This window comes from Chlorocebus sabaeus, chromosome 2 (assembly GCF_047675955.1).
Source record: "Chlorocebus sabaeus isolate Y175 chromosome 2, mChlSab1.0.hap1, whole genome shotgun sequence".
Lineage (NCBI taxonomy): Eukaryota > Metazoa > Chordata > Mammalia > Primates > Cercopithecidae > Chlorocebus > Chlorocebus sabaeus.
The window spans coordinates 71,757,860-71,829,948 of NC_132905.1; the positions used below are offsets into that span (position 1 = coordinate 71,757,860).

The 72,089-nt window shown below is 36.5% G+C and overlaps 4 protein-coding genes and 1 pseudogene across 5 annotated transcripts; all 5 read left to right on the plus strand.

Moving 5' to 3' along the window:
* The first annotated feature begins 14,075 nt into the window (after positions 1 to 14,075).
* KRTAP19-5 (keratin-associated protein 19-5) lies at positions 14,076 to 14,620 on the plus strand. Its single transcript, XM_007965453.3, has one exon. It carries the CDS (start codon positions 14,127 to 14,129, stop codon positions 14,406 to 14,408), a length of 282 nt encoding a protein of 93 aa, XP_007963644.1. The 5' UTR covers positions 14,076 to 14,126; the 3' UTR covers positions 14,409 to 14,620.
* Positions 14,621 to 17,731: 3,111 nt separating this feature from the next.
* LOC119621500 (keratin-associated protein 19-5-like) lies at positions 17,732 to 18,047 on the plus strand (annotated as a pseudogene).
* A 4,300-nt stretch (positions 18,048 to 22,347) lies between these two features.
* LOC119621501 (keratin-associated protein 19-3) lies at positions 22,348 to 22,734 on the plus strand. 2 transcript variants are annotated; one of them, XM_073012191.1, is made up of 2 exons: positions 22,348 to 22,474; positions 22,556 to 22,734. In XM_073012191.1, the coding sequence occupies exons 1-2, from the start codon at positions 22,348 to 22,350 to the stop codon at positions 22,618 to 22,620; spliced, it is 192 nt and encodes a 63-aa protein (XP_072868292.1). In that variant the 3' UTR covers positions 22,621 to 22,734. The 2 variants fall into 2 exon arrangements, with proteins under 2 accessions (XP_072868292.1, XP_072868291.1); XM_073012190.1 differs by having other exon boundaries at positions 22,348 to 22,734.
* Positions 22,735 to 28,039: 5,305 nt separating this feature from the next.
* Positions 28,040 to 28,258, plus strand: LOC119621505 (keratin-associated protein 19-7-like). The gene has a single exon (XM_073012196.1). It carries the CDS (start codon positions 28,040 to 28,042, stop codon positions 28,256 to 28,258), a length of 219 nt encoding a protein of 72 aa, XP_072868297.1.
* A 6,773-nt stretch (positions 28,259 to 35,031) lies between these two features.
* On the plus strand, positions 35,032 to 35,322 carry LOC119621509 (keratin-associated protein 19-3-like). Its single transcript, XM_037990884.2, has one exon. It carries the CDS (start codon positions 35,032 to 35,034, stop codon positions 35,248 to 35,250), a length of 219 nt encoding a protein of 72 aa, XP_037846812.1. The 3' UTR covers positions 35,251 to 35,322.
* Positions 35,323 to 72,089: the final 36,767 nt, after the last annotated feature.

Here is a 72,089-nt window from a genome sequence, read left to right on the forward strand (position 1 = left end):
GAAAAGAAACATAGGGTATATAGGTTTCAGCACTATCAGTGGTTTCAGGCATCCACTGGGGATCTTGGAACATCTACCCTGTGGATAAGAGGGAGGGGAATACTGTATAATCAAATCAAACAAATCACATTCATTCACTCAGAAAGCCATATTGAACACCTACTTTAGGTTGTAGGCAGTCTGTGGATAAATGAGAAATCCAATACACATTCTACTAGATCTACTTATCTGGTGTTTACAGATAAGTAGTAGATGCTGACATGTCTCAAATACCCACAACAAAACATGATATAATCAATGACAGAAGAAAGGTGAAGACAAATGAGTTTGAAATGGGTGTTAAAATGACACTAAGGAATTTTTTTTCTGAAAGCAAAATAACAATATTACTTGTGCTGTGAGCACAAAATATCCCAGTACATAAATTCAGAAATACCACAGCTTGCTATTCTAGCCATCTGCTTTTTCATACATGCTTAAGATATTCCATCAGAGAAAGAAATACAAAATATCATTTTAAAAGCATGGTATCATGAACCCCTCAAATACATGGAAAATATAACTTCTGAACTCACAATGAGTATGTTATAAATAGTAACAAAACTTAAGAGCACTAATTGGGAAGTATAATTGCCAAAACATGCCAAGTTTTAATAGACATGAGGCCCTCTCCTTACAGAAGGAAAAACAAATCACTGGGATTGTTTCTTGTGTACTCTTTGGTATAAATGTTATATAGAGAGTATCTAAGACTTGTCACACTAGCACTAAAGATGTTTAAGTATCTTTTAATATCAGACTTCACCTCTAAACAATGGGCTATTCTGGCATCGATGTTGGAGGGCTGGGGTCTGGCTTTGGTGACTTGGATGGCCAGTGCTGTTGCAATGTGTGTGGATGTGACAGATTCTGCAGAGCAGGATATGGATATGACTCTGGGTATGGTAGTTATGGATACAGTGCTGCTGCCCAAATTGTTATGGAAGATACTGGGCCTCTGCTTTCTACTCGGAGCTGGGACCTAAGATGCTTGGGAAAATGATCCAATAACAAAATGCAGCTCTTCAAATGTTGTGTCCTATCAAATATATCCCCTGCTCATAGCAGGCAGGGAAGATGAATTACTGGCTTTACAAGCCTGTTGGCATAAGATTCAAGAGCTGCCTGTGTATATCCAGCTGTTCAATAGCAATTTGTATTTATTCTATAAATATTGGATATTTTACTACAACGGTTATTTCTCCTTTCGTTCTCAAAAGTACTAATTTTTCATCTGGATTTTCTGTGGTGTATTTTACATAGGGAAATGCCTCTATAATCATTTTCCAATAGATGTGTTTAATGTGCCATTGAAATATGGTCTTAACTTTAGTCATATATCTTAATAAGTTTCTCCTATTTTATGATACTTGAAATGAAAGCAACTGTTTTTCTTCTTGAGAATACCATTTATTCCTATTCTTAAATGAGCAAAAAACAAATATCATAGATGGAGTTTGAAGGAGAGAAATAACTGGTCTCTCCCAGTTGCTGTTCTTCTCCCAGATTTCCAGTCCCAAGGAGGCTTATCGATCTTCACTAAAGGTACTTATTTGACAGTAAATATGATTTAAATGACTTTTTGAGTTCTTAATCAAATTTTATGTTGGCGTGAACTCTTAATTTATGGCAATAATATTTAGGTGCTAAAATCCCTGGATTGGGATAATAAATAGTCTTGATCACAACTTTAATTTATTTGGTCACTTGGTCTCTGGTTACATCCATTATTCTGAATGACTGAAGGGAAATTTATATCAAGGAGCTATGTGAAGCTTCATATTATACCACAAAACCAGAGTCTACTAACCCTATCACACATTCCCTATTATGGATTCTGTTTTGATTAGCTGCCTTGTGAGTCATTCGTAGGGTGAGGATAATGGAATCTGCTCATTAGCCAGCACTTTTGGGAACTGATTTCCTTTCCCATGGACTCGTTATTTTCACTGTTTTATTGCTTTAAATTAAGCATGTTAACAGAATGTATTGAAGTATGATGCTATGTACCAAAACCTTGGATTTGCTCTTTTGAGAATCTAACAGAAAGTCAAAATTTCAATTCAGGCGTTATCATGGTAAATGAGTTGAAAATTGCACTAATGCATGTTAGAAACATTTTGAAATTAACCTGATGAGAAATTTTATATAAATCACGATTAATCTAAATCATAGCTTACTAATTTAAAAAAAATACCTTTTTTCCCCCCTTCATTTTAGCACTTCTAATGGGTGAGTAGTGTTATCCCACTGTGTTTTGTTTTGTTGTGTTTGTGTGTGTGTGACAGAGTCATGTGCTGTCACCCAGGCTGGAGTACAGTGGTGCGATCTTGGCTCACTGCAACCTCCGCCTCCCGGGTTCAAGCAATTCTCCTGCCTCCCAAGTAGCCAGGATTACAGGCGCACACCACCATCCCTGGCTAATTTTTTTTTTTTTTCTTTTTTTTGGTAGAGACAGGGTTTCACCATTTTGGCCAGGCTGATCTCAAACTCCTGACCATGTGATCTGCCCGCCTCAGCCTCCCAAAGTGCTGGGATTACAGGTGTGACCCACCATGCCTGCAGTTAAAAATGTGATTTTAATTCACATTTTCCTGATAATTCTGATAACTAATGATCTTAGACACTTTTTATTTATTGGATATTTGTACATCTTGCTTTCAATGAGCCCAAATTGGGATGCTTTTCCATTGACAATTAGGTTGTAGGAGATCTTTACAGGTGATATCTGTATCTATATCTATATCAATTTATGTATTCTTAGGTTTTTTTTGTTTGTTTGTTTTTACCTTTCATCTTTTTATTTTTTTTATTTTTTTAGTTTTTATTATTATTACACTTTAAGTTCTAGGGTACATGTGCATAACGTGCAGGTTTGTTACATATGTATACTTGTGCCATGTTGCTGTGCTGCACCCATCAACTCGTCAGCACCCATCAACTCGTCATTTACATCAGGTATAACTCCCAATGCAATCCCTCCCCCCTCCCCCCTCCCCATGATAGGCCCCAGTGTGTGATGTTCCCCTTCCCGAGTCCAAGTGATCTCATTGTTCAGTTCCCACCTATGAGTGAGAACATGCGGTGTTTGGTTTTCTGTTCTTGTGATAGATTGCTAAGAATGATGGTTTCCAGCTGCATCCATGTCTCTACAAAGGACACAAACTCATCCTTTTTTATGACTGCATAGTATTCCATGGTGTATATGTGCCACATTTTCTTAATCCAGTCTGTCACTGATGGACATTTGGGTTGATTCCAAGTCTTTGCTATTGTGAATAGTGCCGCAATAAACATACGTGTGCATGTGTCTTTATAGCAGCATGATTCATAATCCTTTGGGTATATACCCAGTAATGGGATGGCTGGGTCATATGGTACATCTAGTTCTAGATCCTTGAGGAATTGCCATACTGTTTTCCATAATGGTTGAACTAGTTTACAATCCCACCAACAGCGTATTATTAATTCAAGATGGATTAGAGACTTAAATGTTAGACTTAATACCATAAAAACCCTAGAGGAAAACCTAGGTAGTACCATTCAGGACACAGGCATGGGCAAAGACTTCATGTCTAAAACACCAAAAGCAACGGCAGCAAAAGCCAAAATTGACAAATGGGATCTCATTAAACTAAAGAGCTTCTGCACAGCAAAAGAAACTACCATCAGAGTGAACAGGCAACCTACAGAATGGGAGAAAATTTTTGCAATCTACTCATCTGACAAAGGGCTAATATCCAGAACCTACAAAGAACTCAAACAAATTTACGAGAAAAAAACAACCGCATCAAAAAGTGGGCAAAGGATATGAACAGACATTTCTTAAAAGAAGATATTCATACAGCCAACAGACACATGAAAAAATGCTCATCATCACTGGCCATCAGAGAAATGCAAATCAAAACCACAATGAGATACCATCTCACACCAGTTAGAATGGCGATCATTCAAAAGTCAGGAAACAACAGGTGCTAGAGAGGATGTATTCTTAGTTTTTGATTCTCCTAATCTGTGATTTGCTGTTAATAAGATTCATTTCACAATGTTTTATTTTAGAGCCAGTGCCTTCAATGCCCTATAAAATTCTAGAAGCTTCAGCAGTTTAGCTATCATGCTCAGATCTATAATACATTTTTAATTAATTGGTGTGTATCATATTAAGTAGTTGTTAAGGCTATTTTTTTTTCCTTATTCCATGTTAGTATTTCATTGTTTTAGCACCATTTGATGAAGTCTTTTGTTTGCTTTAGAGTATTTGTAGAAAAAAGTCTAATTCTAGATTCTTAATTTTTCCCATTGATCTATTTGTGTATCCTCACATCAATATTGCACTCTCTTGATAATTCTAGTATAATCAGTCTTGACATCAGCTAATATAACTTGTCAAACTTTGTTATTTTTTAAAGATTGCATTGTGTATTCTATGTCCTTTGGATTTCTTATACATTTTAGAATGTTTTGTAAATATACAGGCAGTTTGATTATGATTTTGCTAAATACATAATTTGGGAATATTTAGTCTGTTGTCAATATGGAGACATGATATAACCTCATTTTAACAGTCCTTATGAATTTCTTCAAGCATTTATTTGTAATTATCAAGGAATAGGTCTTTGTTACATTTACCTGTATTTTATGTTGTCTGAAACTACTGTTAATATTTTTGCATTTTATTTTCCAATGTTTCATTTATTATTGCATCTTGAATTTATAGATTGAGAAAAAAACTGTGTAAAATTACTATTATTTCTTTTAAATCAGTTGCTAGAACACACCATGTTGACCTGCAGTTTTCATTGTTAGAAGTCTGCCTTTCTTTTCTTTTTTTTTTTTTTGTTTTTTTTGTTTTTTTTGTTTTTTTTTTTTTGAGACGGTATCTCACTCGCTCCATCACCCAGGCTGGAGCTCAGTGGCCTGATCACAGCTCACTGAAACCTCCGCCTCCCAGGGGCATTATTTTCCATTCTTCTGCCTCAGCCTCCCGCGTAGCTAGGATTACAGATGTGTGCCACCACACTCAGCTAATTTTTGTATGTTTTTAGTAAAGATAGGTTTCACCATGTTGCTCAGGCTGGTCTCAAACTTTGGACCTCAAGTGATCCACCCACCCTGGCCTCCCAAAGTGCTGGGATTACAGAAGTGAGCCACCATGCCTGGCCTGCCTCTCTTGTTTTTACATAAATTTTATTTTTTTAAAGAGATATAGTACTTTAAAATTCTTTATTTCTACTTGTGTTAGTTTTAGTTAACTTTCTATTTTGAGGAATTTCCTGACTCCTTCCTTGCAGTTTGAGTGTATGTTGGTGCAGAATCCAGTAGAGAACATTTAATTCCTATCTTATTTGGCATTAGTAAAGACTTTAGAAAATCAGGCTAGTTTATATTCTGTTGTATTAGTCTTACCTGGGGTAGGGCCAGCACTAATGTTTTGGTTCACTTGGCATTCTGCATGTAACTAGAATTTTGATATATCTCAATAGAATCCAAAATTGAGATAATAGAACAAAGTCAGAACATGAAATGATTTGTGACTTTTTAGATCACCCTAGTTATCTCGATGCTGCATGGTGATCTCTTTCACTGTATTTGAAAGTATTTGAAAACTTCAAATACATACCAAGTAATTATACAGTATGTTCTCAAAAATGAAATGTGGATACCGGGCTGTGGAATATCAAACGCCCATTGGCATCATGTGTAAACCCTTAACAAAGAAAAAAATACATATTTAATGTAGTATAAAAAAATGAGAGACACTTTTAACAAGATTGCTTCCATGTGGACTCAAACTGCACAGAGGTCAAGTAAAATTTGTTTGCATATTAATATTGTAACTACTTGACATTTAAGTGATTACAGTTTTGAAAGAGGCATGAATTTAAGGTAAAATTAGGGCCCTGGGCTGGGCGCGGTGGCTCAAGCCTGTAATCTTTGCACTTTGGGAGGCCGAGACGGGCGGATCACGAGGTCAGGAGATCAAGACCATCCTGGGTAACACGGTGAAGCCCCGTCTCTACTAAAAAATACAAAAATCTAGCCGGGCGAGGTGGCGGGCGCCTGTAGTCCCAGCTACTCGGGAGGCTGAGGCAGGAGAATGGCGTGAACCTGGGAGGCGGAGCTTGCAGTGAGCTGAGATCCGGCCACTGCACTCCAGCCTGGACGACAGAGCGAGACTCCATCTCAAAAAAAAAAAAAAAAAAAAATTAGGGCCCTGCTTATCTCAAATGATAAGGTGTAGTCATGAACATGAGAAATACAGAAAGCATATGCAGGAAAGAAGTATCACCTTGATGAGGATGTCATATAGCTGCTTGACTGGATTATAGAGATGCTCTGAAGCCTACATTAGGTGGATTTTATATGTGTCCTGATGTAAGAATAGTCTTTGAAATTGCAAATAATATTTCTCATTATAGACACAGTTTAATCAGGGAAATCGTAATTGGACTAGAAATTAATTTACAAGTTATACTGTAATGGAAGGTAACTCCATGCATGTTAAACAAAACAGAGAGCCAGTAATATTTGTTTCATGTAATTTCTCCTGAGTAATGAAAATGAGGTAAATCTGAATAATTTACCACATCCGTAACATAGGATATAAAACCTCTGCGCAGGTATGGCGATTCGTACTTAGAAAGAATACCATCAATAGCAAATCAAGCCTTTAACTCCTAACCCCGTGAATGACTAAGGCAACTATCACAGAGGTCTGGGCGAAGGCTGTGCAGGCTTTCGTGGTCTGGGCTATGGTTATGGCTGTAAATGTGGTAGCACTGTAGACCAGGGTATAGCTGTGCCTATGGAGACCATAGATACGGCTGCAGCCACTCATCCTGTTATGGAAGACATGGGTTCTTTAGCTTCTATTAAAATTCTTCCTTATCAATCTAACATCTGATTTCATGAGTGAACTTCATAAGCCTGATTTCAATCATTGGACCTAACTTTCAAAATTACGCCGAGTCTATTTGTTCAAAATAATTAGCACCTAAGACTTTTAATACATTTATAATTGTACAAGTTTGTCTCCATCATATCTCCTGGATTTCTTTAATGAAGTCTCTTGAGACACAGCAAATATAGCTTTTGTTTAATTCATTTGGCTTAATTATATATGTTACTAAGTATAAATACTACTCAACTTTCAATGTGAAAACTAAAACACTATCTGTGTATTATTTATTTCATACATTGATAGATATATGAAAAGGACAATAACTTTAGACTGAATTGAATGATGATTCCTTGAATATATGTAATTTTTTTTTTGAGAGTGTCACTCTGTTGCCCAGGCTAGAGTGCAGTGGTGCGATCTCAGCTCACTGCAACCTCTGCCTTCAAGGTTCAAGCAATTCTCATGCCTCAGCCTTCCTAGTAGCTGGGATTACAGGCATGTGCCATCACAGTTAGCTAATTTTTGTATTTTTGCTGTAGAGATGGGTTTCGCCATGTTAGCCAGGCTGGTCTTGAACTCCTGGCTTCAAGTTATCCACCCACTTCAGCCTCCAAAAGTGCTGGGATTAAAGGTGTGAGCCACCGTGCCTGGCCAAATATAAGTGATTTTTATTTCCTAGCTTTTACTTAGATAATTCTTAGATTTAAACTCAACAACAATAAAAAATTCAACTCCAACATTTTGTAACTATGTATTTATGGTAATAAATAAAAGGAATTTACATGGTTTTAATTCTATACAATTATATTTATCAATGCAGTCCAAATAACATAAGTAATCAATTTCTTCTTTCAAAATGTGTTGCTTAGTCAGCCCTTTTGTGGTAAGAATGAAATAGTGCTAGAACAAAATATTTCTCTAAGTTTCTAGGAGAGAAAATGTATGTTTCATGGCTTTCTTGATTCTATATAAATCTTCTTTGATCTATTCTTTATTGCCTGTCATTTAACTTAGAATTCTCATGAAAATGGTTGTGTTATAAAGTTACTAAAAGTTTTTCAAATTAGGTGATTAAAATATATATCGTATTAAAAATAATTGTTTTAATTAGTTTTTTTATGTCACAGTTCCTCTGTGGCATTCAATGATATGCTTTTTTTTACAGTCGTCATCATCCTCATGGCACTAAAGCTTTTTACAATTGGAAATGGAAAAAAATAAACAGCCGGATATAATCAAGAAATGGGTTCCTTTGCATTTTGCAGCTTTAATTGATGAGAGTCATCATTCATCCAAAAAGACTTATTGTTTTGTTTTGTTTGGTAAAGTAGATTAAAATTTTAATCAATTACCACTCACCAGAAAGCAATTCTTTCTTTTTTTGAAAAAATTTTACTTTAAGTTCCAGAATACGTGTGCGGAATGTGCAGGATTGTAACACAGGTATACATACGCCATGGTGGTTTGCTGCACCTATCAACCTGTCATCTAGGTCTTAAGCCCCACAGGCGTTAGGTATTCGTTCTAATGCTCTCCCTCCCCTTTCCCCCCACCCCCTTACAGGCCCCCATGTGTGTTGCTTCCCTCCCTGTATCCATGTGTTCTCACTGTTCAACCCCCACTTGTGAGTGAGAACATGCGGTGTTTGATTTTCTGTTCCTGTGTTAGTTTGCTGAGAATAATGGCTTTCGGCTTCATCCATGTCACTGGAAAGGACATGAGCTAATTATTTTTTTCTGGCTGCATAATATTCCACGGTGTATATGTGCCACATTTTCTTTATCCAGTCTATCATTGACAGGCATTTGGATTGGTTCCAAGTCCAGTTGCTTCCAAGTCCTATTAAATAGTGCTGCAATAAACATATGTGTGTATGTGTCTTTCTAGTAGAACAATTTATAATCCTTTGGGTATATACCCAGTAATGGGATTGCTGGGTCAAATGGTATTACTGGTTCTAGATCCTTGAGGAATCAGCACACTGTTCTCCACAATAGTTGAACTAATTTACACTCCCATCAACAGTGTAAAAGTGTTCCTATTTTTCCACACTCTGGCCAGCATCTATTATTTCTTGACTTTTTAATAATCGCCATTTTGACTGGCATGAGATGGTATCTCATAGTGGTTTTTATATGCATTTCTCTAATGATAAGTGATGATGAGCTTTTTTTCATGTTTGCTGGCCACATAAATGTCTTCTTTGGAGAAGTGTCTGTTCATATCCTTTGCCCACGTTTTGATGGGGTTGTTTTTTTCTTGTAAATTTGTTTAAGTTACTTGTAGATTCTGGATATTAGACCTTTGTCAGATGGGTAGATTGCAAAAAATTTCTCCTATTGCCTGTTCACTCTGATTCTAGTTTGTTTGTTTGTTTGTTTTTGCCATGCAGAAACTCTTTAGTTTAACTATACCCCATTTGTCAATTTTGGCTTTTGTTGCAATTGCTTTTGGTGGTTTAGTCATGAAGTCTTTGCCCATGCCTCTGTCCTGAATGGTATTGCCTAGGTTTCCCACTAGGCAAATAACTTAGAAGCAAGAGCAAACAAATTAAAAAACTACCAGAAGACAAGAAATAACTAAGATCAGAGCAGAACTGAAGGAGATAGAGACACAAAAATCCCTTGAAAATAATCACTGAATCCAGGAGCTGGTTTTATGAAAAAATTAACAAATTAGATATTCTACTAGCTAGACTAATAAAGAAGAAAAGAGAGAAGAATCAAATAGACAGAAAAAAAATGATAAAGGGGATATCACCACTGATCCAACAGAAATACAAGCTACAATCATGGAATACAATAAAAACCTCTACACAAATAAACTAAAAATTCTAGAAGAAATGGATATATTTAATACACACACACACCCTCTCAAGACTTAACCAGGAAGAAGTTGAATCCCTGAAAAGACCAATAACAACTTCTGAAATTGCGGCAGTAATTAATAGCCTACCAACCAAAAAACCCCCCAGAATTAGATGGATTCACAGCCAAATTCTACCAGAGGTACAGAGAAGGGCTGGTACCATTCCTTCTGAAATTATTTCAAACAATAGAAAAAGAAGGAATCCTCCCTAACTCTTGTTATGAGGCCAGCATCATCTTGATACCAAACCTGGCAGAGACATAACAAAAAAAGAAAATTTCAGGCCAATATCCCTGATGAACATCGATGCAAAAATCCTCAATAAAATACTGGCAAACTGAATCTGGCAGCACATCAAAAAGCTTATCCACCATGATCAAGTCGGCTTCACCACCCGTGGGTTGCAAGGCTGGTTCAACATATGCAAATCAATAAACGTAATCCATCACATAAACAGAACCAATGACAAAAAAACCACATGATTATCTCAATAGATGCAGAACAAAACAGAGAACTCAGAAATAACACCACACATCTACAACCATCTGATCTTCAACAAACCTGACAAAAACAAGCAATGGGGAAAGGATTCCCTATTTAATAAATGGTGCTTGGAAAACTGGCTAGCCATTTGCAGAAAACTGAAACTGGACCCCTTCCTTACATCTTATACAAAAATTAACTCAAGTTGGATTACAGACTTAAATGTAAAACCCAAAACCATAAAAACAAGTATTTCATTGTTGGTATTTTATGTAATAGAATATATTAAAGATCTAAAAATGTATTGCTTTTTACAAAATTGAATGGCATATTCAGGTAATGGCATTAAAGTATTTGTTTGTTTGAGCTGGTGAAATTCAGTAATATAAGGACAAAAGAAGTGAGAGCTGGACCAAATGTTAGATTATTACAGATTGTACCGTGCTGCCCCCTATAGTACAGGTGAGGAAATGCCGAACAGTTAAGTGACGCCTAGAGTAACACAATCTAAGTGTCAGAACCAAGACCAGAAAGCAGTTCGCCTGAATCCTAATGCTCTAGTCCATCATTCTGAGTCTCTTTCACTGCATACTTCCAAATCTGAATGCCATCTAGAAAGTTCTTGTAATAATACTGTAAATAGTTTCAATTTTTAGAGCAGAGTTTATGGAGACTAATTTCATCTCTTAGATTACGTTTTGTTGCTGTTGTTTTTAAAATTTTTCTTGTTAACTTTTATTTTGTTATATATCATTTCTGAATTGCTAACTTAGCTTTACTTGAAGGCAAAAACAGAACGAATAAACTCAATTCTCAAGATTATTTTTATGAGAAATATTTGGGTTTGTTTATACAATGTAAAGATGAAAAATAAACAACCCAAACAAATCTTGTTATTTCTCTCTGTAGATGCTGTACCTTCACAGGAGAGGGCAAGGTAGATAAAGTTTGGTAATTTCATTAAAGGAATTTTGACCCATATAACTGAATTTCATATGAAACTGCTCTATTCTCATATGAGTAAATATCCTCCCAGCCTCAGTAAAAGTATTAAAAATTTGCAATTAAAGAAAGATCAATATAATTATAATGAGAAAAAGCACTTGTGACATTGCTGGTATAATTCAAGATTAACATATTTTTGTAACTTACATTTTTATATGTTATTGGTTTGTGTCTGAGTTAAAGGAAGTCCTTGGAATTTATAATGAAAACTTTCTTTCCAGGTAAAAGTTACTACTTATCCCAAGTAAGAACTTATTTTCTTCTTCCTTATCCATTATCATAAGGTTAGTAAGCATATATTCCAAAGTGAACTTCCTAAAAGTGAAAAGAAGGAGAAAATATAAAACATCATTGTTCTGTCAACTTTGGGTCTAATCTACTTTGGGTCTAACAGTCTGCTTTGAGCATAAGACCAATATCACTACAAATGAATATATGTCTTAATTTTACAATGGATACTTTCATTTTACTATTTGTTCACTTTGTAAAAAAGACAAAATATTTGTTCTATATATTTTGTATAGAAAATATATAGATTTTTTTTAATTTTAGTATTAATCATTTACTGCTTACGGTCATTAATTGGTCTTGTGGAAAATTATCACATGGTCTACTTCTTTATAACATTCTAATTCTTATTTGGCTATTGAGGTTTTCCATTGATATCTTGTTTAGTTTTATATCTCCAGATGTATGCATAATTTATGCATCCCAAACAAAAATTAGCTATTAAACACTCTTACATTATCAGGCTGATTTATATGGACAAACGGTGATATCCTTAATACAGTGTGAGTTATTTGTGATTTTATGGCTTCAAAAGGACTCACTGAGAATTCAGCATATCGACTGTTTCGAGTTCAGATGAGAAATAAAGAGTGAACCGAGATGTGGATAAAAGAAATGGAGAAAATGTTGAACTAAATCCTACTCTACAAATTGAAAGACTTATTGAGCTAGCTATTTTTCTGTCTTAAAAAGGTAGCTCACTAAGGCGTAGTCAGAGTTGTGCACAGATTGTGCTCGCTGTGGTAGTTACTGTCAATTTACTTAGAATTTCTTCAATAAACAGTTTTTAATTCCCTAGTCTATTGCTTAGAAGAACTGAAGCATCCCTTTTAGGAAATTTGTCTTTGATAAAATACTTATAAATCTCACAAAAACTCAACAGCATGTTCAAAGTCATGTAAATTAAATAAACTTTTAGTTGTCAAAGCCAAGAGACAGGTGCTACATGGAGATTAATCAAGAGTAGGCTCAATGTTGTATCTGTTTCACTAACTCAACGAAGTCAGCTGAGGAACTCTATGAAGCCCAGGGCAAATATCTTTACATATGTTTCTCTATTCTGTGTCATTTCACCATGGCGCCTTTATTTTGAAAACTTTGAAGACAATTTCAGTTTTAGGATACCCTTTTAACATTTCAGAAAGCCATAGGAGTTGGAGTAAATTTTTAAAAATCCATCCCCTAAAGTATTTATCCTTTGAGTTACAAACAGTCTAATTATACTCAAGACCTTTTAAAATGTACAATTAAGTTGTTATTGACTATAGTCACCCTATTGTGCTATCCTAATAGTAGGTCTTATTCATTATTTCTAAGTATTTTTGCTGGGGTGGGGAGTTGAGGATGTTCAGTAAGTACAAAAAATAGAAAGTTTTAAAAATGATACTTTAATGAACAGATGAACAGATCTTTAATGATACTTAATGAACAGATACTTTAATGAACAGATCAGTAGGCAGTGGTTAGAAATTACCTCAGAATAAATGAGCACAGGATAGACATAGAAGAACATCAGGAAAGACGTTATAGTGAATACAAAGAAGAGGTAGAAAAAAAAGCATTGAGATAAGTGGATGGAAGGCAGAGGGGGTTGGGGAAACGTATGCAATAAACTTCTACCTGGCTGTTTCTATAGATGTTGAGAAAATGGGAAGAAAAATGAAAGCTGATGAGAATGGAAATAGAGGTCATATATACACTACTGAAAAAGGATAAAGAAAGAAAGAAATTGACTGGAATGTGCAAAACAGAGGCAGATGCAATCTGCAATTTTACTAGGACTTTGAATAAAACCAATTATAAAGGAGAGTTTTAGGACTTGAATGGAAAACTGAACTACTGCTCTGATAAGCCTGCATAGGAGATGGATTTTGTGCCCTCAATTTCTGAAATTAATTCTTACATATTTTGCAACCAAAAGGTTCTGAAGCTGGTGTACAAAGCCAAAAATAGTATAAAAGTTATTGTGAATAAAATGCTAAAAATCAACATACGCTCTGTTTTTGAGTCCTTTGGCTATTGTACACAGCAGGGCATTAAAATCATTTTGATTTCAAATGTTTTCCTGTATTGTGAATATAGGCATTTTCTGAAGACCTCACCTTGATAAATAAGTTTGCTTTTTAAAACTACAGATTTAACATCTTTAAATTGAAAAAATAGCTGTAAATTCAGTTGAATATGAAGTTATCAGTTTGGAAGATGACGGACAAAGGAAATGATTCATTATAAAAGAAATACCATAAAGTGTAGATGATGTAATACATCTGGTAATAGGCAATTCTGTTGAGCATTTGGAATGTGCATATTTTGAACAGTCAGTCATTTCTTCTCATAAAAGCAAAGCAGTAAGTTCATTTGTGTCCTGAATAAGACATTAAGTAAGCTGAAATATTTTAATGAGAATGAGGGCCTCTCCCTGCATGAGAAGACAATAGATAAATGAGTTGTAACATCAAACGTAATACAAATAACTACAGCAAAGGAGGGTATACAGATGATTCACCACATGCTCTGACCAGGGTATATAAGCCTCTTACACATGCTGCCATTCACACTCAGGATCTTGCCTCGAGCAGCAAACCAACTCACCACTCCTGACACCATGAACTACTACGGCAACTACTACGGAGGCCTGGGCTACGGCTATGGAGGCTTCGATGACCTGGGCTATGGCTATGGCTGTGGATGTGGCGGCTTCCGCAGACTGGGCTATGGCTGTGGCTATGGAGGCTACGGATACGGCTCTGGCTTTGGAGGCTATGGATACCGCAGCTGCCGCCCATCATGCTACGGAGGATATGGATTCTCTGGATTTTACTGAAATCCTTCCCTGACAACCTAACATGAGAGGCCATAAGATCACCCAAACCTGACTGCAATAATAAAAAGACGAGGTCACCCTGGATCAAGCCAAGATCAAGAGCAGTTAGCATCTGAGAGTTTTAAGAATACCAATCATTCCGTAATTCTTTGCTTTATGTCTCTGGATGTGTCTTACTTGTACCTTTATAGCTGTGGGCTTTCTCTCTTCCTTTTGGAATAAATTATGCTGACTTAAAGCAAATACATGGCTTTTATTTTTTGCTTGACTCAAAATGGCAAAGTGGTTATTTATAATTATATCCAGTGAAAAAAGAACAAACTATATACATATAGAAGTATATTGTATATAATAATTTTGTATATACATGCACCTATCTATATAGCTGTTTGTGTGTGCATGTATATATCCGCATTCAAAGGTCACAGTTGACCCCTGAATAATGTAGGGGTTGGCGTACTGATTCCCCCATGCAGTTGAAAATCCACATATAACTTTTGACTCTCCAGACACCTAACTACTGGTAGCCAACTGTTGACTGGAAGCCTCACTGATAACATAAACAGTTGACTAACACATACTTTGTATTTTATATGCATTATACACTGTATTCTTACAATAAAGTAAATAAGAAAAGAAAATGTTATTAAAATAATAAGGAAGAGAATTTATATTTACTGTTTGTCAAGTGGAAGCAGCTCATCATTAAGGTCTTTATCCTCATTGTCTTCACATTGGATAGGTTGAGGAGGAGGAGGAAGGGGGACGTTGGTCTTGCTGTCTCAGGAGTAGCAGAGGTAGAACAAAATCTGAGTATGAGTGGATTCACTCAGTCCAAACCCATGTTGTCCAAAGGTAAGCTGTACATGCACAAATTAAAATCATAACACTCAATTAAAAAGAATCTTTTTTCTTTGGAATACTGTGCCATATTGACCATATCTTTTTCATTTCAGTGCTTTCAGTTAGATGTTAGTGTTTAAATTCAGCCCTGAAATACCAACTTTATAAACTTTCAAATCTCAATGGAGACCAACATGAAGAGTATGTACTTCTATAGTTTGTTCAAAATGTATGTTTATTTGGCCCTTTCAATGGTAAGAAAAGTAATGATAAGACAAAGTATGTATCTGAAAATACACTGAAAATGAACTTCTTTTTGTGACTTTCATGTTTTATTCCTGGTCCATTGTGGTGTGACACGAAGTTGCTCTTTCATATTATCAGCACATTTAAATATTTTGCAATATACACCAAGGAAATACAGAAATCACTGCCATCACTTGTGAAGTAATTCATATTAAGGCTGTGACTGACCTGATGCTTTATACACTCTAGCCAAGCCTCTTCTAACCTCCAACAAGCAAACATGGGCCTTTTCATGTTGGTATGTCAAATAACTGTTTGCCCAAGAAAAATATGTAATAACGTATTATTTTGTTTCAAGAATAATGTATTTCAGTACTGAAACAAAAGTGAATGTCTTTTGTTTGAGTCAAGCAAATTCAAAAATGCCAGGAAAATAATATAAAAGAACTGTGGAGTGTGCAGGGGTACTACTATAAAGTTTTCCCAATGCTTACCCTGATACAATCTTGAATGGGAAAAATCTCCAAAAAGTGAAATCATTTGCTAAGGATCAAAAATGACATGACAAGGAGATCCCAGACCAGAACCCAGTTTTACTAAATATCAGGCATTCTACTTCCCCATGCTCACTGTTCCATTCATTTTTTACATCTCTTCTTGTGTGTTGTCACATGAAGCATCTTGAAGGCTCTGGTCATGTGCGTCTGAAGACTTTAATTATCATGGCCAAATAACCACCTCTATTTATTTTCATTTGTAAACACTCTGTTGTAGAATCTTGAACTTATTTTTAATGTAGCTTTATCTGTGTAAAAACAACTTGTTAATAATGAAAATACAATATTTTAATATTTAAAAGAAATCATAATGCGTTTGAAAAACTCTGACTTGTTTACTGAACATATGGATGGATTTGCTTAGCCAGATACTATTACCAATTCTTTCATTCAATTCAAGTGAGATGTTGCAGTTTCACCATAAACAGATCTCAGTAAAAATATCTTAGTGTCTCCATTGCAGGGCTGTAGTATTCAGTTTTACTGAGAATTTACAGAATTTCACATGAAAATTTTTTACTCCCTAAGTGGTCAATGGCATCACAGTCTGAAGAAAGGCTGTCTATGTCAAAAGAAGAACAATTAATATAACCATTTAGAGAAAGTAACACTTTTTAGTATAATGCAATTTTATATTATTACATCTCTAGTTGTTAGATTGTATTGATTTGTGTTGAAATTAAAAGAATGCCTTCGGAATACATTTCCTTCCAAGGAAAAGCTGTCACCTGGTCTAGAGAAAATGCATCATAGGGGCATCAGCCCCACAACTGAGAAAAGGAATCTCCAAAATGTATGTATAATATTACAAAATAACAGGAAGAAAAAATAACTGAGGGTACAAGTCCTCAGTTGATTCCAAGAATTTAGCAACATACAGCCATAGCTGACCCCAAACATAGTTAATACAGCTGTGCCCTTAACTTCAACCCTGAGCCTTTAAGTTCTTATTAACCTTATATGATCTCAAATATAGCGATCAGTTATTTTTAGTCTTATCAGTAATTTCCAAATGTTGCGTTTTCACAACTGAATTTGTATACTTCTTTGCAATAATCACCATGTAGTAACAGCACAGTACATAAATGCTGAATGGATGAATAAATTCTAAAGTCTATGCCTCTCAAAGGCATGAGTAATTCTCTGGCTGCATCTGAACAATAGGGATTTATAAAGATGAAGTGAGGGCTGGGCGAGGTGGTTCATGCCTCTAATCCCAACACTTTGGGAGGTCGAGGGAGGAGGGTCACTTGAGCCCAGGAGCTTGAGACCAGCCTGGGCAACACAAAGAAGACAATGAAATGAGCTCCAATAGCATCTGACTTTAGAGGAACATATAACCTTCATTTTATTTCATTTGTAATATGCAATATGTCTAGCTATGAAGAAATCTATTTAGGATCTAGTATGCCAAGACTTTAGATACAGCAATTTCTTCTCATTAAGTGATGTAATAACTTTTAAGGGCCACTGTAACTCAGCAACAAAGCAAACTCCATTTAAAGAATGCGAGGGCCTCTCCTTGTGCCAGGGAACAATGAATGACTTCTGTTAAGTAATTAATTGAAAACACACACACACACACACAAACAGGTACGCATGTGACTCACCACATGCTCTGACCAGGGTATATAAGCCTCCCTCTACACATGCTGCCATTCACACTCAGGATCTTGCCTTGAGCAGCAAACCAACTCACCACTCCTGTCACCATGAACTACTACGGCAACTACTATGGAGGCCTGGGCTACGGCTATGGAGGCTTCGATGACCTGGGCTATGGCTATGGCTGTGGATGTGGCGGCTTCCGCAGACTGGGTTATGGCTGTGGCTATGGAGGCTACGGATACGGCTCTGGCTTTGGAGGCTATGGATACCGCAGCTGCCGCCCATGCTATGGAGGATATGGATTCTCTCAGTTCTACTGAAATCCTACCCTGAGGACTCAGTATCAGAGGTCATAAGAAGATCATTCAAATTAACCAAATATTGAGTCAAACAAGGGCACACTGTATCAATCCGAGATTTAAAAAAAAATCATTTAGCATGTAAGATGTTAGGAATATTTATTATGTTATAATTGTCTATATCATGTCTACTGGCATCCACTATCTGTACTTTACTAATTGTGGAATTGCTTGGTTCCCTTTGCAATAAATTGTCTCAATTTGAAATGGCACACATGGCTTCTGTTTATTTATCTATTTGTTTAAATGCTGACTTTCCATTCCATTGCCTATTTCTTTTCTTGAGTGCTTCCCAATAATCTTAAAATTCTGGTCATATGTTCATGTAACAATCATAGCTGAGTTTTGAAGACTAGTCTACTTTTCACACTATATACCTCTTTTTATTTAAGATTTTGGTGAATCTGGAACCTCTTCATTTCTAGCATATCTAGATCTAAATAAAAGTAATCAGTAAATAATGATAAATTCAAATGGTATAAAAAATTAAGAAGAATTAGAAAGACTCAGACTTGTTTACTAAACATAAGAATAAGTTTAAGACCCACGCTTTCAGTCAGTCTAGTCAGAGTACATACACTCTCCATTGACTGGGTCAATTGATTCCATTGGAGGGCTACACTACTTAGTTTGACAGAATATGACGATAGCTCTTCCATTTTCCTAATCGTTAGTGGCATTTTCCCACAATACAGGTAAAGGCCTTCTGTAGCTATGAATAACAATCAATTTAACTACTTGGAAAAAGCGTTTGATATTTCTAGTACAATGTAGTATGATTAGAACTTGAATTTATTGATTTTATGGATTGCTGAAGGATTTAAAAAAATATTCCAGAATATCTTTACTTTCAGGGAAGAGCTTTGCTTATCTTAGGAAGAACACATTATAACAAGACCTTAAGCCCCAAAACAGATGCATATTTGGTAGACTTAAATTGGCGGTATCTGAAACCTGTTTGATTTATTTGCGATTATGTTGCTTTAGCCTGAGTTAATAAAAACTGTAATATTCAAATCATCAACTGCCTTTAAAAAATAATCACAAAAATAGAACAAGCTTTAAAGAAAACAGAGAAAAATTTTAAATAACAATGTGAGAAGTAGTCAAAATTTTTTAAATTAGTACCAAAAACATTAAACATAAAAAGATTTTAAAGTGGGAATTTCTTATATTATTGCATTTTATTTATGTAGAGACACCATTTTAAGGTGAAAAAATCTATATACTGGATGAAAATATTTTTAATACATAAATCTGAAAAACACCCATATCCAAATATGTAAAGATCACCTGAGAATCAATAATAAAATATTACTAGCTCAATTAAAAGTGAACAAAATACTTCAACAGGCACTTCAAAAAAATATCTAAATGGCCTATAAGCATATGTAAAGATGCTGAACATTGTTATTAATCAATAAAACCATATTAAACAATAATCAGGTATCATTATGTATTCACAAGAGTAGTCAATTTTTTAAAGAGTTTGCAAGTGATCAGTGCAGGTAAGGATGTGAAGCAACTGGAACTCTCATACATCCCTGTTGGTACAGTAAATTTAACTGGTAAACATAATAACTGTATCTTGAGATTGGTAGAATCTATGGAAGTTAACTATATTATATAATATATAACTGTTATTTATGATAATATATAATTATATATAATGTATAAAATAAGTATAGATATGATACAAATTAGTAATTCCTATCCCAGCTGTAACAAAGGTATAGGAAAGTCTAGGTCTAAAAATAAGGATCTTAGCCGGGTATGGTAGCTCACTCCTGTAATCCCAGCACTTTGGGAGGCTGAGGCTGAGGCAGGCGGATCACTTGAGGTAAGGAGTTTGAGACCGGACTGGCCAACATGGCAAAACCCTGTTCTACTAAAAATACAAAATTATTTTTTATTTGGGCATAGTGATGCATGCCTGTAGTCCCAGTTATTCGGGAGGCAGAGGCAGGAGAATCACTTGAACCTGGATGACAGAGGTTGCAGTGAGCCAAGACAGTGCCACTGTACTCCAGTCTGCATGATAGAGTGAGACTCCATAAAAAAAAAAAAAAGAAAGAAAGAAAAAAAGAATCTTTATAAAAAGGTACATAACAGATTTCTTTATTCACTATAGCAATAAAAAACAAACCAACCAACCAAACCAAAACTGAAACCACTAAACTCCTCAAATATAGGCCTACCAGAGTAGAATCATAAATCAGTTGTGCTCTATTCATGTAGTAGACTACTTTTCAGAAATTAAAACGACAAAATTCATGTTACATATGACAGAGATCTACCTAATAGACAGTGATACACAGACGAATTGGGGATGGAAATGGAAAGTTTAGTATGCTATATGAGACCACCTAAGTGAAGTACAGAACAAGAAAACCTTATGCAGGATGTTAACAGTTACTCTACACGGAATAATATTGGCTGGTAGAGTCAAGGGACAGATTCTGGGAATTAGAGTGTGCTTGTTATAGGTGGTCTATAAATATAAGAAAAATATCACCAACTTGTATACTTAAGATTTAAGTATTTTTAAATATGCCTTAAACAACAGCAACAAAAAGCAAATGAAATGATAGGTTATTTATTCCTCTAAAGAAATAAAGCTATTGGAGCTGATTTCTCTTTTAAATTCTTATTGTTGGATACATTCATAGTATTGTTCATTTCTATGAGATGTAAGATTTTTACCTGTAAGAACTTTAGAATTCATTCATCTATTCAACCTTTACATATTCAGTTTCTATTGCATGCTGGTCATTGAACTGCAGCCAGCAAATCTATGTGGAGAAATGTATAATTTGAAAATTGCTTATAAACTCATCAAAAGTTGAACAGTATATTCAAAGTAATACAAATTTAACAAGAAATTATATATTTAAGTTTACAGTTAAGGGCATATGTGGGTGGGGTTTGGGGTCAGCCTTGGGTCTAGGTGACTAAATTCTTACAGTCAGCTGAGGTACTCTTTGTCTTTATTATTTTCTTCATCCTGTCTTTTTACATTATACATATTTTGGGGGATAACTAAGACATTCACAATGCTAACAGTCTCTTACTGAATTTCCCAGGGTCTTGGGCGATGGCATCTATTTTTAACATCTAACACTTTAATAAATGCTTAACATCTTAGTAAAGATTAGTTAGCTATTTTCCTTTAGGAAAAAAAGGAACACACAATAGGTAAAGGTAATATAAAGGAAAAATGTTATGAAAATTTGAAGATTATCTATATCTATATATACATATATCTATATATATACACACACATATATATATGAATTTAAGTAAGTACTAAATGAAAATTGACGGGAGGCAAAGAGAATTCCATATATTTCACCATCTCACCTAGTCCCAGACGCTAATGGGAACTGAAAGAATATATTGAAAAGAGGATAATTGTGTGGATCAGGAAAAAGGAACGAATGGTGTTTGTAAGAGAGGAGAGCCATACAATCTGTATTTTTGGTAGCACCTTGGATGTCTAATATGGCAGTAAGGGAGTCAGGGTGTGAAAAAAATTTTGAACAGCTTGTAAAGCTGCTTAGGAAATAGATTTTTTTTATTACTGTGATTTGACTTTAATGTTTGAGCTATATTCTGTTACGTCGTTAAATCAAAATGGTTTTTATTTTTTAAACTAGTAAAACAAAAAAAAAAGGAGAATATTGATTATGATGGCCAATGTCCTAGAATAATAGAAGAATGGTGGCTTTATTTTAACTTTTTTAACCCCATGAAGTTCTTTACTGTTAGGCACAGCAGGTGAGCAGATGGCTCCAGTCTTTCAAATGTTTGCTTCTCTTTAAAAAGGGACCTCACCTAAGGTATAAGATAACTCTGGAAGAATATGATAAATTTCAGAGCATTGAATTTAACCAAAGTCTGTTATGCAATCACAAATGAAGCAAAACAATTCCAGGAAAGCCAGAGATGAAGCAATACTTAATTTCAAAATGTAGCATTACCAACTGTGTAATGCAACATGCCTACAAAGAAGTCTGTTTAAGGTCTGGTATGTACAGACTTTGAACCTACAGCAATTTCTTCTCATAAAAGTGACGCAATATGTTAAAGGGACAGCATGACAAGACAGCAATGCAATGCAAGCTCAAACACTTTAATGAGTTTGAGGGCCTCTTCAGATGTCAGGATTGGGTCAGGTAAGTGTAACATATAGAATTACACTAAAATAGGCAGGAAGTGTTTTGTCACGTGATCTGTCAGGGTATATAAGCATGCCTGCGCAGACGTCAACATTCACACTCAGGACCTTGCCTTGAGCAGCAAACCAAACTCACTACCCCTGACACCATGAGCTACTACGGCAGCTACTACGGAGGCCTGGGCTATGGCTACGGAGGCTTCGGTGGCCTGGGCTATGGCTATGGATGTGGATGTGGCAGCTTCCGCAGACTGGGTTCTGGCTGTGGCTATGGAGGCTACAGATATGGCTCTGGCTTTGGAGGCTACGGATGTGACTCTGGCTTCGCAGGCTATGGATATGGTTCTGGCTTTGGAGGCTACGGATATGGCTGCTACCGCCCATCATACTATGGAGGATATGGATTCTCTGGATTCTATTAAACTACTGCCCCAGCAACACAATATCTGAAATTATAAGAGAACTTTCCCAAAGCTGACTTCAATCATTGGACAACCAAGATCACGCTGGAGCTATTTGCACAAAAGAATTTAACATCTCAGAATTTCAGGCAATCTTTTCTATGTACATCCATATCTCTATCATAATCCTGGTATTCTCTACTTTTACTTTTATAACTGGTTGAATTATCTATTTATCTTCCAATAAAACATTCTAATTTCAAAACACAATGTGGTTCCGTTTTGTTCATGAAACTCAATTATATGTAAGTGATGATGTCAGAGAAGCTATCTCCCTGACTGAGAATCTATGATTTTCATATACCTCATAAACATGCATGCAGATAGATAAATACATCAATAGCTCCAAAGAATAATAATTCTAGATTGAAATGAAAAATAGAACTTCAGAATGGTTAGTAATCTCACATTTTTCAACATTTTGCTTTTATTTAGATAGTATTCAGATTTAAGTCAACAACAAAAAGCAATACCTACTTAAGATGTCTTTATATTTATATATCAAGCATATATGTTTTATTTAATTCAGGTCACATTTGTCAACTCACTGCGAATGTGTAATGAATCCTTCTATCCGTTCAAAATTTCTTTCTTTTATTGTAAGAGCAAGCAGATGGTGACAGATCAAACCATATTTCTAGGTTAATTATGAAAGTATATTATCTTTCCAAATTATTGTATTTGGTATAACCTCACCCTATCATACTCTTCTGCCCATTAATTCATTTGACATTTTCATTGAACAACTGATGTAACTGATGTAACTATTAAATTAGTATAGAATTTTTTTCATATTGGTTTAACATATTTAACTCAAAACATTTTAGATATTTTTTTTCAATTAGCTTTTCTATTATCTTACTTAATCCTCATGGTATGATACAGCATTCTTCTTCACCATCACCATTATATTGAAAATTTTGCAACTTAACAAGGGAAAGAAACAAGACTTTAATGTGAACTAATTTATTTTTTAGCTGAAGCTGATGACAAGAACACTTTGATCCAAAGAGTTTTCTTACAAACCTGAATTTCAGTTAAACCACTCCCCTGATAAAAATAGGAAGGGGGCATTTTGTTGATGAAATTTTTAAAAGATATAAATGAATATCAGCTTTTTTCTAAAATCAAAGGATATATTCAACAAACAACATAAAATCAAGATATTTTGTTTAAATTTGTCAAAACTTGTTAAATGTGTCTGATTGAGTCACACAGTAGCATTAAAAGTTGCTCTACTAGAACAGACATTAAATGGTAGCAGTTACATTCATTTCGTCTTGTAGGTTAAACAACAATGACAGCAGCAAAAACACTCAGGAAACTTACACTAGCTCTAGTGGCAGAGTCAGGATCAGGGTTATTGCCAAGGTCTTCTGAATGCAGGTGCCACCGTGAAGCCTTTATTCCCAGTATATTTTCTCCCTTCATGAACCCAAAGAGGATATCTTGAATGTTCTGCTCAGTTTCCATAAATGTGACTGAATTTATGGGGGAAATGAAAATGGTTTCTTATAATCACTTTTCTATAATATTTTATTGTTCTCATTTAGAGAATTGAACCTCTTGATTTCAATGTTACCTTCATCTAGACTTCAACTGTAACCACATCTATATGCATATCTATAAGTATATATACATAAGTATACCTATATTTATCTGTATGGATATATCTATTTCAAGGGATTAAAGTTTTCATTTGAAAGTCACAAAGTTAAATTTGCTTAGCCATGTGATATCAGCTATTCTTCTAGTCAGTTCAATCTAGATGTTGTAGGATCACAATACGTAGAAAGGCAAGGTAGAGTTATGTGGTCCCATCATTTTGCACTTACTCATTCAGGTTAATAGTTTCAAAGTCAATGGACATGCCTTATAGAGCTAAAAATAAAAACACCTATCAATATGATTATATTGAGAAACACTGTATATTATACTTTTATTCAAATGTATTATCAAATTTTATTACATCTTATTTTTTATTTAATTAATTTTTATCTGGGTTAAAGAAACATGTTTTGAATTTATAGAAAAATGTCTTTATCTCTCAAATAAAAGTTAATCACTCGGCCAGTAGAAAACTTTATTTTTATTATTTCACACATCAACACAGGATCTGAGTTTCACAATGAACTCATGATCTTCCTGGAAAAATCTCCCAAAAATAGCATAACAGAGAACTAATTGTGCAAGTCCACTGAATTAAGTGAAAAAATTAAGTGAAAAAATTTTAAGAAAAATAAACATTTCTCAATTTCCAAAGTATCCAAAAGATACTATAATTGTTCTACTTTTTAATTAGGAAAAAAGCAGAAGTCTTTGATTGTTTTGGTTCATATATTTCACAGCATTATATGATGATATATGTGCATGTATCGATATATGTGTATCTGTGTATCACAATGAGATATATCTTATTATTTTGTTGTTTGAAAATACATAAGTAAAGCAGGGCGTATTTTATTAAATAATATTTTGTTTGTAAAAAATAATAAAAATTGCCTTTAATTTGTAAAATCTAGTGGATGATATTTCTCTTGGACATGGTTATAGGCATCAGAAACAGCAATGTACATTAGCCTTTCATGAAGGTTAGAAAATCTGGCGGGCGTACCCAAGAATTAATGAGATTCTTAAACTAGTTAGACTTACTTGTTATTGCTTATCTTCAACAACTACTTATTGAGAATTTAAAAATTGTCCAGTTTTCTTTTTCAGAACGAAAATAAAGGTGGAATGAATTTTGATAAAGGAGAAAACAACCACGGGAAATATTGAGTTGAATATTCCTTTAAAACCTGAAAGCCATTTTGAGTGCATATTCCACATGAGATGTGCACTACATGTTGAGGCGGGCAAAATTCATTCTTTCATTTATCCAACAACTTTTTTGGAAGAATAGTGAACAAATCAAGTTGAGAAAATGCTTTATCAAAAATGTTGCTTATAAACCTCAAAACAAAGCAAAACAGAAAACAAAGCAACGAAAAATACCTTTGGCAAAATGTTTAAAGTCTTGTAAAGCAAAGTACTGCTTAAAGACCCAAATCCAATATATGGTCATATTCTGGTGGAGCTAAACTTGGACTTGATTTACTGTCTTCCCAGAGTAAGTATAGAAAATCTGTGGAGAATGGCCAGCCCTCCTCACATCCTTGCTTCCTATCTCAGTTATTTCACCAGTGCACATCTGCATTTGAGATTTTCAAGGTATCAGAATTGTAAGAGACTGTTAGGTATATTATATGACTCTAAGAGTCATATAAACTATTGTTCAAAAATGTGTAGCTTTAATAAATCATGTCTTTTGTTTGCTGGTTGAGAGAAAATAGAAAGGTGAGGCACACAGAATTGGAAAAGAAAACATAAGGATAAAAATATTGTGATATTAAATATATGGGTAGAATGATAAAATATTGATTGGAAAAAAATGGATAAGAACAAATACCTACGTGGCACTAGTACATATCGGGAATGAATGCAGCATAAAATGAAAAGGTTTGATAAAGAGAACGGATATATACATAGTGAGGAAGACTAGGAAGTGGAAGACAAAGTGGTATCTGTAAAGCATGAAGCCAAGATCATCTGAGTAGCCTAGGTAATACTTTATGTAGAGCCAGTTCTGGAAAATTGTGTAACGGTAAAAATAGAAATGATTGTTTTCGCGCATGTGCGTGTGTGTGTGTGTGTGTGTGTGTGTGTGTGTATGGTTTAGACAGTTTCACTCTGTCACCCAGGCTGGAGTGCAGTGGCATGATCATGGCTCACTGCAGCATCGACTTCCCAGGGATCAAACAATCCTCCTGCCTTAGCCTCCCAAGTAGCTGGAACCATAGGTGTGCACCCTCACATCTGGCTATTTTTTTTTTAATTTTGTAGAGACAAGGTCTTCCTATGTTGCCTAAGCTACTCTCAAACTCCTGGTGATATAGTTTGGCCATGTCCCCATCCGAATCTCAACTTGAATTGTATCTCCCAGAATTCCCATGTGTTGTGGGAGGGATCCAGGGGGAGGTAATTGAATCATGAGGATTGGTCTTTCCGTTGTTATTCTCATGATAGTGAATAAGTCTCATGAGATCTGATGTGTTTATCAGGGATTTTCACTTTTGCTTCTTCCTCATTTTCTCTTGCCGCCACCATGTAAGAAGTGCCTTTCACCTCCTGCCATGATTCTGAGACCTCCCCAGCCATGTGGAACTGTGAGTCCAATTAAACCTATTTTTCTTCCCAGTCTCAGGTATGTCTTTGTCAGCAGTGTGAATACAAACTAATACACCTGGGCTCAAGTGATCCTCCCACTTTGGCCTCCAGCATTACAGGGGTGAGCCACTGTACCCTACCTGAAGAGAATATTTTTGAACAGTTGGTCAGGCTGGTGTAACAGTGAGTTTGTTCTCTTGAATAGTATCTCGGTTTCTGGAAGAACTTTTGTTATGTTGATAAGCCAAAACAATGTTTTGCAAGCTGATATAGAAAATTAAAGTAGTTTTATATTATGCCTACATACATATTTCCATTACTTTGTATTTATCACAGCTGATCAGAAAATTTATTTATTCAAAAAGTTCCTTTTCTTTTGAAGGAGGAATAGCCTTAATTTCTCAACCCAGTAAAGATATTTGATATTTGAAGGCTTTACTAGATTTAAAAGTTTTAAACTTGATCAATGTATTTGAATCTAGGGGGAGGTAAAATAGAAAAATCTAAGGAATGATATAAAAATGAGAAATGAGAAAAAATTTATAAAAACACAGTATCAAATACGAATAATTCAATATACTTAGTGATGAAGAATTACATTTAGAATTTTAAAAAATTGTATAACTTTGAAAATGCAGACTATTTTGTCATTAAAAAGAATGTATCAGCTGGGCACGGTGGCTCATGCCTGTAATCCCAGCACTTTGGGAGGCCAAGGCGGGTGGATCACCTGAGGTCAGGAGTTCGAGACCAGCCTGGCCCACATGGTGAAACCCTGTCTCTACTAAAAGTATAAACATGAGCTGGGAGTAGTGGCAGGCACCTGTAATCCCAGCTACTCAGGAGGCTGAGGCAGGAGAATCACTTGTATCCTGGAGGCAGAGGCTGCAGTGAGCTGAAATCGTACCACTGCACTCCAGCCTGGGCAACAAGGGCATTCTAACCATGCAGCTAAGCCAGCTCAAAGATTTTAATGAGTTTGTGTGTCTCCTTTTGCTAACAAACAGATTGATGATTTGCATCGAGTAAATAAATAAATAGGGATGCTGTAAAAGGACGGCCACATGTTTATCACATGTTCTGCTCAGGGTATATAAGCGTTCCCTAAACATGCTGATATTCACACTCAGGACATTGCCTTGGACAGTAAACCCAAGTCACCATCTCCGACACCATGAGCTACTATGGCAGCTACTATGGAGGTCTAAGCTATGGCTGTGGGGGTTTTGGTGGCATGGGCTATGGCTACAGCTGTGGATGTGGCAGCTTCCACAGACTGGGCTATGGCTGTGGCTATGAAGACAGGAGATATGGCTGTGGCTACAGAGGCTATGCAGATGGCTGCTGCTGCCCGTCATGCTACAGAGGATATAGATTCACCAGCTTCTACTAGGCTGCTGTTCTAGTGATGCAGCGTCTGTTACCTTGAAGGGATTTCAAACAAGTTACTTCTAAGATACAAAAGGTGTAAAAGGTGTAAATGTGTAAATGAGGGTAAAGGTGTAAATGTGTAAAAGGGAGAAATTGGCCAGAACAAAGGGGCTATAGACCCCAAACAAGTCCAAAACCCAGCAGGGCAGTCATTAAATATTACAGCTTCAAAATAATCTCCTTTTACTCCATGTCTCACACCCAGGCCACATTGATGCAAAGAGCAGACTCCCAAGGCATTGGGCAGCTCCACTTCTGTGGCTCTGCAGGGGATAGTCCTCCTGGCTGCTTTCACAGGCTTGCATTGAGAATCCGCAGCTTTTCCGGGCACACAGTGGAAGCTGTTGGTGAATCTACCATTCTGGGGTCTGGAAGATGGTGACCTTCTTCTCACAGCTCCACTAGGCAGTGCCTCAGTAGAGACTCTGGATGGGGTCTTTAAACCCATATTTCCCCTCCATATTGCCCCAGTAGAGGTTCTCCATAAAGGCTCCATGCTTGCAGCAGACTTCTGTCTGGAAATCCATTCCAGACAGATGCATTTTCATACATCCTCTGAAATCCAGGCAGGAGCTCCCAAGCCTCAACTCTTGCCCTCTGTGCACCCACAGGCTTAACACCATGTGTAAACCTTGGTAGCTCCTGGCTTGCACTCTCTGGACCATCAGCCAGAGATGTAACTGGAGCCCTTTTAGCCATGGCTGGATCTGGAGTGTCTAGGACTCAGGGCAACATGTCCCAAGGCTGCACAGAACAGTGGGGCCCTGGGGTGGCCCACCACATGATTTTTCTCTCCTAGGCCTCTAGGCCTGTGGTGAAAGGGCTGCTGCAACGGTCTATAAAATGACTTGGAGGCATTTTTCCATTGTCTTGGCTATTAACATCTGGCTCCTCTCTACTTATGCAAATTTCTGCAATAGGCTTGAATTTCTCCCCAGACATTGAGATTTTGTTTTCTATGACGTGGCTGGGCTGCAAATTTTCCAAACTTTTATGCTCTGTTTCCCTTTTATGCTCTGGACATGTAAGTTCCAACTTCAGATAATCTCTTTGTTCAAGCATATGAGGTTATGCTGTTAGAAGTAGCATGTTACATCTTGAATGATTTGCTGCTTAGAAATTTCTTCTGCCAGACACCCTAAATTATCTCCCTCAAGTTCAAAGCTCAACAGATCCCTAGAACACAGGCACAGTGCTGTGTTCTTTGCTAAAGCATAGCAAGTATGACCTTTTCTCCAGTTTCCAACAAGTTTCTCATCTCCATCTGAGACCGTCTCATCCTGGGCTTTACTGTCCATGTCACTATCAGCCTTTTGGTCACAACAATTTAACAAGTCTCTAGGAAGTTCCAAACTTTCCTCCATCTTCCTGTCTTCTTCTGAGCTCTCCAAACTGTTCCAACCTCTGCCTGTTACTCAGTTCCTAAGTCATTCCACATTTTCAAGTATCTTTATAGCAATGTCCTTCTTCTCTGGTACCAATTTTCTGTATTAGTCCATTGTCCCACTGCTATAAAGAAATACCTGAGACTGGGTAATTTATAAAGTAAATAAGTTTAATTGGCTCACGGTTCTATGGGCTGCACAGGCTTCTCCTAGAGAGGCCTCAGGAAACTTTCAATTATGGTGGAAGGCAAAGGAGAAGCAAGCACATCTTCACATGGTCGCAGGAGAGAGAGGTCAAGGGAGGTGCTACACACTGTTAAACAAGCAGATCCCGGGAGAACCCCATCACAAGACAGCAGTAGGAGGATGATGCCAAACCATTAGACACCGCCCCCATGACCCAATCACCTTCTACTAGGCCCCTCCTCCAACAGTAGGGATTACAATTTGGCATGAGATATGGGCAGGGACACACATCCAAAGCATTTCACAGAATCAATAGGATATACATAGATACACAGAAGAACATTTACTGTTAGGGAGGAACTCATGCAATTATGGAGGCTGAGAAGTCTCATCATCTGCTGTTTGCAAGTTAGAGGCCCAGGAAAGCTGATCTAGTAGTTCCAGTCCAAACATAAAAGCTAGAGAACAGGGAAGTCAATGATGTTAAGTCTCAATCTGAGACCAAATGCTCTAACCAGGAATGCTGATGTGTGAGCATAGGAGAGGATGAAGATCCCAGCTCAGAAAGCCAGCTCCCTTCGCCTTCCCCATTTAGTTTTATTTAGGTCTTCAACAGATTAAATGATGCTCACATACATCAGTAAGAGCGATCTTTACTCAGTCTACAGATTAAAATGTGAATCTCTTCTGGAAAAACTCTCATAGACGACCCAGAAATATTTTACCAACTATCCTAGCATCCCTTAACCCAGTCAAGCTGACAAAGTTAAGCATCACAACATTCATATCATTAAAACTGTAATTAAAACACATTTTCTTCTCACAAATCTTATAATCTATATCCCCAAAACTTAAAGAGAAGTAAACTCTCTTTTTCTATGAATCTTTGCATTATATATAATCTTCCTTTATTCATAATTTTCTGCTTTCATCTAGTTTGTTATGCATGTAAAATAAGCCTGACCTAAAAGTCCTTGATAAACTGGATAATAAAATATGAATTGTAGTCATTCAACTCATTTCACTTGTCTTTTTATAGGAATATTGTGTTCTTTATTATCATCATTATTATACGGAAGGATTTGTAATGCAGCAGTAGGGACTATAAACACACAGAAACATTATTATGAGGCAAAATATTGTGTAGTTTAACTGACTAAAAGTGTCATTTAATATTTAAATATATAGAAGTGTATATATATTTAAATACTAAGTAAATCAATATATTAATATATAAATATATTTTATATTTCTATGTGTTATTAATAAATACTATTTTATTTATATTTCAATAGATTATTGATAATTTGATATTCATATTTATATTTATTAATATATAGAAGTATATGTTTAAATATTAATGAAATATTCATTTATATTATATAAAATATATAATACATACATATATAATGTATACATTTTGTATATAATGTATACATTTTGTATATAATGTGTATATTTTGTATATAATGTGTATATTTTATATATATCTTTATATATTTCTATATGTCTATCAATATCATTATATATACATATATGTTTCTCTCTATATATAGCTAGATATAGCTATATATATGAAAATAAATTTCAGTGAAACCTCATCCTTTCAAAAAATGGCCAAAACAATGTTGTTTTTCTAAAATGGAATTTCAGGCAATAATATGTGCCTACAGATGTTTTATATAAGCTCGCCAAATGTAATTAAATGAGGACAAAAATTAAATCACATAATTAAGGACCAGAAAGAGACATTAAAATTCTGTAATGCTGTATTCCAGCAGAATATGTTATTTTTCTTATAATTGGTGCCAAGACTAGGATCAGAATCGTGCCATCCTGAGTCCCAGGTATTAGACGATACTATGCAGACCCACTTTTTATGTATTTTCTTCTTGATTGTTGTCAGATAAACCATTATGAAAGTTCTGGTCATAGTTGTAAGAAGAGCTAAATTATCTCAACTGCTTTTATGAGGGTTAGTCCCTTTTCTTACATTAACACTGATGCTTCATTTTTATTGTTGTGATATAGAGAATTAAACCAATCAAATTTTAGTTTACCTGCTTCTGAATGTAACTAACCAATGAGCAACGTTAAAATTAGACTCTAAGTTAAAAACAAAACAAAATGCTATGACCTCTTCTTTAATGGCATTCTGTGTCCTACAACAGCAGGCTGAACAGGGGAAATACAGCTAAGTAACTTTATGGGAGGTCAGCTATATTGTCTGACCCAGTAGAACAGGATTTCACTATAAGTATTTTCCTCTCATTTGGGTAATGTCTCAGGGATAGTTTCCATGTGGCTGAAAAGCAGTAATCGATATAATTATTACTGCCGTTGTTATTAGTATAATCAATATTATTATAATTTCATGCTGTTTAAGGTTGTATTGAATAATTTCTGAGATGATAGAAAATTTCTAACAAAAATTTCCTTACTTCCAGGAAACATGTGAGAACACTTTTCACTCTTCCATCTATCAACATGAGTAGAAAATAGGGTCATGAGCTAACAATTCTTAAAAAACAATAATGATCCAAATCTACTTTTGATCCAACAAACGAATAGAAAAAGAATAACCCCTCAAAGGAAATTTCATTGAGACTTTTTTTACTTGCATATACAAAAAAGAAATCAGATTTTTTACATATTCTTCAAACTGTTTTTCTAGTTTACACAGCTAGTGGACAAAATAAGCTACGCATGTCATAGTCATATGTTTTATTCTTTGAAAATATATTTAGTGTTTATTGTACTATTGAAGTTTCACATTTGTGTCTCATATTATTTCCATACAGAGACAGTTTTATATATCAAAAACATACAAAATAGCCTTTAATCATGGTCACATGCTCTGACAGAGCTACACAAGAAAATGTGAAATTCTTAATGCTATGTAATTTATTCATAATTCTAAATGGTTCATTAAAAATGAATATATGAATTTTATCACTTGACTGATTTTCTGAAATGGAGAATAAAAATGGAATGAAATTGGGTTACACTAACTCAGATATCAAAGAGGAAGGCTAGTGTTGGGTTAAATGCTACTCTGACAGCAGGAATCTCGTTGGAACTTGTGTTCAGCTTTACAACACCTCCAAGAATAGCCAGTAAGTTGCTCATGTTATGCTATTCATGACCCTTGCATTGATGTCAAAGTCATGTACTTTATTCAAATAATATTTTTCAATGCCAACTAAATATGAGATTTTGTTCTGACACTCAGCAGGTCAGAGAAACATCACATTATAAAAAGAAAGTGTCACTTGAACAGAAAGTCATTATGTTTAGTGAAATAAACAGGCACAGAAAGAGAGGTATCACATGTTCTCACTCACAAGTGGGAGATAAAAAAGTTAATCTTATGAATGTAGAGAAAAGAGTGATAGATATCAGAGGCTGGGATGGGTGTGTGGGTGCAGGAGAGAGAAAAGTTGGATGAAAGGTGTAAGTTCTATTGTAGAGTGATTATAGTTAACAACAATATATTGTATATTTCAAAGTAGCTAGAAGAGAGAGCTTGATTTATTACCAACATAAAGAAATGATAAATATTTAAAGTGGTGGATATTTCAAATACTCTACCTTGAACATTATACATTCTATGCATGCAATTAAATATCACATGTATCTCATAAGTATGTAAAATATGTATCAACAAAAAATTTAAATAAAATAAAAATTTTAAAATGTGTCATTCAGCTACTCGTAAATCTCAAAAAAAATCTTAGTAGTATGATTATAGTCATATAAAACTGATACCTTTCTGGAGTTCCAAGTTTCAAGATATAGGTACATCTGGATGAGGCTTAATCAGGTATGGGGTAAGCCTTGGGCATTTCTAGCTCCATGGGCTCAGCTGAGGAACTCTCTGGCCAACTCTCCCTAAAGAGCTAATCCTTTTTTTCTATATTTTTCACAATTGTGCCTTAAATTTAGAGAATTTCTTGTTATTCTAAGTTGCACAAATACTTTTTTTAAATTTCAGATAATTTCAAGAGTTGAAAAATGTTTTAAACAAGAAACACTATAATCAGTATCTTAGAAAGATCTAGTTGATATCTTAGGAAAAGCTGACTAAAAAGTGCTTAAAAACAAAACACAACAAAAAACATGGGCATAAAATGGCAAAGACAAGGGCAAATATTGACTATGGAGATCTAAATGCAAAGAATGAATGTTGATTTGAGTAAGTAGGTTGTAGCCAGAACATTTTACCTACTTCAAACTTTTACCTGGATATAGTAATGAATCGTGGAGGAAAGGAAGTTGGGTGAAGTTTGAAGTAAAATCGGCAAAAGATACAAGAGAGATGAATTAATGACAAAAGGTAGAGAAAGAGAAAAAATTCTGTGTGGAGGCAGATTACAATCTTCATTTTTTGGTAACAGTGAGGTTAGAACATATAATGGAAAAGGGACTTGGGATATAAATAGAAAACTCTGGAAAGACTTCACATGAGATGGGCTTTTGATCCCTGTAAGAGTCTCTCCACTTGGGACTACAATTGTGCTGTGTTCTTAAAACAAAACAAATATTTTGCATGCCGGCGTGCAAAGCCCAAAACAAATATAACAATTGTGCATGATCAAAGTTTTAAAAGTCTACAAATTAGGTGACATTTGTTTCTTTCAGGGACATACACAGGTGAATCAAATCTTTCCTGCTTCTGATGCTACAAAATATGTGTGCTTTATGAAGAAATTGATGAGTCTTGACCTTGGCTACTTCTTGAAATTTTGTAGAATCAATTATAACAACATCCAAAAATGCTTGTGATGAGAATATATTTAAATAGAAATCAAGAATTTTTAATGTGACTGATGTTAAGTGACTGGTAATAAATAATTCTATTTGGGTTTGGTATGTTTTAGACTTTGAAGAAGCAGCAATCCCTTCTAATAAAATTAAAGTAACAAGCTCAGGGACAAGCTAACTAGGTAGCCAAAAAAGCTCAGGCATTCTTACTGAGTGTTGTCAGAGGACAACAGGTTAACAAGCTGCCTCAGCCAAGTAGAATTCATGGAATGACACAAAAAGAGGGGCACATGTTTATTTACATGCTCTGACCAGGGTATATAAGTCTCCTTCTACACATGCTGGCATTCACACTCAGGATCTTGCCTGAATAGCAAACCAACTCACCACTCCTGACACCATGAGTTACTACGGCAGCTACTACGGAGGCCTGGGCTATGGCTGTGGAGGCTTCGGTGGCCCGGGCTATGGCTATGGCTGTGGATGTGGCAGCTTCCGCAAACGGGGTTATGGCTGTAGCTATGGAGGCTACGGATATGGCTCTGGCTTTGGAGGCTACGGATATGGCTGCTGCCGCCCATCATACTATGGAGGATACGGATTCTCTGGCTCTTATTAAATGAATTGTTGAAATTGGAAGCAGAGGAAAAACCTCCAAATGTGTTTGGTCCTGTCCTGTGGTTTCATTCCAGAAAATCCATTCTATTGTCTTCACCATCAATGGACAGATATTTATCAATGGTTAAGCTACTTCTATGAATATTAGTTGTTTTTTTACTTTCGGAATCCGTCACCTGAAATCCTATTCATATATAGCCACTCTAGTTTGTTCTCCTAAATATGCTTTGTTTTTCTTACCACCATTACCATCATGTTATCTTTCTATCAAGATCCTAGCAAAAACTTGTATTTTTGCTTTTATCTAATACATGAATTAAAGTATAAATATTTTGGTTCTTTTCAATGTTTTCGTTGTTATTATTTAACATTTTATTTTGCAACTACTATAAAAAGTTTACTTATGACGCAGTGAGATCTGTGGCTCCATAGTGGAATGTGATGAAAATCTTCCTAGTTCACCATGTTACGGAAGCTTGAGAACAAATAAGAGATCATATTAACAAGAGATAAAAATAACTTGCCCCTGTCTATTTACTTAGGATGTCAACCCCTCTCAAATGTCCCTCAAGTGTTCCTGGAATCACTAAGGACAGTGTCATTCTCATATTCTGCTGTGTAACATTGTTGTTAGCTGAATGTCTTCTTGGTACCACTGTTCTGGCCAGGCATGTCTTTGCTTTTTTTCCACCTTCAGTTGAGGTTGTGGAAAGGAGATTGGGAAGTTTCACTCATTTCCTAGTCAGAACTACACTTTGTATTTAGCATCTCCCTGAAGGCCATTGTTCCATATTTGACTGATGCAACTCCCACTGGAATGTGGCACTGAAACCCAGTGGTACAATGCTGCACAAAAAACTGGAGGTAGTTTGCAAATGTGTTCTCCAATTCTGTGGGTTGTCTCTACACTTTGTTGATTGTTTCATTTGCTGTGCAGAAGCTTTTTAACTTTATGTGATCCCATTTGTCCATTTTTGCCTTGATTGCCTGTGCTTACTGGGTATTACTAAAGAAATGTTTGCCCAGACCAACATCCTGGGAGTTTCTTGTGTTAAGTGAAATAAACCAGGCACAGAAAGACAAATGTCACATGTTCTCACTTATTTGTGGGATCTAAAAATCAAAGCAATAGAACTCATGGAAGTAGAGAATAGAAGGACAGTTACTAAGGTCTGGGAAGGGTATTTGGGGAGGGAAGTGGGGCTGGTCAATAGGTGCAAAAAAAATAGAAAGAATAAATAATGACAGTATTTGATAGCACAACTAGGGGACTATAGTCAGTAATAATTCAATTGTACATTTTAAAATAACTTGAAGAGTAGAATTGGATTGTTTGTAACATAAAGTATAAATGCTTGAGGACAGGGCTACCCCATTTTCCATGACGCGATTATTACACTTGGAAAGCCTCTATCAAAATATCTCATGTACCTCATAAATATATGTACCTACTATGTCCCCACAAAAGTCAAAAATTAAAAAAATAAAAGAAAATTGGGGTAAGCCGGAGGGGTGCTTTCTGACTTTTTTTTTGTTGCACCCTATTAGAGGCTCTTAATAGTCTATATAGCTTGTTGTGAATGGGTGATGACACAAAGTCACATGAGAATAATACACAGGAGGCTTTACTGGTAAGAGCCCTTCTTGGCTGTCAACTCTGGCTTCATTTCTCAGTCAAGTTCAAGTAGCCCGGCTTGTTTTTCTCTAGGAATTTATTCTCATCCAAAAAAATCCTTCTGTTCCTTTCAGCCTTGTTTTACAAGTTCACCACCCTTAGCCAGGCATCTTGGAACACCAACAGTAAACACAGAACTCTCCTCTGCTATGTTTCTCAGTCAACTTTCAAAGTAGTGAAAGAAGCCCGTTTCACCAGTTTGTCTGACGTGACGAGGCATGTCTGAATCCGCTTATATTCAAATTTGGACCCCTACTATTTATCCTAGAAAATATTTTTATCCTCTTGTAAATCTAGAAGAGGAACACTATTTTATAAATGATTTCTCATAGAAAAAGTGTTACCTTTTTGTCTACACTATAGTTTTGATTTCAAATTAAGAAACTAAACAATGGATGCAAAAAAATGGAGAAAAGAAAAGAAAGAAGAAAGCAATCCAAAAACAAAGAAAAATTCATAGGTTAAAGGCCCAATCACATTTAGAACACATTCCATGTTTTATGTTATTTTTTAACTGACTCAATAATGGTGTGTATTTATGGGGCACAGAGTGAAGCTTTGATATATATAATGTATAATAATCAGATCAGGATAATGAGTATGGATAATTGATCTTTTATGAAGTTGAAATGAGTACCAGATATAATACCTGTCCAAGTGCTGTTAAACTGAAAGACAGTGATTCAAAGACCCTCCTGCAGATACCCTTTGCAAATACTTAATTTTGCTAGTGAGGTTTTGTAATCTAAGGTTTAGTATGTTCTAAATTCCTTGGACAAAATAGAAGAGTTAATTAATTATTTAATTAAGCTGATTTTTAGCTTTAGCTAATTATTTTATGTTCTAACCAAAAAGAGCAGGAGAATAGCCCCCGTGGATTACAGGAACTATAGTTACTATTCTGTATGATTTCTATCTTTGATTTTTTTATTGTCCTTTGTCAACTCTAAAATTTAACAATGTGTGAATTAGTCTGCATATTTATATTTTCTCTATAAGGGTTGTAAGTATATATAAAGCTTCCCTTTATAAATATATAAAAAATGGTGGCTGCTTTTAGAGAATAATTATTTAGAATGTACAATATGTGACTAGTCAACCTAATTTTCTCCAGACAGACATTATATATCCTACTAAAGATGACCTGGTAGACAGAAAATCTGTTACTTTTTTACTACAGCACAGTTTCTATTTCAAATATGAAAACTAAACAAGGGAAGCAAAAACAACATCAAAAATCATCCTCATTAGGTTTAAGTGCTGGCCTGACTTGAAGGTCTTTTTGATTTCCGATCTGAACAGTCCAGGTGCTGTTAAATTTGATTTGTACCCAAATATAATTTGTGATGCTCCTGAATGTCACGGCTTTTAAAAGTATATTGCAAAAGATGTTTTTATTCTTGGTTAGATTGTTAAAGAATTGGAAGCTGGGAACGTGAAAGATATTTCTAAATTGCAGTCACTAAATAGTTCTGGGAGAACTGAATTTTTGTTGATGTTTATTACAGTATATCAGTAAGACAATAGAATATACAACTCTTCTGAATGCAAGTAGGGGGGAATTTCCTGATGAAAACTATAGACTCTAATTTTGAGGAAGGTATAATAGTGTCATGTGTACCTAGACATGCTTGTGAATAGTGATTGCATAATTTAGGATCCAAGACTAATGTTAAAGGATAGAATTGGAGAATGAGTAATTTCTTGAAACACGGATACAAAAAGTAAAATTTCTTTCCTCTACCAAAAAAGGTTTTTCAGACATAATAATCATGGTCACATCTTATTACTGCACTCAGATTGGTCACAGAAAACTCTAATAAAGCAAATCAATATAAAAACTTTAATCAATGAAAAACGCTCTATCAATATGAAAGATCAATTGAATCAATATTGTATTGGATATGTGTATAGAATAAAAATTCAGGATACCTGAGCAATTTGGTAATCTGAATAAAAGTATTTCCTTTCATTGGAAATATGTTTGACAAACATCACTGCTGACCTCTGAAATTTAGAGAACTAGGTTGCAGCTATGAATCCATCTATGGTTTGAGCTACGAACTTGGAGATTCTGAGGATTCATATTGTTATATATTTAGTTATGTTTCTGCCAAGCACCTTACGATGGGTTGTAGAGACCATGTGGATTCTATTGTTTAATTGGTTGACAAGGACGCTGTGATCACTTCAGCCACTCAAGTCAGAATATGGAGAGGCTTTGCATGTCTCTTCTGTCATCTCCATAGCCAATTGGTAGCTATTTTGTGCTATCTTCTTAATAGATACATAAAACTTATAATTCTTTATAAATATATTCAATTTCATTTTACCTTTTATCCAATGCTTGTGGTCACAATTTGCCACTTGGATTATGGCTGCACCTTCTCATCTATTCCTACCTGATCTCTGAAAGTCAAAACCTGCTGCCTTTCTTTAGTCTCTTTGTTAAAAGTTATTTGTTTAAAATGGCTCCTAATAGCTCTCCCTGGGATGACACATAATGCTGCTATTATAATGAAAATAATGAAGTGCTCAATATGCTGATACGGAAGGAAATTTCATTAAAAGGCAAGTTACAGAAGAGCCTGGACCATGCGGTTGGCTCATCAGGTACGATATGATACTCAGCAAACACCGACTGAATTAATATGTGATCCATAATCTTGTTAAATATTTGCCTTTATACTAGTTCCTCCCTTACCTTGGATGGGTTGCTCTTCACTTCTCATAAAGAGTTCCTAGTCACCTTCAAAATTTAACTTGAGGGATTTCTGGGTCAAATGGTATTTCCGGTTCTAGATCCTTCAGGAATTGCCACACTGTCTTCCACAATGGTTGAACTAATTTACACTCCCACCAACAGTGTAAAAGCGTTCCTATTTCTCCACACCCTCGCCAGAATCTGTTGTTTCCTGACTTTTTAATAATCACCCTTCTAACTGGCGTGAGATGGTATCTCATTGTGGTTTTGATTTGCATTTCTCTGATGACCAGTGATGATGAGCTTTTTTTCATATTTGTTAGTTGCATAAATGTTTTCTTTTGAGAAGTGTCTGTTCATATAATTTGCATGCTTTTTGATGGGTTTTTTTTTTTCTTGTAAATTTGTTTAAGTTCCTTGTAGATTCTTGACATTAACCCTTTGTCAGATGGGTAGATTGCAAAAATTTTCTCCCATATACCCAAAGGATTATACATCATCTACTATAAAGACACATGCTCACGTATGTTTATTCCAGCACTATTTACAATAGCAAAGACTTGGAACTAACACAAATGCCTGTCAATGATTGACTGGATAAAGAAAATTTGGCACATATATGCCATGGAATACTACGCAGCTATAAAAAAGAATGAGATGTCTTTTTAAGGGACATGAATGAAGCTGGAAGCCATCATTCTCAGCAAACTAACACAGAAACAGAAAACCAAACACAGCATGTTCTCACTAAGTGGGAGCTGAACAATGAGAATACATGGACACAGGGAGGGGGACATCACACACAGGGGCCTGTCAGGGGGTGGGGAGCAAGGGAAGGGAGAGCATTAGGACAAATATCTAATACATACAGGGCTTGAAACTGAGATGTTGGGTTGATGGGTGCAGCAAACCACCATGGCACATGTATACCTATGTAACAAACCTGCACGTTCTGCACATGTATTCAGAACTTAAAGTAAAATAAAAATTTTTTAAATTTAACTTTAGCATCTTCTCTTGAGATGCCTTCCAGATTCCAGCAGTCACTTGACAGCATCAAGCACAAATGTCACTTTTGCGTAGAGGTCTTCCCTGAGACGCTATTGGCCTACGGTCCTTTATATAGCCTTTTCTTCATAGCACTTATCACCAAGCGATATTATACACTTGCTTGTTGACTCACATACTGTGTATCTCCCCAGGAAATGGAAGCTACATATGGGCAGAAACTTAATCTCTTTTACTCATCTGTGCATTCACAGGGCCTAGAATAATGCCTGGCTTACAGAAAGTATTTCATAAAATATGTGCCAAATAAATCTATCATAGAGCCAAACCACAGGTTATTAAATTATATGCCAGTTTCCCCATTGAATCCTGTGTCCTTATAATAATATGATACTATTGATGAAAATGTAAAATAGCTCTACTTTTATGCTAAATCAATATCATGCTTTATTTATCTCTTCCATAGGAAGACATTAACTACTGCAATGTGCTGTTAAGTACATAGGCATAAGCGTAAGCCAACTGCAACTGCAATATAGCTAGTAATGATAGCTCATATTTACTTTCTGTCTTTGGTGACATGTCACACATAAACTTCAGACATTATAAGGTATATGATTTTGTTATTCCTGTGGAATAGGTGAGAAAGTTGCACTTTGGAAAATTTAAATAACTTCCACAAACCATCCAATAGTGAGTTGTGAGGTATTATAACCTGTGATAAAATAAAAAGTATTTTGACGCTAAGCATAAGTTTGTGCACCTGAGCAGTGAAGGCGAGATAAATGCCCCCAAAGAAGGTCCAGTGTTTTACTCATAGGATTTCACTGGTCACATTTAAGAATTAGAGGCGCCAGTCAAAATTCTTCTACAGTATCATCAGGAGAGATACACCTTGACCTCCCTCTCTCACTTTGCAGATTTATGTGCACCCATTTTTTTTTCTCTCAACTCTCTCTGAGAAAGAAGTTTTCCTTCTCCCCGGTAAGACTGGAAGCATTCATTTTTCCTGTTTTTCTATTTCTTATCTTCTGGCTTGTTGTTTTATTCACTATTACCTATCCTTCTATTTGCAGTTTCCCCTTGTAGGAAGATACTGAAATTGACCTACCTGGAACCACTGTCTATATTCTGGGATATTGTGCTTCAGTCTTTTAAAAACTCTTTGAGATATCTGTATGCTAAAAAAAAGTAAAGCTCAAAGAGGTTAAAAAATTCCTAAAGTTGGATGTTTATACAAGGCAAAGCTGGGTTTTTAACTCAGGAATTCTGAGTGCAATATACTATCTTCAGACATACACAAAGTCCTATGAAAAACACAACCAAAGAAACCAAGGTGAAAACCTCAGTGTCATCTTGGTCTACCTTTAAGTTGACTGTCCTCTCTTCCCCTTTTCCTCATGTTGCTGAATAACTACACCCCCTCTGCATTCTCTCACTTCCTCTGTACCTCACTTTCTAGTGCAATCCTCCATCCTCCCCCAATAGTCTGTCACTTAGTTGAAGCTAATGCAGTAAATGTTCCAAACAACTTCTTTATTGTCAAATCCAATGTCATCTTCAAAGTTTTGTTGAGATGCAGTGTCATTAGGTGGTTAGGCATGAACTTTCTGAAGGTAAATTCACCTAAGTCAGACTGGCAGCTCTGTCACTTCCCAAGGTGACCCTGGAAAAGTTACTCAAGCCTATTGGATTTCTGTTTTGTCATCTGTAAAACTGGGGTAATAATAGCAACAGTTTCATAGGATCCTTGTGAGGATTAAATGAGTAATGCATACAAAACCTCAAAGCATTGCTTGTCATATAGTCTGCAATCAATATATATTAGTTATTGCTACTCTTCTTTTGACAATATTATAAATGACTTTGTTTCCACTGTCTATTGCCATCATACTGCTGTATTCCACACAACCATAAGCCCTCAGTGCTGTATAATAAGAGGTTCATGCTCAACAATCCAACAGCTGGGGGAAGTAAGATAGCCTTGCTGTTCGCTCACATGACTGGGATTTGACTTACTGTAGACTGGGGTAAAAGTGGGAATTGGCTTTGCTCCATCAATCTCTCACTCTCCAATTAGTCTAGATCTACCTACTGTGTTCTCATGAAGAAGGCAAGAGTATGAGAACAAAATAGATTCTTGCAAGGACGTTCACGCTCAGAACTAGAACATCATCAATGCTGCCTTTTTTGCTGTTAACACCGTGTTATATGACTGTGCCAGGAATCAGAGTGAAAGAACATTTCAAAGTTATAAGGCAAAGAGAGTAGATGAGGGAAAATATAAAGCTTTGTATTCTACCAGAGAACCCACTGTCTAGCCTTTGTTTATTTAAAGCTGATCTCCTTTACTCTAAGCAGTAGTTCACCCCTTCTCTGCAAGCTGTGATGCTGGAATCTACATTCCCAGACTATAGGAATGTCAGACACAATCATCAACAAATTATGAAGTTTGAATTCCAGGTAAGTAACAAAAACATTTTTGGTATGTCTAAAATTATATAGAGCATGCTTATGCTAAAAAAAAAAAAATGTTGTTTATTTAGAACTCAAGTTTAACTGGGCACCCTGTGTTTTTATTTGTCATATAAGGCATCTCTCCCAATCTGGTCATTCTTCTGATATTTATCTGCCAGAAGAATGTTCCCAAATGCATGTCTCCATAGACAGCTGAGCTTAAACTTATTCTAACCAATAGATTATTTTTCCCCCACATGCACCCTTTTTGCCTCTCTACAAACCCCTTTCCAGCATTTTGATCCACCAAGTTCTGCAAAATTAAAATTTTGTGAAAATAATTATCCATTTATGTCCCTCTCCTCACTTATTGGCTACTAATTCCCTGTAACCTTGGCATTTATATTTTTCTCAAAGATGGCACACCATCTGCATCACCAACTTTTCTTTTTTATTTTATGTTTTCTCATCTCTTCATCACAGTAGTCTCTATTAAGGATCTTCCTAACTCAAATTTTATTTTGTTTACATCTTAAGGCTCCATTTTTACTAGTTAGAAACTCAAAGTTCAAGTCAAACTGCTTGGATTCCAATACTAACTTCACTGTGGATTAATTCTCTGAACTTGGGAAATTTATTTCATCTCATTAAATCTCATTTTTGTTATCTGCAAGTTGAAAATAATGTCAATATTTTCCCTGTAATGTGGTGAGGACTAAACGATTTATTATTTGAAAAGTACAAAAGAATGGCCAGGCACAGAGTAAATGGTAGACATTATTTGTAATAATAATGATTATTATTACTATAATACACTTATTCTTTTGTAATACCTGTTGTCTCTATTTCATCCCATCATAATACCTTTTCATCTTGCAAGTCTTAATGTGTAAAAACTACGCTGACATCGTGGTTCATGAAAAATGAACAAACTCCCTATTCTCAACCATATTCTTTCACATGTTTTCTTTTCTCACAACCACTTTTATCTTATAATGTGATGTTTGCTTATCTTTCTCTCCTGTTCAATAATGAGCTTCTTCCTAGCAATCTAGATTTACTCAACTTTAATGCATTTGAATTGAAAGTCATTACAGATTCATAAAGCTAAATGTCTTACTTTATTGTATCACTCATGGTTACAATACAAGATGGCTATTAAGCTTGATATGTTCCCATTTTAAATTGTATGCCTTATATGCTCTATTTTCGTGTTAAAATAATAAGTGAAATAGTTTGCTCAAAAGATTTAAACAGCTCATATGAAACACCTGGATTACTTCCTAGGCAAAGAGTAAATGGAAAATGTAAGTACAGTAATTTATTAGAACTTTTATGTCAACAGTCTGTACTGTATGAAGAGGCTGAAACACAAGGCCTGTCTATCAGGGAGACTATTTAATAAGCATGGAAGTAGTGAAAGGAAAGATTATCAAGTCGTCATAACTGTCTTTTTAGTCTACTTTTGTTCTAGAAGAAGGGAATGTAAGGAAATGCAGAATGTATCAGGTGGTACTCTTGATTGAATGAGATGGAAACCACTGGCCAAAACCAAAACAAAACAAAAAACAAACAAACAAACAAACAAAACTTTACTGAGACTATGGGTAGTCTGAAGAACTGTGGGAAATCTGGGAGACTGGGTTAAGAAGTGGGATTCGACCCAGGGTTGTCAATATAGCTAATATAGCACCCAAATGAATGACACAGCAATAGTCTGGTTAGGATATTATTTTTGTCATTACTGCCATTTTTCTTTTTAGCCACCACTAGAGTGGGTGGTGTTACTACTGACTAGCTAGCACTAGGACTACTTGTACTAGTAGCTAGCACTGCTACTACTGACGTTCCTCCTGCCATTTTTTTTTTTTTTTTTTTTTCCTGCTTCTGGATACCTCTGCTCTAGATCCATTCTGAATACCATTTTTTTATCTTTGTGTCACTTTGTTAAAAATCCAAGACCAGTTGAGACAGTTGATTATCCAAGCTTAGTTCAAATGCCTAAGACATCCCTACTGGGAGCCATGAAAGGAATTATCTAGTCTTCTTTAAGGTCTACATTGGGAGCCACAGTACTGTCTCCTCCTAAAACAGAAACAAGTCTTAGATACTGAGTAACCCCACAAAAACAAGTCATAAATGTCAATGACACAGAGCCCAAGTTAGAGTAAATGTCTATGTTTTCTTCCATACCAGATTGAGCCCAGAATATAAATAAGCACACTCTTAGTTAAGTAGCAAGAGTGCTACTGAAATCTAATTTATTTTTTAACTATACCTCCCAAACCATTTATCCAGTTTTCTAAAGTGACTAAAATTCTCTGAATTAAACCTTTGCTTAGCACATAGGGTTAAGACTTATGGTCATGATGAGAATTGTAAATTCATTTCCTGAGGGTTTGGGAAGAGAACCATCCTGTGCATTATTACCATTTGCTTCTGGAATACTATCCACCCACATATTGGGAGGGAAAAGGGAGAGGAAAAGGAGAAAGCAGAGGAACACACATGGAACCAGAGATGCAGAGTCAAGGGAAGAAACTCACAAGGATGGAGTGACTCAGTGACCAACCTAGGCCCCAAGAGAGGCCACGTAGTGACTGACCTCTTCAGAATGGATGTGGCAGGGGCAAAGGGTGGAGATCAAAAGGACATGGATAAGAAGTCAACAAAGATAAACCATGTCTACAAAAATTATGCCCCAAGACTTTAGGTGATCTAAGTATGTTATAGAAAACACCATCAAGGGGTGTCTGTTTCTTTTCCCCTTCTGGCGAGCTCTATAAATCAGCAGTTCAGTAAAGTGGAAAAACATAGCCTCTGAAGTCAGCGTACCTAAATTCAGATTCAACATGCACACTTACTTAATAGCCATGATGACATTGGGCATGCCATTACTTCAGCTCTCTAGGCCATCTATAAAATGAGGGTAATAACAATACTTACCTCATAGGGGATCATGTTAAGTGAATCAAAACATCTAAAGTTCCTGGCATATAATAAGTATTCATAAACACTAAGATTAAGATTATTATTGCCAGGTTAAGAGATGTGTCTATCCCAGGGACTCAGTTGAAGTGGTTAACCCTTTAATAGAAGTTGGTTTTCAATAATGGTGGACAGACGGTGATGTTTACATAAATACCTGATTACAGAGAATGTCAGAAGCCATCATGTGTAATTAGTGAAGCAAAATAATCTTTTGAAATACAGTTGAAGGATTACCTCATGTCATGGAGTACATTTATGGGGATCTCAATTGGGGTCAGACAAAAGCCAAGGCTTTGGGAATGGAAACATTACCTCTTACAGGCACCAAGTTGATTAAAGGAATACCAAATTCAAACACGTTAATATTCAAGAGGCCCTAAGAGGCCCTCCCTTCTTGGAATCAAGGGAATATTAAAGGGTTTGGGGGGCTTGTGTGCTATTTGAGATGTAAAGGCTCTAGGCTTTACCAGCCCCACTTCTGAGGGTTTACAATTTTACTGCACAGAGAATAGAGAGTGACATTTAAACTCAAGTGATGTGACTTTTTCTACCAAGCTGAATTCGTTTCCCTAATAGCTGCAGTCACTGACAATCTACGTTTCCACAAAAGCTTTGGGATGAGTACTGTGACCTCAACTGTTTAAATCACCATTCTCATTTTGGCTGTAGAGATAAAGACCTTGGCAAACAGGGTAAATATAAAATTCTGGCCTCTCTGTGGTCATGTAGGGTGCATATTCTCTGTAACCAGATGAACATCCATTAAGAAGACACGAACATTCTGCATTCATTGAATTACAACCATCTTTGTGCCATTCCTGGGACCTGTGTTGATCATTTGTGAACCAGGATATTTAAAGTATGACTTTTTTTTCCTCAAACTATTTTAGAGTATGACTAGTTTGGTATTTAATTGTTGTAGAATAAATATCAACTTGGATACCTTTCCCATCATATTGAATCTTCCAGGCTGCTGAATTTCGACCTCAGAGGTATCGTGCGAAAGGAGGTTTCTATGGGAAGGAAGAAATAAACTTGCAAGGTGCTTTCACTGACTGAGATGTGATGTGATGGAGTTATTTAAAGGACATTATTCTTCTGATGGATTTTTTTCATTTGAGGGGCATATCACAGTCAGGTTCTTTATGGGAGTATTTCATTGTTATGATCAGTTGTTTTTTTCTTATCCTGAGTGGTAGAAATATTAAAAGACCATAATATTTAAAATAAGTAAAGCAAATGTGTAACTAACACTCAGAAGCATGCTATTTTAAAACTAAGTCTGTATGACTGAAAACAAATTAATCCAAGCAAATGATCAAACAAATTGATTTTATACAATGCAGAGAAATACTCAGTTATTTATTTATTAATTTTCTTTAATACTTTTTTTACTCTATAAAAGGTTCAGTCTTTGCCAAAAAAAAAAAAAAAAAAAAATCCATATTAATGACAAAAGACTTAAAAGAAATGACAACCTAATCTCAATAAAGATTTAAGCAATGAACATCAAGATTATGGCATCATGTACAACCTGTTTGACCCTTTTGATTGTACTAATCCTCCAAATTAGAAAGTCAGTTTTACCTGCAGCTTATTTAACATGGTGATTGAGTTTGTGCAGTAACTTTTTAACATTTACTTAACCTTCACTCCAGTATTCAATTTGTAACTTTCATAATCACCATGTGAGGCATTATTTTTCCTTCTGTATTATTTCCTTTGAATCTACTTATTATTGTTTCAAAAAGCAATAATTTGTGAGAATCATGCTTCTTTGGTGTTGATTGGGCCTTCTAAATGAAGAATGATTTCTTGCTTTTAGTAATAATATATGTTATCCCCGCAGTCACCTGATTATAATGACTGGGTGTCTTCCAAAGTGAATTTAAATGATGTAGCTGATACAATAATCTTTTAACTTCTAACAAAAATGATCTCATTTTCCTTTTGGAAACACCAATCAATAATCTATGGTGACTTTATAAGTGTCTTTATCAGTGGTGGATGTTTTTTTCAACTTTTATTCCAAAGGGTGGTACAGTACATCATAATCATTTACAGGTCATGCTCATGGCGGGCATAAGTTTCTATAGGTCATCAAGCTCACTCTTCCCATCTGTAAAATATAAGTGTTACACTAGTTTTACACCCAAAGTTGCATTCTATGATCTTATTTTTGCCATTACTATTGAGCAGAACTTCTTTTTGAATATTAAAATTTCACTTACAAACTAGAGCCAAACACCTTTTTAAAATGTAAGTCCTCTTGTTTTAGGAAAAAGGGCTAAGCATACTTATTACATACTTATTTATAATTCTTATTAATTGTTATATAACGTATGGTTTGTGTTTTTTTTTACATTTTAAATTTTGTCTTAACAGAAATGTGTATAATGCAGCTTATCTGTCTTATTATGCATCTGGTTATCTAATAGGTGGCTTATAAAATCTGTTAAAAAATGCTACATGTTTCAAGTCAAATATACATCTCCAGCTTTACATAAAGTACAAAACCATAAAAATAACTGCTCTTCAGTGTTCACCGAAGAATCTAGTGGGTATTTAAATTTATGACTTGAAATAACTTGGGTTAACTGATTTTTATTTTTAAGACTTTTCTTCCCTTCATGAATTGATATTTACTGTAAAACAAGTGAACATATGCTTTATGATGAGCTTGAATTATAATGCTTAGCAATTAGTTATTCCAGTGAACCTCAAATCTAATCATCTGGGGCAAATTTATTTGAATGTAGTAAAAAGTCTACCATTTAAACATGCAATTCGACACTGAATATTCCATTTGTGTTATATTTATATGTATCTGAACACACACACACACACACACACACACACACACCATGCATATGGAAGAAGCACAAAGACCTTTTCACTTCATGAAACTCCTTGAGTTTCTTGTCTCTTTTTTCATAAGACACTAGTTGTCAGGATTACCCTTGGACTCCCCAGCTTTCTTGTATTTGTCTAATTTCTTTCTTCATCATACATCATGTAGGTAACTTATCTCTTTTACTCAAATTTCCCATTTTTTTCTCTAAAATTTCCATTAAACACTTTCAAAACAAACAAAAATTTCTTTATAACATGTTTGGGTTCCTAAATTCTTCCTAGAGTATGGTATATTTTTAAAGTTAAAAAAGAAGAAACAGAAAAATAGAAGAATATACAAAATCAACAAAATATTGTTTTAACAAATTGAACAGAAACAATAAGTGTTAAAAATATTCCTCAGTTTTGTAAATATCAAGCAGAGTGTTGACATTTGAACAAATGCATATGTGTATTTATATTTGACTTTGAACTTTCTTCCTTATATGTGAAGACTATCCCTGCAGGCCATTTAACATATTTGTGTTAATCTTCATCTGTATCAATATTAAAAGGAATATATTCCTTGTTGAATGCAGATAACGTGGCTGAAAGGATTTTAAGTATCTAAGCTAAAATCAGGAAAGAAAACAGGAATGTATTTTTGTATGTGTTGAAAAGTATTAAAGTTGATTGTTTCTGCTTAAGTGTTCATCAGCTGGTGTCACTGACATTTTCAAAGTACAATTTCAAATATATCCCCTCCTATGTGTTTTCTTTGAGTCTCTAAAGGAAGAGAATTGAATCTTCAGTCATTAAACCTAGTGTACAAAGGAAACAAAAGAAATATTTCGTAAAATTGCTTTTACTCTTGTCATACAAAGGATAGGAAACAAGGAGTTCACTAGTTTCTCACATATTTACCTAATTGCTCACTGAAAATTAATCACAACATTTGTCTTTCATCTAGTGTGTAAAAATCAGCTTCTGTTAAGTTTAATAAACTCCTGTTTATACGAGCAGGGTTTTTATCCAGCTGCAAAGTACCATGATTAGGGCTAGATAATATGTATACATTTTTAGATCTAAGTAAAATTTTATATAACTCTGTCAGTTCTCATTTGGTGCACTTCTCCCTTGCTTTGCTTTTTCTGTTTTGAGTAAAAGGCACTGAAATGTCCATGGGTGACTTTATAAAGTATTGAGTCGTTCAAAACAATTAATAGAGACAAAAATATAGATGGAGAAGAGAGAAATGAGATTAGTTAGCATTAAATATGCTAAGAAACTTAGAAATGACAAGTATAATAATAGAAACATTGTATACCAAAATAGGACAACCATTGATTACTTGATTTAAGCACATACTTTAAATGCCTTACATAAACTCTGAAAGCATTATGATTCCCATTGCAAGAATAAAGAAACTGAATCAGACAGGCTAAGTAACTTGTCCAAGACCTCACAGCCAATAGGTTGTAAAGTTAGGATTAGAATCTTGATTTAAAACCCATGTTTGGTCTTCTTACTACCTCTTGCTATTGCCAGAAAGCATGCACCAGGAGTGATATTTGGGATGAATTGTGTGCTGAAAGAGATGGTAGATTGAGTTTGTTGTCTTCACTGGTTAATTGGAGCAATTCACTGATTGAGTATAAGTTTGGTAAAACTCAAAAGAGTTCTAGGACCCCGAATTAAAGAGAGAGAAAATGGATCCTCATTGAAATCATCAGTTTTTTACTAGGGCGTGCAGGCAGCCTCTAGTGTAAGGCAATTGTGAAGTTATCTACAGCATTTGTTTTTAGTATACCTAATTTTAGATGGTATGGGATATCAGTAATACTTTGTGTTTAGTTGTTAAACAAAGGCCATAATCTGAGAAGATAATTAACAAAGTCACTTTATTGAAGGCAAATTCATAAGATCCAGTGTTAAAATAATGGAACCCAATCTAGTGGAATATGTTGAAGAAGGAGCAGTCAAGTAAGCAAGCCACTTTCTCTCATCTTCCTCTTAACCTTTCTGTCTTTCTTCATGAGCTGTATAATGCCACAAACCCTATCTGCTAACTTATAAGGAAGGTAAATTTTGCAATCCTGCTGCTGTGGAGAATAAGGCATTTCATGGGACATGAGCTAGACTTTGGAAGGATAAAATGTTAAAGGACAATCCAAAAGGAGGGTAAAACTCTGAAAAAGGGAATAAAGGGAATTATCCGCCTGCCCTTCACAGAACATTTACAATATTGTCTGATGCATAAAGTCTACTCTCTGTGCTAAAAGTGGCTCAGCATTGCTAGAGGGCACATGATTTCATGACTAGAGGTAACATAAACAAGGTGTTTGTTAAACAGTTATAAAGAAGATAATATTTCAAGGGGAAAAATCATGGTTGTAGATAGAATGTGTACAATTTTTTCATCATTTTACAAGTCCTGTAAATATCCAATATGGATATGATTATAGACATCTTTGTCATTTTTTTGTTGTTGCTGACCAAAGCAAAAAAAAAGTCTGCAGTGATTACTTCTGTACACCAGGGGGCATCTCTTGCCACTTTGGAAACTCACTTTCAGAACCTTTCCATTCATTCACTCACTGTCTTCCTCATCACCTAGCTGAGCTTCTGGCTGTGTTCTAAGACTGTTTCTGGTTTCTCATCATATTATTCCAGAGCCCAAACACTTGAAGTTGGCTGGGAGTTTCTACTGTAAGTATCACTTATAGACCAACTAAGAGCCATTTTATGATTGGAATAAAACTCTCCAAAAGCTTTCATTATTTCTAAAATCTTCGTTCTGTCAAGCCTGATATTTCTCCTGAAGGAGAAACTCTTGCAAATTAAGATGTTCACGACCCAGTTTTCCAAGACTCACATGCTTTGTGTGTTATGCTACACTGCTAGTTTGCTAAGAATTTTTTGGACCTTACTAAGAACAATTCCCATTAAAACAAATGACAGATCAGAAATACTTAAGAATACATAGGGCCGGGCGCGGCGGCTCACGCCTGTAATCCCAACTTTGGGAGGCCAAGGAGGGCAGATCAGGAGGTCATGAAATCCAGACCATTCTGGCTAACATGGTGACACCCCGTCTCTACTAAAAATACAAAAAACTAGCCGGGCGTGGTGGCGGCACCTGCAGTCCCAGCTACTTGGGAGGCTGAGGCAGGAGAATGGCGGGAACCCGGGAGGCGGAGCTTGCAGTGAGCCGAGATCGCGTCACTGCACTCCAGCCTGCGCGACAGAGCGAGACTCCGTCTCAAAAAAAAAAAAAAAAAAAAGATACTGTTTAAAGGTTTGAGAAAAATAATTCACTAGCAAAAATTATTTCTTAAAGTTATTAAACAGTGTAGAATTTGTAAAGCTACTATAACATAACTCCTGGTTAACAGAAGCTAATACTGCAGTCTCTTTACCTTAGCCAACAAAAAGAAAAGGGGATATTATGACGTCAGGACACATGGAAAATGGAAAGATTTAATATAAAAATCTTTTCTTATTCTTCCTTGAGGAAGTGTGTCAGAGTCTTAGTGTAGGGTGCATCAATATTCTAGAGAAAGATATTTGTCAGCCAGGTGATTTTTGACACTTAAACTTGAAGGAAACAGAAGTTGTGTCTCAGTAACAGAACACATGATTTTTTATGAGCCTTCCAGTGCATAGCCTTTGTGAGGCAGGTACCTCATGCAGATCGGAGTTGGGCAACATAATGAAAACCAGCAACTGGTGTAATTTCTGAGGTGTGTCATAAATCATACTCCATTTGCACTTGTGAACTGTCCCTACTGTCAGTCACCTGTGTATTTGGGGGTGAAGTGGAGTACTCATCTCCTATCAAATTCAATGCAAACTATGAAGGAAAGCTTGGTGGCAACGTTGTGGTTTACTTCTCAAGAGATTCCAGTGATTACAATTGAAAAAATCCTGGGCTGTCCTTGTGATAGAAAGTTTGGGAAAGAAATATACCAATGCACAAGTGTTGCTTAGCAACACTGCTTTCATAAGGAAAAGCCAATTGTAGAACATCTCCAAAAGTCAACACTTTGAGTATATCATATTCTCGTTCCTTTAGTGAAACAATGAAGGATTGGCAAAAAGCTACAAACACTTTTTGACCCCCACCATCAATGTTAAACTAGTTATGCTTACCTGTAAGGTTCGATATTTATTTATTCATGCAATAATTCACATTTCATTGAACATGTGTTACAAGCTAAGCATGCACCACAAGTAACACGTCAGTCACTAACCCCATTAGGACCCATTCACTATTTCTTAAGGAAGTAGAAGATTACACATACAATGATTATTGTGTCATGTAATAAGTAATTCCAGATTTGTTAATGGCCATAAAGTTAGAAAGGAGAGCAATATTGTAGAAATCATTACTTGAAACATTGTTTATATAGGTAACCCTCTCTAATTATATTAAGTAGAGTGCAGTAAACATTAATGGAATACCTACTATGCAATAAAAAAATTGGACTGGATGCTGTATTACATTAAAAACAAAATCAGCCACAAGCAGACTTCCTGACTTAATGAAGTTCGTACTCAAGTCGTAGGAAACAAATATAGATGAGCGCCCATGATACAAAGAGAAAAATGGTTATCATAATCCAAGCACCACTCTCATAAAGCAGCAGGCCACTTCTGGGAGAAGGAAGGTAGGAACAGACAAATAGAGTCTAACATTTCAACAGTTAAAAAGAGAAAAATGGTACAAACAAAAGTAAAGTATATAAAAGTACTACGTAAGAAGAAATCAGTGAACATTTTGGAGTGCAGGAAGAAATGAATCAGCAAAAGTAGCTTGGAAGCAAATCATAGATTATTATATGAAAGAACTCTAATGAAAAAGCACAGGCTTTGGATTCAACAGGGCTAAGCGTGAGTCCTGGCTTGAAAGACTATTAGGTATGTGTCCTTGGACAAGTTACGTATTTTGTTTTTGTTGGTTTTTTTTTTTGGTTTTTTTTTTTTTCCTGATTTCTGGTACCTAATACGAAGAGTTATAAGAATTAAGAAAGAGCATGCAAATCCCAGACCACATGCTTAAACAACAATAATAGCCAATGAATAAAAGGGAGCCACACCCAAAGTCTCAGTATGTCAATTTCAAATGGCATCTTAAATTGCATTCATTTTCCACAGGGACACACTTGGTTGGTATATTCAATATGTAGAAATCCTCTTCCTTCACAAAGAATTATTCACTCATTCATATTTTTTAAAAATATAGAGCCCTTTTAGTAATGTTATTATTAGCTTTAATAGAGATTATGACTTAATAAATATTAATGTTTACAACAGAAAGTAGTGCAAGCATAGTGAAAAATTATAATGTCATTAGAGCTCAGTTCCCAAGAAAGTGGTGAACTGCAGTAAAATGGAAACAATGTCTCAGGGTGAAAGAAAATATGTACAGATTAAATAGACTGCTGTCCTGAAAGAGTCATATTGTGCCCCACAGGGTTTTTTTTTTTTTTTTTTTAAATAGCAAAATATCTTTTAATGTCTCTATTTTAAAATGTTGAAACCTATTCAATTTTTTTTTTTTTTTTTTTTTTTTTTTGAGACGGAGTCTCGCTCTGTCACCTAGGCTGGAGTGCAGTGGTGCGATCTCAGCTCACTGCAAGCTTTGCCTCCCGGGTTCATACCATTCTCCTGCCTCAGCCTCCTGAGTAGCTGGGACTACAGGTGCCCGCCACCACGTCCAGCTAATTTTGTTTTTGTATTTTTAGTAGAGACGGGGTTTCACTGTGTTAGCCAGGATGGTCTTGATTTCCTGACCTCGTGATCCACCCGCCTCGGCCTCCCAAAGTGCTGGGATTACAAGTGTGAGCCACTGCGCTCAGCCACCTATTCAAATTTTTAAAAATACTGTTAGCGATCAATATATGTCAGTTGAAGAAACACAGAACAGTGACTGACACGCAAAGATGCTTACTACATACTCTGAAGAAATGAGTGATGAGTGAATGAATGAATGAATGAATGAAGGCCCAGTCTGACTCACAGTTTTTGGTTTCTGAAGTAAAGTGTGTATGATATGTCTTAACAAATACTAAGTTGTCAAGAAATATTTACTATTGTTAGTATTATTATTGGCAATCCAATGAATGTCTTTAAGGGGAAGAATGGTGATACCTTGACTTTTTAAGAAGGCAACTCTTGGTCGGTCGCAGTGGCTCACACCTGTAATCCCAGCACTTTGGGAGGCCGAGGCGGGTGGATCACGAGGTCAGGAGATTGAGACCATCCTGGCTAACATGGTGAAATCCCGTCTCTACTAACAATACAAAAAATATATATATATATTAGTCCCTGCTACTCGGGAGACTGAGGCGGGAGAATGGCGTGAACCTGGGAGGCGGAGCTTGCAGTGAGCCGAGATGGCACCACTGCACTCCAGCCTGGGAGACAGTGAGACTCCATCTCAAAAAAAAAAGAAAAAAAGCAACTCTTTCATCATCCAACTCCCTTTTATGATTCAATGCAGAGACTAAGCTGATGTGGAAAGAAATTAGAAACAGGGAAATTATTGGAATATTACCTAGCTAGAGGTCACACAGGCCTATATAAAACAGTAGAATTTAAATGAAAAGATAGGGCGGCTATGTGGTACATTTTAGGAGTAGTATGGAATAATCTGATTGGTAGCGAAGACTAACAAAAAGATAAATATCAGACTGATACCAAGATATTCAGTCATAGTAACTGAAATAATCATTTATATTAATTCCAATAAGGAGATGTAACCATAAGTTCAAATTTTAAACAAGCCTGAAATATAAAATGTGAGATATTGATGGCTAATACACGTGGCAAGGGATGCTTATGAATTAATTACCTGACATTTAGGACTTTTCTTGGAAGAACAGTTAAAATTTGAAATGCAAATTTTTTAATTGCCTGCCAAATTGACAGTGAAAAACAGGAAAGTAGATGGAATCATCTTGGAAGGGAATATTCTTTAAGTAAATGAAAGCCTGCGCCTCCATCCTGAGAAATGCCCACATTTGAAGACTGGATAGAAGAAAATAGAAACACAGAATCTATGGTGAGATGGATGTGGAAAGATCCAGGACGATACCTGGTCAAATAAACACTTTACAAGAAGTTCAAGGGAAAAGAGAGTTTTAAGTGGAGGGCAGAGAGTCCAATAGCACACAGTTTAGAAAAGAAAGATAAATTTCAGAGTGATGAAAAAACTATTACGTTTAATAATGAGGATGGCATTGGTGAAGTCTGAACAAGCACTTCAGTAGAGTGGAAGTGGCGATGGCTAGTAGTGACAGATAACGAAGAACAGTAAACATCAGACACAGGGGTTATTTGTAGATGACTGGAAGAGTCATTGAGGAGGAAAATGGGAATGGAACAGATAACTAGAATGGAGGCAGAGAAGGGGCTGAAGCCAGCAGAGTTTAGCAGCTATTTTTTTTTTCATTCCTTCTGTATTCCCATGGCAGACATGTATTTAATTATACACCAATTTTAATTTGTTAAAAGTTAATAGGTTTTATTGTGATTATTCTTGAATTTTTTAAACATTCATGGCTATTTCTCTCTAAATTATTTTCTTGGAAAGAAAGATAGGATATTCTGGCTACTACTGTGGCTATAGCCAATTACATGGAGACCTGGTAACATCAGTAATTGTGTGTCCTTCTGTCTTAGAGAATGGGGAAAAGGTGCAGTGGCAAGGAAAGTGACTTCCAAATTTATTAAGTTTAAATTAGAGTAGTTCTTTTAAAAATACCAGTTTCAGAAATAGTATCTATAAAAAGTGTTGAAAAATACAATATGAGTTTCTTTAAATAGCCCTTGATTTTTGGCTATGACAGGTTGTAGTCTTTATTTGACTGTGGTTTTAGGCATTTCTGAATATAGTGGTTTCTTACAGGTTTTTTTATACACACTGCATGCACTCCCTCACCTAGTTGTTTATATAAGCCCAATCCGAAATGAGGTTGTATATTACCAAGAGTACAGATATGACTGCAAGGATAATTTATTTATTCTCTTTATTAAAATTTTGAATGATTCAACCATTGTGGCTTTTTCTTGACTGACTGATTATTTCACAGATTTCAACTCACCAAGTAATCATTAGAATTTCACTAAGCATAAGGCACCATGCTGGATGCTATGGGGGAAAATGAATCTTTTAAGACGTGATCCTTGTTTTAGAGGGACTGACACCTTAGGTTGTAATAAGACCAAATATTGCAAAACAGGTTTTAAGAAATAAGTCAGATGCTTAGCACTATTAAGAACAAAAACAAAACAGTATCACTTTCTGTCATAATTCATATTTGTAAAGAAAATATGGAATTTTAAGAAAATAAATGCAATGGCTTAAAATATAGATACTCTAGTATCATATGAGTCTGCATTCAAATCCCAATTTTGTTCTCTGATCTTGGTTACATAACCTCAATAAGATAAGCCTACATATTATAAAATGAACGTTCTAATATTACTTACCTGATTACATTGTTGTAATGATTTAACTAGATACTACATACATTTAGTACAGTGTCTGGCATAAGTGATTTTTTATTTTATTTTATTTTTGAGACGGAGTCTCGCTCTGTCACCCAGGCTGGAGTGCAGTGGCGCGATCTCAGCTCACTGCAAGCTCTGCCTCTTGGGTTCCCGCCATTCTCCTGCTCAGCCTCCCGAGTAGCTGGGACTACAGGCGCCCGCCACCACGCCCAGCTAATTTTGTTTTGTATTTTTAGTAGAGACAGGGTTTCACCGTGTTAGCCAGGATGGTCTCGATCTCTCCTGACCTCGTGATACACCGGTCTGGGCCTCCCAAAGTGCTGGGATTACAGGCGCACAAGTAATTCTTAATGTAAACATGACTTGGGAAAGTTTCTGAAGTGTGCCAACTCTTCATTTCTTTATGCATTCAGCCAGTAGATGAGGGCACAGACTGGAATCACGCTCTGTAGAGGCACTGAGTATTAAGCAGTGAACAAAGCAGACCCTTGTGAAGTACATGTTCTTCTCTACGTTTTCACTTAGATTATCTACGTGGTTTGCGGGGTTGGGATATATCTTTGTATAGTGAGTGAAAATAATTTCCCAGACTCACTTTAAATTATGATGCTATTAATTTTTACAAGAGCCTATTTTGTTTTTAGTTAAAATTTAGCAGAGTCAAAGAGAAAGGTCAGGATGAAATTACAGATAAGAAGGGGACAGAGATGGCCGGGCGTGGTGGCTCATGTCTGTAATCCCAGCACTTTGGGAGGCCGAGGTGGGCAGAACACGAGGTCTGGAGTTCAAGACTAGCCTGACCAACATGGTGAAACCCCGTCTCTACTAAAAATACAAAAATTAACTGGGTGTGGTGGTGTGCACCTGTAATCCCAGCTACTTGGGAAGCTGAGGCAGGAGAATCGGTTAAACTCGGGAGGTGGAGGTTGCAGTGAGCCGAGATCACACCACTGCACTCCAGCCTGGGCAACAGAGTGAGACTCCCTCTCAAAAAAAAAAAAAAAAAAAGGGTGGGGGACATAGATGTAACATGAGTTTGACCAGGGCAAACCTGTCATCCAAGTCAGTAGTTCTGTGTACTAAAATCAACATTGGCGTGAACACATTAGATTATTATCACTTTAGTGACTAGACCTGATAATACCACTGGTAAGTTCTCTGAGGTTCAGAAATTTTCTGTCTTTTTTCACTATGCAGAATGTGCCTGACACATGATGGTTGCTCAAAGGTATTGACCCACTGATTGCAATAGAATTTCTCTCTGACACAGTTGCTGTATTGTTCTATGTGCCTATCTATTATTTCCTTAATTTGATTCTAAGTGCCTTAATGAAAAGTAGGGTAGATTTTTCTTTCTTTGGATTTCCCACAGCACTTTTAAATACATGTGATACGGTTTGGATACTTGTTCCTCCAAATCTCATGTTGAATGTGATTCCGTGTTGGACAGGGGACCTTGTGGGAAATGTTGGGGTAATGAAGGAGGATCCCTCATGAATGGCTTGGTGCCTTCCTCATAGTAATGAGTTCAGTTGAGAGCTGGTTGTTTAAAGGAGCCTAATACCTCCTCCTCTCACTCTCTTGCTCCTTTCTCTCATGCTGACTCTCCTGTTATGTGCGATGTCTGCTCCCACTTCACTTTCTACCATGATTGTAAGCTCCCTGTTGCCCTCACCAGAAGCTGGTCAGATGCTGGTGTTATGCTCATACAGCCTACAGAACCATAAGCCAAAATAAACCTCTTTTCTTTATCAAGTACCCAGCCTCAGGTATTTCTTTATAGCAAAACAGACAAAATAACACAGTGGGGAAGGGACCACAGCCCGCCAGCCCCCAGAATGGTAGATCCATGGGCAGCTTGCATCTCATGTCTGAAAAAGCCATAATCACTCAACCCTAACCTGTTAGAGCAGCCACACTGGCCGTATACCCTGCAAAACCATGAAGACAGAGCTGCCCAAGGCCTTGGGATTCTGTTCCTCACACCAGTGTGCCCAGGACATGGAGCCAAAGAAGATTATTCTGGAGCTTTAAGGTTTAATGTCTGCCCTTCTGGGTTACAGACTTGCATGGGACCTGTTGTCTCTTTCTTTTGACTGATTTCTCCCTTTTGGAATGGGAATGTTCACCCAATGCCTGTACCACCATTTTATCTTGGAAGTAAATTACTTGTTTTTGATCTTACAGGCTTATAGGTGGAAGAAATTTGAGTCTCAGATAAGTCTCTGGACTTTGGACTTTTTACTGAGTTGACACTAAAAGGAGTTGAGACTTTGGGGACTATTGGAAAGGGATGATTGTGTTTTGCAGTGTAAGGAGGACAGGCAATTAGGGAGGATAGAGACAGAGTGATACGGTTTGGATGTTTGTCCCCTCCAAATCTCATGTTAAAATGTGATTCCCAGTGTTAGAAATGGGGCCTGGTTGCTGGTGTTGAGGTGCAGGAGGATCCCTTATGAATGGCTTGTTGTCTTTCCATAGTAATGAGTTCAGGTGAGGTTGTTTAAAGGAGTCTGGTATTTTCTCTTCTCACTTTCTCCCTCCCTTCTCTCATGCTCATTTTCCTGCCATGTGCAGTGCCTGCTCCCACTTCGCCTTTCGCCATGATTGTCAGCTCCCTGATTCCCTCAGCAGAAGCTGAGCAGATGTTGCTGTTATGCTTGTGCAGCCTGCAGAACAATGAGCCTAAGTAAACCCCTTTTCTTTGTAAATTACCCAGTTTCAAGTATTTCTTTATGGCAATGCAAATGGACTAATACAACATGTGCTATTTTTAAAAGATTTTCAGAAAAGATGGGTGACAATTAATTTATATAGTGATAAAATCATATTAGTAGAGAATTTTTGAAGACCTACTTTTTAGGCATACACTTTCTTTTGGTTATACAAGATGCTTAACCCTGGTACATATTTTATTTCAATGTTTTGGGAATTAATGAATAAAATTATGTTGAGTCATTCTTTTGATAAAAAATTATTATCTAAAACTGAAACATTGTATAAGTTTCATAACATATAAGTGGATATTCCTTATCACCAACTCCCAGAAAATTCAACTAAATATTAATGCATGTGACATATCACTGCCAGGAATTTGGTTAATGTGGTAGATTCACTCAAATCATTTTGTGTAGATGTACATCCACTTATAAGACATACAGGATAAGAATGGGGTTATGTATTTTGTCTCAGATCATTTTATTTCCTTTTGGGGGGGGTGAGAGAGGGGACGGGGTCTCACTCTGTCACCCAGACTGGAATGCAATTGTGCAATCATGACTCACTGCGCCTTCAGCCTCCCAGGTTCAAGCAGTCCTCCGACCTCAGCCTCCTGAGTAGCTGAAATTACAGGTGTGCACTACTATACCCAGTTAATCTTTAATTTTATATTTTTTTTATAGAAACAGGATCTCACTATGTGGCCTAGGTTTTTCTTGAACTCGTGGCCTCAAGTGATCCTCCCACTTTGGCCTCCCGAAGTGCTGGGATTACAGGCATGAGTCACCTCACCTGACCCCAGACCACTTTCTAAAGGAGAATTCACCAAAACCATATTTTCCAATACCTGGCCTGATGGCTGTTATTCTGGAAACTTTACCTAAGTCCTTGTGGCTCCCTTGGCCTCAACATCTCTCATCAGTCTTCTTTTCCAAGCCACTTCTTCTATTCTCTTCCCAGTACCTTTTGAGGTAGTTCCCAGTTCCACAATGACTGCCACAATTCTTTCTGCAAGGCCACTGTGTACCAGTGCTGTGTTCAGTCCCAGTAGTGCCAGCCAAGACTTTTCTCCCTCTCCCATTCCTGCCAGAGAAGTTACCTCAGATTTACAGTTCTAGCCATGGTAAATTTCATCCTCTGGGCAGAAGATATCCTGAATTTTCATCTTTGAGTTATGATCTAGTTTGTGACATCTCACTGTGTGGAAAAGCTGGTATCTTGCTACTGTATTGATTCACAAGGATCTAGAACCAATTGCTAAATTCAAGGAACTTTTCAACCAATGCATTGGCACATTTAGAGAAATTTTGGACTCTAAATATTAGTAACTTACAAATTCTCTACTGGAAAAATGTCATAATTCACTATCTTTGCAAAAAGAGTAACTTTTTTATAATAGATAGCATTCATAAGATAATTTGTGTGAATGAATGAACCATATAAACTATAAAGAACTGTGATGGATATCTATCATCCCAGTACTTTGAGAATCTGAGGCAGGAGGATCACTTGAGCCCAGAAGTTTGAGACCAACCTAGGCAACATAGTGAGACTCCATCTCAACAAAAAAAAATTAAATTGAAAAGAAAACTATTAGCTGGGGGTGGTGGCACATGCCTGTAGTCCCAGCTACTCAGGAGGCTGAAATAGAAGGATTGCTTGAGTCTAGGAGTTTGAGGTTTCAGTGAGTTGTAATCGTGCATAAGTTTGAGTGATAGAGTGAGACTGTGTTGAAAAATAAATTTAAAAAAATAGACTGTAAAGCACTATATAACGATTAAACTTTGTTAAGATCATTGGAAGAATTCAAACTTGAATATCTACTTGATTGGTATTCTTTTTGGATCCCCAAATGTAAGCAGATAGATGATGTGTTATTTTTTTAAAACACTGATTCAAACTTGCATCAATATGTTTTCCTAATTTCAATTCATCTCCTTTAGGGCAGAGACTCTACTTTTGTCTTCAATTATCTTTTGGTCCACATTCTGCAATTTCATCGGATAAAAAATGTCTAGGTGCTTAAGATTTCTTCTGTGAGCATCTAGTGACCTAATACTTGAACCATGGTTTAATGGGAACTTTGTTCCACTTACTGAGGAAGAGAGTGGAGTTTTTGTTCTTGTTTTTGTTTTGTTTTGTTTTGTTTTGAGATGGAGTGTTGCCCTGTCACCCAGGCTGGAGTGCAGTGGCGCGATCTCGGCTCACTGCAAGCTCCACCTCCCGGGTTCACCCCATTCTCCTGCCTCAGCCTCTGGAGTAGCTGGGATTACAGGCGCCGCCACCACACCTGGCTAATTTTTTGTATTTTTAGTAGAGACGGGGTATCAACATGTTAGCCAGGATGGTCTCGATCTCCTGACCTCGTGATCCACCTGCCTCGGCCTCCCAAAGTGCCAGGATTACAGGCGTGAGCCACCGCGCCTGGTCCCAGAGAGTGAAGTTTTTAATAAAGGAATGAATTTTTTGTGTGATAAGGTCAAACAGTACATGGAATTAGCCACCTTAGTAACTCCCATGCGGGTAATCTCTACAGCAAATGTCTTCAAAATGTGAAATCTGTGCTATTGGTCACAAAATCTCTTTGTTGATGGTGATCAGCTTTTCTTTCAGTGAGAAATAATAGAACAGAATGGAGTGGAATGGGATTGTATGAGATAAAATAGAAATTATTAGAGTCATCGAATGTTTGGTCTTTCAGAGAAAGATCAAGATAAGTTCTGAAGTAAAAGTATTTTTCAGTATGAGTCCTGGTCACATACATTTGAAAGCTTCTGCTTTATAGAAACTGCACTGGCACCCATTGGTCTGATAACAAAGCAGACAGCTCTCCTGTATGGGAGAGAGTGTGCGTATTCTTCAAGTAGAGTTGGTCTTGGATACAGTTTTGAAAGCTCACACAGAAGGGAAAGTAACAACATTCCCATGCAAAGTGTGCATTTTAATTTTACAGCCCTTGGAAAGAATTTTCTTCTAGAGCTAGAGAAAGCCAATTGTTTCTGAAACACTTAAATACATATGGGGGTCATCTTTCTTTCTACTACTCTATTTTTTAAACTGTCATGCAAGTTTTTTGAGGGTAAGAACTGTATCTTTTCATCTTTTTTTTTGAGATGGAGTCTCACTCTGTTTCCCACGCTGGAGTGTAGTGGCACGATCTCAGCTCACTGTAACCTCCGCCTTCTGGACTCAAGCAATTCTCCTGCCTCAGCCTCCCAAGTAGCTGGGAGTACAGGTGCCTGCCACCATGCATGGCTAATTTTTCTGTTTTTAGTAGAGACAGGGCTTCACCATATTGTCCAGGCTGGCCTTGAACTCCTGACCTAGTGATCTGCCTGCTGCTGCCTCCCAAAGTGCTGGGAATACAGGCGTGAGCCACTGCGCCAGGCTGTGTTTTCATCTTTTTAAACCCAAAGCCAGCATAGTAACTGTCACAAGATGCTATTCCATAAATATTGACTATTGACAGAGTAAATGTTTATGTTTTAGGACATATAAATTAAAATGACTGAAAATAATAGTGAGAATGCCCTAACATTTTTGTAGGCCTTCCATTATATGTATATATTATATCTAAGTATTAAAGAAGATATAAATATCTATTTATCTTCTGCCAAATAGATGATTTTATTCAATTGTAAAAATGAAAAACAAAATTGAGGCTAAGAGGGGTCATTAAAGGTCATGAACTCATATGTCAGAAAAATCATCCCTGATAACTCAATTTACAAGTGAAAAAAAAAATTATGTAGGTTTCTTAAGAAGAATGTGTAGAAACTGAGAGAGTGGATATTAAGTCACCCTTTCGTAATTCACCTCAGGGGACACTAAACATTCTTGTCTCTCAATAGTACATCTTTTTCTTCTGTTTTTTGTTTGTTTGGTTATTGGTTTATATTTAGTCTTAATGGTTCCACAAAAATGTATTTTGAGTGGGAACATATTTTAATTTTTAACAGAAAATGAAATTTGATAAATAAAATGGTTATATACATCACAGAATTAAAACATATATAAATCACAAATAGTTGTGTGCACCCACTGAAATAGAGTGAGTATATCTTTGCAGGATGAGGGCAATGGGCAAACTAAATATATTCTAAATCTTCACAACAGAATTTGTACAAAATTGGGATTTAAAGAATGATTTTTAAAGAAATAGAATGGGTTTTCAATCAATGACCTGAGCCTCATATTGGCCTGGTACTATGATCTTTAACAATTTAGAATTTATCATTATAGAATTTCATTACTCTCTTTCAATATGCAGAATATTCTGAGCATGACATACAAAGGAGCAAAATTAAAATGTTCCATGTCCTTAACTTTTATGCTGATTTTCTTTGTGTTTCTTCTAATGTTGTGTAAAATCCAATTACTTAAGTCAATATCAAAATAGCTAGAAATCTCTACTTAGTGGCTGTGAAAATGTAGCGGCTAAATGGGTATTGAGAGTGCATTGTATCATATGTGAGAAAGCCTGCTCTATGCTTAGTTCTGCAGGAATCACTTTTGCTTTTATGTAGAGATGTCAAAATTTAAGTTGAGCCTCTCTTCAACTGCATGAACGTTGTTCAACTCTTCACACTATTTCTTTCATATCACTGTTCTTCCATTTGTGCTCCATTGGCTCCAGTAAATATCCTTACATACTTCATCATGGGTGCTGTTAGCTCCTCTAAGAATATTTTTCGGGGGGCGGAGGAAGATGGCCGAATAGGAACAGCTCCAATCTCCAGCTCCCAGCGCGAGCAACACAGAAGACAGGTGATTTCTGCATTTTCAACTGAGGTACTGGGTTCATCTCACTAGGGAGTGCCAGACAATCGGTGCTGGTCAGCTGCTGCAGCCCAACCAGCGAGAGCTGAAGCAGGGTGAGGCATCGCCTCACCTGGGAAGCGCAAGGGGGAAGGGAATCCCTTTTCCTAGTCAGGGGAACTGAGACACACAACACCTGGAAAATCGGGTAACTCGCACCTCAATACTGTGCTTTACCAAGGGTCTTAGCAAACGGGCACACCAGGAGATTATATCCCACACCTGGCCGGGAGGGTCCCACGCCCACGGAGCCTCCCTCATTGCTAGCACAGCAGTCTGTGATCTAACGGCAAGGCAGCAGCAAGGCTAGGGGAGAGGCGCCCGCCATTGCTGAGGCTTAAGTAGGTAAACAAAGCCACTGGGAAGCTTGAACTGGGTGGAGCTCACAGCAGCTCAAGGAGGCCTGCCTGTCTCTGTAGACTCCCACCTCTGGGGACAGGGCACAGCTAAACAACAACAACAACAACAAAAGCAGCAGAAACCTCTGCAGACGCAAACGACACTGTCTGACAGCTTTGAAGAGAGCAGTGGATCTCCCAACATGGAGGTTGAGATCTGAGAACGGACAGACTGCCTGCTTAAGTGGGTCCCTGACCCCTTAGTAGCCTAACTGGGAGACATCCCCCACTAGGGGCAGACCGACACCCCACACCTCACAGGGCGGAGTACACCCCTGAGAGGAAGCTTCCAAACCAAGAATCAGACAGGTATACTTGCTGTTCAGCAATATTCTATTTTCTGCAGCCTCTGCTGCTGATACCCAGGCAAACAGGTCTGGAGTAGACCTCAAGCAATTTCCAACAGACCTACAGCTGAGGGTCCTGACTGTTAGAAGGAAAACTAACAAACAAGAAGGACACCCACACCAAAACCCCATCAGTACATCACCATCATCAAAGACTAGAGGCAGATAAAACCACAAAGATGGGGAAAAAGCAGGGCAGAAAAGTTGGAAATTCAAAAAATAAGAGCGCATCTCCCCCTCCAAAGGAACGCAGCGCATCGCCAGCAACAGATCAAAGCTGGACGGAGAGTGACTTTGATGAGATGAGAGAAGAAGGCTTCAGTCCATCAAACTTCTCAGAGCTAAAGGAGGAATTACGTACCCAGCGCAAAGAAACTAAAAATCTTGAAAAAAGAGTGGAAGAGTTGATAACTAGAATAATTAATGCAGAGAAGGCCATAAACGAACTGACAGAGATGAAAACCATGACACGAGAAATACATGACAAATGCACAAGCTTCAGTAACCGACTCAATCAACTGGAAGAAAGAGTATCAGTGATTGAGGATCAAATGAATGAAATGAAGCAAGAAGAGAAATCTGAAGAAAAAGAAATGAACAAAGCCTGCAAGAAGTATGGGATTATGTAAAAAGACCAAATCTATGTCTGATTGGGGTGCCTGAAAGTGAGGGGGAAAATGGAACCAAGTGGGAAAACACTCTTCAGGATATCATCCAAGAGAAGTTCCCTAACCTAGTAGGGCAGGCCAACATTCAAATTCAGGAAATACAGAGAACGCCACAAAGATACTCCTTGAGAAGAGCAACTCCAAGACACATAATTGCCAGATTCACCAAAGTTGAAATGAAGGAAAAAATCTTAAGGGCAGCAAGAGAGAAAGGTTGGGTTACCCACAAAGGGAAGCCCATCAGATTAACAGCAGATCTCTCGGCAGAAATTCTAAAAGCCAGAAGAGAGTGGGGGCCAATATTCAACATTCTTAAAGAAAAGAATTTTAAACCCAGAATTTCATATCCAGCCAAACTAAGTTTCATCAGTGAAGGAGAAATAAAATCCTTTACAGATAAGCAAATGCTTAGAGATTTTGTCACCACCAGGCCTGCCTTACAAGAGACCCTGAAGGAAGCACTAAACATGGAAAGGAACAACCGGTACCAGTCATTGCAAAAACATGCCAAAATGTAAAGACCATCGAGGCTAGGAAGAAACTGCATCAACTAACGAGCAAAATAACCAGTTAGTATCATAATGGCAGGATCAAGTTCACACATAAAAATATTAACCTTAAATGTAAATGGACTAAATGGTCCAATTAAAAGACACAGACTGGCAAACTGGATAAAGAGTCAAGACCCATCAGTTTGCTGTATTCAGGAGACCTATCTCACATGCAGAGACATACATAGGCTCAAAATAAAGGGATGGAGGAAGATCTACCAAGCAAAAGGAGAACAAAAAAAAGCAGGGGTTGCAATACTAGTCTCTGATAAAACAGACTTTAAACCATCAAAGATCAAAAGAGACAAAGAAGGCCATTACATAATGGTAAAGGGATCAATTCAATAGGAAGAGCTAACATTCCTAAATATATATGCACCCAATACAGGAGTACCCAGATTCATAAAGCAAGTCCTTAGAGACTTACAAAGAGACTTAGACTCCCATACAATAATAATGGGAGACTTCAACACCCCACTGTCAACATTAGACAGATCAATGAGACAGAAAGTTAACAAGGATATCCAGGAATTGAACTCACCTCTGCAGCAAGCAGACCTAATAGACATCTATAGAACTCTCCACCCCAAATCAACAGAATATACATTCTTCTCAGCACCACATCACATTTATTCCAAAATTGACCACATAATTGGAAGTAAAGCACTCCTCAGCAAACATACAAGAACAGAAATTATAACAAACTGTCTCTCAGACCACAGTGCAATCAAACTAGAACTCAGGACTAAGAAACTCAATCAAAACCGCTCAACTACATGGAAACTGAATAACCTGCTCCTGAATGACTACTGGGTACATAGCAAAATGAAGACAGAAATAAAGATGTTCTTTGAAACCAATGAGAACAAAGATACAACATACCAAAATCTCTGGGACACATTAAAAGCAGTGTGTAGAGGGAAATTTATAGCACTAAATGCCCACAAGAGAAAGCTGGAAAGATCTAAAATTGACACCCTAACATCACAATTAAAAGAACTAGAGAAGCAAGAGCAAACATATTCAAAAGCTAGCTGAAGGCAAGAAATAACTAAGATCAGAGCAGAACTGAAGGAGATAGAGACACAAAAAACCCTCCAAAAAATCAATGAATCCAGGAGTTGGTTTTTTGAAAAGATCAACAAAATTGATAGACCACTAGCAAGACTAATAAAGAAGAAAAGAGAGAAGAATCAAATAGATGCAATAAAAAATGATAAAGGGGATATCACCACCAACCCCACAAAAATACAAACTACCATCAGAGAATACTATAAACACCTCTACGCAAATAAACTAGAAAATCTAGAAGAAATGGATAATTTCCTGGACACTTACACTCTCCCAAGACTAAACCAGGAAGAAGCTGAATCCCTGAATAGACCAATAGCAGGCTCTGAAATTGAGGCAATAATTAATAGCCTCCCAACAAAAAACAGTCCAGGATCAGATCTGTGTAACTCATTTTATGAGGCCAACTTCATCCTGATACCAAAGCCTGGCAGAGACACAACAAAAAGAGAGAATTTTAGACCAATATCCCTGATGAACATCGATGCAAAAATCCTCAATAAAATACTGACAAACCAGATCCAGCAGCACATCAAAAAGCTTATCCACCATGATCAAGTGGGCTTCATCCCTGGGATGCAAGGCTGGTTCAACATATGCAAATCAATAAACGTAATCCAGCATATAAACAGAACCAAAGATAAAAACCACATGATTATCTCAATAGATGCAGAAAAGGCCTTTGACAAAATTCAACAGCCCTTCATGCTAAAAACGCTCAATAAATTCGGTATTGATGGAACGTATCTCAAAATAATAAGAGCTATTTATGACAAACCCACAACCAATATCATACTGAATGGGCAAAAACTGGAAAAATTCCCTTTGAAAACTGGCACAAGACAGGGATGCCCTCTTTCACCACTCCTATTCAACATAGTGTTGGAAGTTCTGGCTAGGGCAATCAGGCAAGAGAAAGAAAGAAAGGGTATTCAGTTAGGAAAAGAAGAAGTCAAATTGTTCCTGTTTGCAGATGACATGATTGTATATTTAGAAAACCCCATTGTCTCAGCCCAAAATCTCCTTAAGCTGATAAGAAACTTCAGCAAAGTCTCAGGATGCAAAATTAATGTGCAAAAATCACACGCATTCTTATACACCAGTAACAGACAAACAGAGAGCCAAATCATGAATGAACTTCCATTCACAATTGCTTCAAAGAGAATATAATACCTAGGAATCCAACTTACAAGGGATGTAAAGGACCTCTTCAAGGAGAACTACAAACCACTGCTCAGTGAAATAAAAGAGGACACAAACAAATGGAAGAACATACCATGCTCATGGATAGGAAGAATCAATATCGTGAAAATGGCCATACTGCCCAAGGTAATTTATAGATTCAATGCCATCCCCATCAAGCTACCAATGAGTTTCTTCACAGAATTGGAAAAAACTGCTTTAAAGTTCATATGGAACCAAAAAAGAGCCTGCATTGCCAAGACAATCCTAAGTCAAAAGAACAAAGCTGGAGGCATCACGCTATCTGACTTCAAACTATACTACAAGGCTACAGTAACCAAAACAGCATGGTACTGGTACCAAAACAGAGATATAGACCAACGGAACAGAACAGAGTCCTCAGAAATAATACCACACATCTACAGCCATCTGATCTTTGACAAACCTGAGAAAAACAAGAAATGGGGGAAGGATTCCCTATTTAATAAATGGTGCTGGGAAAATTGGCTAGCCATAAGTAGAAAGCTGAAACTGGATCCTTTCCTTACTCCTTATACAAAAATTAATTCAAGATGGATTAGAGATTCAAACAAATCTACAAGAAAAAAACAACCCCATCAAAAAGTGGGCAAAGGATATGAACAGACATTCTCAAAAGAATACATTCATACAGCCAACAGACACATGAAAAAATGCTCATCATCACTGGCCATCAGAGAAATGCAAATCAAAACTACAATGAGATACCATCTCACACCAGTTAGAATGGTGATCATTAAAAAGTCAGGAAACAACAGGTGCTGGAGAGGATGTGGAGAAATAGGAATACTTTTACACTGTTGGTGGGATTGTAAACTAGTTCAACCATTATGGAAAACAGTATGGCGATTCCTCAAGGATCTAGAACTAGAAGTACCATATGACCCAGCCATCCCATTACTGGGTATATACCCAAAGGATTATAAATCGTGCTGCTGTAAAGACACATGCACACGTATGTTTATTGCGGCACTATTCACAATAGCAAAGACTTGGAATCAACCCAGATGTCCATCAGTGACAGACTGGATTAAGAAAATGTGGCACATATACACCATGGAATACTATGCAGCCATAAAAAAGGATGAGTTCATATCCTTTGTAGGGACATGGATATAGCTGGAAACCATCATTCTCAGCAAACTATTGCAAGAACAGAAGACCAAACACCGCATGTTCTCATTCATAGGTGGGAACTGAACAATGAGATCACTTGGACTCGGGAAGGGGAACATCACACACCGGGGCCTATCATGGGGAGCGGGGATGGGGAAGGGATTGCATTGGGAGTTATACCTGATGTAAATGATGAGTTGATGGGTGCTGACGAGTTGATGGGTGCAGCACACCAACATGGCACAAGCATACATATGTAAGAAACCTGCTCGTTATGCACATGTACCCTAGAACTTAAAGTATAATAATAATAAAAAAATAAAAATAAAAAAGAGTATTTTTCAACATTCATCCTGTCTCTTACCAGGCTATGTAAAACCAACTTGTAGAAATGTAATTCACTCTCAGGAGAACAGATCCCTAACACCTAAATACTATGTTAGCAAGATCTCTGAAAAAGTAATGTTCAATATTTCCTTGATTTAAAAAGCTTAGAAAGTTTGAGGAAAACAGGTACTTTACTACCCAGAAGATTGTGACAGTTTACTATGATGAGGATGAATGTTCTTTTCTTTTTTTTTTTTTTTTTTTGAGAGGGAGTCTCGTTCTGTCACCCAGGCTGGAGGTGGAGTACAGTGGCGCCATCTCGGCTCACTGCAAGCTCCGCCTCCTGGGTTCATGCCATTCTCCTGCCTCAGCCTCCGGAGTAGCTGGGACTACAGGCACCTGCCACCACGCCTGGCTAATTTTTTGTATTTTTAGTAGAGACGGGGTTTCACCGTGTTAGCCAGGATGGTCTTGATCTCCTGACCTCGTGATCCGCCTGTCTCGGCCTCCCAAAGTGCCGGGATTACAGGCGTGAGCCACCACACCTGGTCATGTTCTTTTATTTGTATTTATTTTTACCTCTTGCGTAAGGGTGATACAGCCCAAAATATATAGGAGGAGGTTTAAAAACAGACATGAGTTGACAAGACACTACTGGCTTGCTGTTTGATTTTGGACAAATAAACTTTTTTATACCTCAGATGTCATATTATGTATATAAACAAATCAAATACCCAACACATCTCTTTGTATTGTTTTACAGATTATTAAAATATACTGCTACAACATGTATATTGTTTTTTAAAAGCCCATCAAATTTTGACTACCGCTTTTGAAAATAACCTAAAAGTGAAAAGGCGAATGACTCCAATCCTCATAAATTTTATTTTTGTCTACAATGACGGTTTCTTAATGTTGTGATCTTGTTTCCATAGAACAATCAAAGCCTAGCAATATAAGCTGGTACTAGAGGTGGTACATTCTTTGAGAGGTGGTACATTCTTTGAAATATCTTTTATGCCTTTATATACAAAGATACCTGAAACTGTCAATAAGAAATACCTGCTGCTTCTGGGATGGAACATTCATCTTCTCTAAGAGGATTCTTTCATCTGCACAAGGTTTCCTCTTTCTATCAGAAAGTATATAGTAAGCATGACCTATGTGCTTACAATGACATACACATCAGAAACACTGGAGAATACTAAGTTGATGTTATGTGGATCAGGACAAGATACAAAGCCAGTTTTCTACAATTAACAAACAATTCATATCAAAGGTACTGCGTTTCCTTGTAAGAAGAATAAATCACTTGCTAACGTTTTATTAAATGATACTCTGTAGGTAACCAATTATGTAGAAGATACAATCCCTGTCTAAGGGCTTCCAGGCAAGTTGGAAAAATTTGGAAAATAGGGTAT

What these genes read in the sequence shown, in the direction of transcription:
- KRTAP19-5 (XM_007965453.3), top strand. Translation starts at nt 14,127, where the DNA reads ATGCTGCCATTCACACTCAGGATCTTGCCTCGAGCAGCAAACCAACTC.
- LOC119621501 (XM_073012190.1), top strand. Translation starts at nt 22,348, where the DNA reads ATGAGCTACTACGGCAGCTACTACGGAGGCCTGGGCTATGGCTACGGA.
- LOC119621505 (XM_073012196.1), top strand. Translation starts at nt 28,040, where the DNA reads ATGAGCTACTATGGCAGCTACTATGGAGGTCTAAGCTATGGCTGTGGG.
- LOC119621509 (XM_037990884.2), top strand. Translation starts at nt 35,032, where the DNA reads ATGAGTTACTACGGCAGCTACTACGGAGGCCTGGGCTATGGCTGTGGA.